Source organism: Ovis canadensis, chromosome 8, assembly GCF_042477335.2.
Source record: "Ovis canadensis isolate MfBH-ARS-UI-01 breed Bighorn chromosome 8, ARS-UI_OviCan_v2, whole genome shotgun sequence".
NCBI classification, from domain to species: domain Eukaryota; kingdom Metazoa; phylum Chordata; class Mammalia; order Artiodactyla; family Bovidae; genus Ovis; species Ovis canadensis.
In genome coordinates, this window is record NC_091252.1 from 89,423,710 (window position 1) to 89,495,798 (window position 72,089).

General features: G+C 39.2%; 2 pseudogenes; both read right to left on the minus strand.

Moving 5' to 3' along the window:
* Window positions 1–6,425: 6,425 nt before the first annotated feature.
* LOC138445125 (histone-lysine N-methyltransferase SETMAR-like) lies at window positions 6,426–15,504 on the minus strand (annotated as a pseudogene).
* A 9,349-nt stretch (window positions 15,505–24,853) lies between these two features.
* LOC138444691 (nucleolin-like) lies at window positions 24,854–28,176 on the minus strand (annotated as a pseudogene).
* Window positions 28,177–72,089: the final 43,913 nt, after the last annotated feature.

Sequence of the window (72,089 nt, forward strand, 5' to 3'; positions counted from 1 at the left end):
GTGTGTCATCAAGCAGATGTAAAAATGGGACTTCATTTTGTCAACTTGGAATATTTTCTGTGTCTCCAATTTGACTCAGTCATGTGTTATTGTTATAGAATGGATAATTAGCATGTCAGGGCTTCTCGGGTGGCTGAGTGGTAAAGAATTCACTTGCCAATGCAGGAGACGTGAGTTCTGTCCCTGGGTCAGGAAGTTCCCCTGAAGAAGGAAATGGCAACCCACTCCAGTATTCTTGCCTGGGAAATCTCTTGGACAGAGGAGCCTGGTGGGCTACAGTCCATGGGGTCACAAAGAGTCAGACACAACTTGGTGACTGAGCACACACACATTTAATATTACAAGTTACAGTCCCTTTTGCAACAAGAATAAAACAAATAGTCTTTAGTTAATAATTTTGAAGTGTGATTAATACAGGGGCATAGAAGTAGGTTTATAAACTGAAAAAAGGGACAATCTGCTCTTTCGTGGCCAGTTGTTGAAAGATCATTTTAAGAAGATATTTCTTAGGTGGCAGTGTGCTGCTCCTGGCTATATGGAAGCAAAACTAGAGAGAAACAAAACTTCTGATAGCTTATTTTTTCTTTAAGTTTCATTGACATTGGGCGAGATATTGTATAAAGTCGACCAATTGCAAGAGAATGAGACTTACTTCTTAAAGTGAAGTGAAGTCACTCAGTCGTGTCCGACTCTTTGCGATCCCATGGACTGTAGCTTATCAGGTTCCTCCGTCCATGGGATTTTCCAGGCAAGAGTGCTGGAGTGGACTGCTATTTCCTTCTCCAGGGGATCTTCCTGACCCAGAAATCGAACCCAGGTATCCCGCATTGCAGGCAGACGCTTTACTGTCTGAGCCACCAGGGAAGCCCAAAACAGAGGATTATTTCTCACTGTCTCCCTGAAGCCACAGTCAGCAAAACCAAACCATCAAGAAGAGTGGAGATAGTTGGTAGCAGCAGGCTTCTTGCCTGAAGTCTGAAGCCCCATGGTTTCACAGGGATACTGTTGGAGAGTGGTCCTCCACCTTCTTGGCACCAGGGGCGAGTTTGTGGAAGACAGCTTTTCCATGGATGGAGGTGGGGTAGATGATTTAAGCACATTACATTTATTGTGCACTTTATTTCTTTTATTATTACATCAGTTTCACCTCAGATTATCAGGCATTACATCCCAAAGGTTGAGGACCCCTGATTTAGGGTGTGGAAAGCTGCAGTACTGGCAGGAAAAAGGGACCTCTGAAACATACAAATAAATTCTGGCTACTTCTTCATAATCAAAATTGAACTCTTGAAATGACTAAGCTGGAATTCTTGAACTAATCATAGCAAAGGGTTATAAAGACATCCTTTAATGAGGGAAATGTGAGTATATGATTGGAATAAGAAATAAAAGACAAGTGGTATTATTTTTTTTTCACCGAATTGGTGGAGATGTAGTTCTTTTGGAACTTGTGAGGAGGTTAATAATCATGGAAACTACTGCAGTTGGAGGTCAAAGTGTACTGCATATACTATTAGCTTTGAACTGTTTTAAAAGAATATCTTCATAGAAAATTGAAAGATGCAGGTTTTATTTGCAACCTTCTTACTATGATTGTGCATATCATTTTCATTCCTTTGCTTTCATATTTTCAAATTGTGGATGTGTTACCTCTTTTATGTCTTCCCTGATAGCTCAGATGGTAAAGAATCTACCTGCAATGCAGGAGATTTGGGTTCAATCCCTGAGTCAGGACGATCCCCTGGAGAAGGGAATGGCAACCCACTCTGGAATTCTTGCCTGGAGAATCCCATGGACAGAGGAGCCTGGCAGGCTACAGTCCATGGGATCACAAAGAGTCGGACGCAACTGAGCAATTCACACATTTTACCTCCTTTATACCAAGTAGTATTTATAACTGATTTGAGAAATCTTGAATTCTTCTGAAGTTAGGGAATCTTTACATCAATGTTATTTAGGCACATTATTGTGATAACACCATGAATTTGAGGTAATTAAAACATTTTTTTTTCAAATATTTCTTTTAGCTTTTTGTTTACAGGTGATTGTTAAAGTAAACAGAGTGAAACTCTGAAGATGGTCTTTGCTAACTGGTACTGTGTGCTTGGGCTGTGTGCTGGGGCACTTCTAGAGAAGAATTAGATAAGAGTTGTATATTCTAACATTGAATTACTAGTGAAAGCAAAATATATTTTTTTGAGAGACTAAAAGAGGGTGAAGAAGAAGATGATAATTGTTGAATGAGAATTGTCAATGAAAAAGTCACTGTTAATAACATTAAATAAAACAAGCAGAAATATTTTTTCCTTCTTTTATTGAAGTATGGTTGTGTTAATTAGTGTTGTTGTTCTGTTGCTCAGTCATGTCCGACTCTTTGCAACCCCATGGACAGCAATACGCTAGGCTTCTCTGTCTATCATCTCCCCAGAGCTTGCTCAAACTCATGTCCATTGAGTCAGTGATGCCATCCAACCATCTCATCCTTTGTCATCCCCTTTTCCTCCTCTCTTCGATCTTTCCCAGCATCAGGGTCCTTTCCAGTGGATCCTTTCACATCAGGGGTCCAAAGCAGTGGAGCTCCAGCTTCAGCATCAGTCCCTCCAATGAATATTCAGGATTGGTTTCCTTTAGGATTGACTGATTTGGCCTCCTTGAGGTCCAAGGGACTCTCAAGAGTCTTCACCAACACCACAGTTCAAAAGCATCAGTTCTTTGGTGCTCAGCCTTCTTCAGGGTCCAACTCTCACATCCATATGTGACTACTGGTAAAACCATAGCTTTGTTTAAATGGACCTTTGTTGGCAAAGTAATGTCTCTTCTTTTTAATATGCTGTCTAAGTTTGTCATATCTTTTCTTTCAAGGAGCAAGTGTCTTTTAATTTCATGGCTGCAGTCATCTTCTGCAGTGATTTTGGAGCCCAAGAAAATAAAGTCTGTCACTGTTTTCATTGTTACCCCATCTATTTGCCACTAAGTGATAGGACCAGATGCTATGATCTTAGTTTTTATAATGTTGAGTTTTAAGTCAGCTTTTCCACTCTCCTCTTTCACTTTCATTAAAAGGCTCTGCAGTTCCTCTTCCTTTCTGCCATAAGGGTGGTGTCATCTACATATCTAAGGTTATTGATGTTTCTCCCTGCAACTTGATTCCAGGTGGTGCTTCATCCAGTCCAGCATCTCTCATGATATACTCTGCATATAAGTTAAATAAGCAGGGTGACAATATTCAGCCTTGACGAACTCCTTTCCCAATTTTGAACCAGTCCATTGTTGCATTTCTAGTACTAACTATTGCTTCTTGACCTGCATACTGGTTTCTCAAGAGGCAGGTAAGGTGGTCTGGTATTCCCATCTCTTTGAGAATTTTCTACTCTGTTGTGATCCACAGAGTCAAAGGCTTTAGCATAGGCAATAAAGCAGAAGAAGATGTTTTGCTGGAATTCTCTTGCTTTTGCTATGATTCAACGGATGTTGGCAATTTGACCTTTGGTTCCTCTGTCTTTTCTAAATCTGTCTTGAACATTTGGAAGTTCTTGGTTCACATACTACTGAAGTCTTTCTTGGAGAATTTTGAGCCTTACCTTGCTAGCGTGTGAAATGAGTGCAATTTTTTGAACATTCTTTGGCATTGCCTTTCATTGGGATTGGGATGAAAAGTGACTTTTTACAGTCCTGTGGCCACTGCTGAGTTCTCCAAATGTGCTGGCAGCAAAGTGGTTCCATTATACATATACGCACACACACACACACATATATATTTATATTCTTTTATAGTTTATCGTAGGATGCTGAATACAGTTCTATGTGCTATACAGTAGAACTTTGTTGTTTATCCATTCCATTTATAATGGCTTATATCTGCTAACTCTGACCTCCCATTCCACCCCTCTCCAATTCCCCTCCCCCCACACTGGCAACCACAATTCTGTGATTCTGTTTCTGTTTCATAGATATGTTCATTTCTGTCATATTTTATATTCCAAATGTAAGTGATATTCTACAGTATTTGTCTTTTTCTTTCTGTCTTACTTCACTTAGTATGAAAATCTCTAGGTTCATCCATGTAGCTGCAAAAGGCATTATTTATTTTTAAAGGCTGAGTAACATTCCACATTTACAGTCCATGGAATTTTCCAGGCCAGAATACTGGAGTGGGTAGCTTTTCCGTTCTCCAGGAGATCTTCCCAACTCAGGGATGGAACCCAAGTCTCCTGCATTGCAGGCGGATTCTTTACCAGCTGAGCCACCAGGGAAGCATAAGAATACTGCAGTGGGTAGCCTATCCCTTCTCCAGCAGATCTTCCCAATCCAGGAATCGAACTGGGGTCTCCAGCACTGCAGGCAGATTCTTTACCAACTGTGCTATCAGGGAAGCCCTATATATATACTTTTTCTACAAAGAATTTTCTACTCTTTTTTGTGATCCACACAGTCAAAGACTTCAGCATAGTCAATGAAGAAGAAGAAGAAGTTTTTCTGAAATTCTCTTGCTTTTTCTATGATTCAACACATGTTGGCAATTTGATCTCTGGTATGTATTTGTATACATATATCACATAAGAAGAGAGTTTTAAAAGAAAGGAAATGGACTTCCCTGGCTGTCTGGTGGTTAAGACTCTGTTTCCACTGCAGAGAGTAGGGGTTCACATGCTGCCATGGCACAACCCAAAATAAATAATAAAAAGGAAAAAAAGTAAAAGGCAAAAAATATTCAGGAAGATCACAGAAGAACTCGCTGAGTCAGATTTGGAGATATTGAAGATGGGCTCACCTCAGTTAAAGCTGATAGCCCTAAATGCCCAGGAAAAACATAAAAGGCAAGGTTTCATAGCTTAATTTTTAGATGAAAAGCTTTATTGTTTTCCCACGGCCAGAGACCATACAAATGACATACTAACTTTCATTTATGGATTTATTTTTTGCCTTATCATTTTCCAAAGGTATGTAAAGATTTTCATTACAGATTTAGAGACATATATTAGAAATTGAGATGTAGAACCACTTGCATGAATAGGAGTAGAGATTTTCTTGAAATTATTACTTGTAATTAAGACTGTTCTAGAAATTTACACTTTTATTTTATCAAACCAAATGAAATATCTTTAATGGCATTATAATGTCTTTTTGATGCCATTTAATCTTCATGTCTCCTATCACAAAATACAGATCTGAGTTGATACTTTTTTTAAGGTATTTTTAAGATATGACTTTGTTTTATTGTTTGGAAATCTTTCTTGACAATTTAATGAAAATTGCTTACTATCTTAGGTTCTTTCAATGCTTTTTAGATATTTTTTGTATACAATATACTGTGTCAAAGTATACTTTCAAATCTACCATTTTTAAAGCGAGAAAATCTCATGGATTGTCATAACTCACATTTAAATAAATCTTTGGCAAAAAGCAGTTTTATTTGGAGACTGTTTCATTTGTCTAAAAGTATCTTCCCACTGTATTTTTTTCAATTGGTAAAAGGAAAAAAAAAAGCAGCGTATTCCTGAGGATTGATTATATTGGTGTCTAAAATCTTGTCAGCATCAAAGCATTAAGATAAATATAATGAAATTCGAAATGACATTTTACATTTGAAGACCCATTTTTCACACTTCAGACATGCATGAGATTCAGCTGGGGTTTTAGGTACAGACATCCTGCAATATCCTTGGAGGACTGGTTCTAGGCCTCTGCAGATACCAGACTCGATAGGTGCTCAATTCCTATATATAAAATGGCAAGGTCGTATTTAGTTTTGGCTATATATTTCTCTAGAGGAGCTAGGTGCTTCTCTTGGGGTCAACTTAATTGTATGTCCCTTGTAGCTTGTGAAAAATAATTTCACTTTTCATGCACACATAAGACTGAACACTACTTGAAATAAATGATTGGCTTTAAAATATCAATGCCTTGAGAAGACAGTTGGGGAAAATGGAACCCGCACTGTAGAGACTAGAGGAGACAGCCAAGGATGCTTCACTCTTGATACCTGGACATGTTCCAGGTTCATTTCTTACAGAGGAATTGTTTATTAACTGAAATTCTATAAGTCTTCTGTATAGAATCTATATTTCTAGAATATAGAATATAACTATAAATTATAGCATATAAATTAGATCTATAGAATAGCAATCTAATATTTCTATTTGAAATCTAATAGATCTATAAAATATAAATTAGATCTATAAATATAGATTCAAAATCTAATAGATTTATGATCTATAAAAATCTATAAATATCTAATTTATATTCTATAGATCTTATAGATCTTTATAGATCTCTAAATTCTATAAATCATAGATGTTTATATAGAAATATTAACAGGGTACCCTTCCAAGAGTAACTTAGAGTCTATTAGATTAGTACCAAAGTAATTACAGTTTAGCACCATGAATTTTAAATTATTATAACCAGGCTCAAACATATTTTTATTAATCAAAATAGGAGCCAGTACAATCAACACATTTTTGCCAATGAGAAATAAGTTTGTTTATTCCTGTAGCATAAAGATCTATGCCTCCAGGATTCCATGGGCGCTTGGAAAGCATTTTCTACCTCCTGTTGGTTGTGGAAGTGTTTACCCCACAAAAAGTTGTCGAGATGCTTGAAGTCAGTTTGTTAATCAGTTTGTGAGAGGTCAAGTGAATATGGCAGATAAGGCAAAACTTCATAGCCCAATTCATTCAATTTTTGAAGCATTGGTTATGTGACTGCAGTTAGGCATTGTCATGGAGAAGAACTGGGCCATTTTTGTTGATCTATGTTGGCTGCAGACACTACAGCTTTTGGTGCATCTCAGTGATCTGCTGAGCATACTTCTCAGCCGTCATGGTTTCACTGGGATTCAGAAAGCTGTAGTGAATTAGATGAGCAGCAGACCACCAAACAGTGACCATAACCCTTTTTTGGTGCAATTTGGCTTTGGGAAAGTACTTTGGAGCTTCTTCTCGGTCCAACCACTGAGCTGGTTGTTGCCGGTTATCATATAAAATTCCCTTTTCATCATATGTCACAATCTGATTCAGAAATGATTCATTGTTGTTGATGACATTTTAAAAGAAGTTTTCTGATTTTCAGTCAGCTCATGGAACACCCGCTTATTGAGTTTCTTCACCTTTCCAGTTTGCCTCAAATGCCGAATGAACATAGAATGGCCTGTGTTGAGTTCTTCCACAACTTCTTTGTAGTTGTATAAGGATTAGCTTCAATAATGGCTCTCGGAGGTGGTCCTAAGATGGTGAAGGAATAGGACGGGGAGACCACTTTCTCCCCGACAAATTCATCAAAAGAACATTTGAACGCTGAGTAAATTCCACAAAACAACTTCTGAATGCTGGCAGAGGACATCAGGCACCCAGAAAAGCAGCCCATTGTCTTCGAAAGGAGGTAGGGAAAGATACAAAAGACAAAAAGAGAGACAAAAGAGGGAGGGACAGAGCTCCATCCCTGGAAGGGAGTCTTAAAAAAGAGAGAAGTTTCCAAACACCAGGAAACATTCTCACTGCTCAGTCTGTGGTGAGCCTTGGAACCACAGAGGGCAACATAATCAGGAGGAAAAATAAATAAATAATTAAAACCCACAGATTATGTGCCCGACGGTAACTCCCCCAGCAGAGAAGCAGCGCAGATGCCTGCATCCACCACTAGCAAGCAGGGGCTGGGCAGGGAGGCGCGGGCTGCACTGCTTAGAGTAAGGAGCAGGCCTGAATGCCCCAAGGTCAATTGGAGGGAACTAACTTGGGCTAGCAAACCAGACTGTGGGATAGCTACCATGCGAAAAGCCCTAAGACACCACCAGGCCCACACACAGAACAAAGGCCTGACTAGAGCTATGTGACAAGCCCTAACCTAAGACACCAACAGGCCGGCTCACAGAACAAAGGACTGAGCAGAGCTAGCCAGCTGCAGACTGACCTATCCCCCTCCGGGGACAGGCAGGTAAGGGCAGCCAGAGCAGGAAGGGGGCAATCGCGGCCCCAGAGAGACATTATCTACTAAACTGCAAGCAGGGTTCGTTGCTAACCAAGATTTCTTGGGATTTTGGACGGTCAACAACTGCCTGAGAAGGTGCGCCGGTTGTACACCCAGAAAACCGAGTGGCAGGGACGGGGGAGGCGATAAGTGACAGCAACAGTACTCGCCAAACACCTGGTCACTTGAGCTGCTCGGATCTGGGAAGGGCACAAAACGCAGGCCCAACTAAGTCTGCGCCTCTGAGGACTACCCGAGTACCTGAACCTGAGTGGCTTAGACCTGGGAAGTGCATACAACCCAGCGCCGGCCTCAGATAGTCCCCAGCACAGCAACCTAGAGCCTAAGCAGTGTAGACAGGGAAAGCACACATGCCATGAGTGGGCGCAAACCCAGTGTGGCCGAGACACCGTGAACACACGCCAGTGGTATTTGTTTGCAGCATCCCTCCCTCCCCACAGCACGACTGAACAAGTGAGCCTAACAAAGTGTCCACCACCGCCCCCTTGTGTCAGGGCGGAATTTAGGCACTGAAGGGACCAGCAAACAGAAGAAGCTAAACCAGAGGGAACCTCCTTGGAAGTGACAGGTGCAATAGATTAAAACCCTGTAGTTAGTACTGACTACATTGGAAGGGGCCTATAGATCTTGAGAAATATAAGCTGGATCATGGAGCTATCCGAAAATGAACTGACCCCACACTGCCCACAACAACACGAAAGTCCTAGGTGTATTTTTACTATCATTCTGTAATTTAAAAAAATGTTTTTTAAAAATTTGTGAGTCCTCTATTACTCCTTTAATTTTCATTTTTATAACATATTATTACTTTGCAAAAAAAAGAGAAACCCTATTTTTTTTTTGTTTGAGAAACCCTATTTTTTAAAGCAAACTTCATATGTATATATTTTCTAATTTTAGTGGCCTTTTTTTTCATTAATAATGTATTTTTGAAAATCTAACTTCTACTCTAGACTTTTAATCTTTGCTTTTAGGTATTTGTTATCAATTTTGTACCTTTAAGAACCCAATCTTCAGTACCCATTTTTACTTGGGAGTGAGATTACTGGCTTGACTGCTCTCTCCCCCTTTGGACTCTCCTTTTTCTCCACCAGGTCGCCTCTATCTCCTCCCTCCCCCTTCTCTTCTCTACCCAACTCTGTGAATCTCTTTGTGTGTTCCAGACTGTGGAGGACACTTAGGAAACTGATTACTGGCTGGATCTGGCCACCTCTTTCTCCTCCCTCCCTCTTCTCTTCTCTGTATAACTCCATGAACATCTCCGAGTGGTCCAGACTGTGGAGTGCACATAAGGAAGTGATTACTGGCTAGCTTGCTCTCTCCTCTTTTGAGTCCACCTCATCTCATTTGGGTCACCTCTATCTCCCTCCTCCCTCTTCTCTTCTCCATGTAACTCTGTGAACCTCTCTGGGTATCTCTCACTGTGGAAAAGCTTTTCATCTTTAACCTAGATGTTTTATCAATGGTGCTGTATAGATGGAGAAGTCTTGAGGTTACTGTAAAAATAAGATTGAAAACCAGAAGCAGGAGGCTTAAGTCCAAACCCTGAGAACACCAGAGAAATCCTGACTCCAGGCAACATTAATCAATAGGAGCTCATCAAATGCCTCCATACCTACACTGAAACCAAGCACCACCCAAGGGCCAACAAGTTCCAGAGCAAGACATACCACACAAATTATCCAGCAATACAGGAACACAGCCCTGAGCTTCAATATATAGGCTGCCCAAAGTCACTCCCAACCCACTGACATCTCATAACTCATTACTGGACACTTTATTGCACTCCAGAGAGAAGAAATCCAGATCCACCCACCAGAACACCGACACAAACTTCCCTAAAAAGGAAACCTTGACAAGCCACCCATACAACCCCACCCACAGTGAGGAAACTCCACAATAAAGAGAACTCCACAAATTGCCAGAATACAGAAGGGCCACCCCAAACACAGCAATATAAACAAGATGAAGAGACAGAGGTATATCCAGCAGGTAAAAGAACAGGATAAATGCTCACCAAACCAAACAAAAGAGGAAGAGATAGGGAATCTACCTGATAAACAATTGCAAATAATGATAGTGAAAATGATCCAAAATCTTGAAATCAAAATGGAATCACAGATAAAAAGCCTGGAGAGAAGGATTGAGAAGATGCAAGAAAGGTTTAATAAGGACCTAGAAGAAATAAAAAAGAGTCAATATATAATGAATAATGCAATAAATGAGATCAAAAACACTCTGGAGGGAACAAATAGTAGAATAATGGAGGCAGAAGATAGGATTAGTGAGGTAGAAGATAGAACGGTAGAAATAAATGAGACAGAGAGGAAAAAAGAAAACCAAATTAAAAGAAGTGAAGACAATCTCAGAGACCTCTGGGACAATGTTAAACGCCCCAACATTTGAATCTTAGGAGTCCCAAAGAAGAAGACAAAAAGAAAGACCACTAGAAAATACTTGAGATAATAGTGCAAAACTTCCCTAAAATGGGGAAGGAAATAATCACACAAGTCCAAGAAGCCCAGAGAGTCCCAAATAAGATAAACCCAAGGCAAAACACCCCAAGACACATATTAATCAAATTAACAAAGATCAAACACTAAGAACAAATATTAAAGGCAGCAAGGGAAAAACAACAAATAACACACAAGGGGATTCCCATAAGGATAATAGCTGATCTTTCAATAGAAACTCTTCAGGCCAGGAGGGAATGACAGGACATACTTAAAGTGATGAGAAAATAACCTACAGCCCAGATTACTCTACCCAGCAAGGACCTCATTCAAATATGGAGAAATCAAAAGCTTTACAGACAAGCAAAAGCTGAGAGAATTTAGCACCACCAAATCAGCACTCCAACAAATGCTAAAGGATCTTCTCTAGACAAGAAACACAGAAAGGGTGTATAAGCTTGAACCCAAAACAATAAAGTAAATGGCAATGGGATCATACTTATCAATAATTACCTTAAACATACCTGGGTTGAATGCCCCAACCAAAAGACAAAGACTGGCTGAATGGATATGAAAACAAGACCCCTATATATGTTGTCTACAAGAGACCCACCTCAAAACAAGGGACACATACAGACTGAAAGTGAAGGGCTGGAAAAAGATATTCCACAGAAATAGAGACCAAAAGAAAGCAGGAGTAGCAATAATCATATCAGATAAAATAGACTTTAAAACAAAGGCTGTGAAAAGAGACAAAGAAGGACAGTACATAATGATTAAAGGATCAATCCAAGAAGAAGATATAACAATTATAAATATATATGCACCCAACATAGGAGCACCGCAGTATGTAAGACAAATGCTAATGAGTATGAAAGGGGAAATTAATAATAACACAATAATAGTGGGAGACTTTAATACCACACTCACACCTATGGATAGATCAACTAAACAGAAAATTAACAAAGAAACACAAACTTTAAATAATACAATAGACCAGTTAGACCTAATTGATATCTATAGGACATTTCACTCCAAAACAATGAATTTCACCTTTTTCTCAAGTGCACACGGAACCTTCTCCAGGATAGATCACATCCTGGGCCATAAATCTAGCTTTGGTCAATTCAAATAAATTGAAATCATTCCAAGCATCTTTTCTGACCACAATGCCTTAAGATTAGATTTCAATTACAGGAGAAAAACTATTAAAAATTCCAGCTTATGGAGGCTGAACAACACTCTGCTGAATAACGAACAAATCACAGAAGAAATCAAAAAAGAAATCAAAACATGCATAGAAACAAATGAAAATGAAAACACAACAACCCCAATCCTGTGGGACACTGTAAAAGCAGTGCTAAGGGGGAAAGTTCGTAGCAATACAGGCATACCTCAAGAAACAAGAAAAAAGTCAAATAAATAACCTAACTCTACACCTAAAGCAACTAGGAAAGGAAGAAATGAAGAACCCCAGGGTTAGTAGAAGGAAAGAAATCTTAAAAATTGGGGCAGAAATAAATGCAAAAGAAACAAAAGAGACCATAGCAAAAATCAACAAAGCCAAAAGCTGGTTCTTTGAGAGGATAAATAAAACTGACAAACCATTAGCCAGACTCATCAAGAAACAAAGGGAGAAAATCAAATCAATAAAATTAGAAATGAAAAGGGAGAGATCACAACAGACAACACAGAAATACAAAGGATCATAAGAGACTACTACCAGCAATTATATGCCAATAAGATGGACAACTTGGAAGAAATGGACAAATTCTTAGAAAAGCACAACTTTCCAAAACTGAATCAGGAAGAGAGAGAAAATCTTAACAGACCCATCACAAGCACGGAAATTGAAACTGTAATCAGAAATCTTCCAGCAAACAAAAGCCCAGGTCCAGATAGCTTCACAGATGAATTGTACTAAAAATTTAAAGAAGAGCTAACACCTATCCTACTCAAACTCTTCCAGAAAATTACAAAGGTAAACTTCCAAACTCATTCTATGAGACCACCATCACCCTAATACCAAAACCTGACAAAGATGCCACAAGAAAAGAAAACTACAGGCCAATATCACTGATGAACATAGATGCAAAAATCCTGAACAAAATTCTAGCAATCAGAACCCAGCAACACATTAAAAAGATCATACACCATGACCAAGTGGGCTTTATCCCAGGGATGCAATGATTCTTCAATATCCACAAATCAATCAATGTAATACACCGCATTAACAAATTGAAAAATAAAAGCCATATGATTATCTCAATAGATGCAGAGAAAGCCTTTGACAAAATTCAGCATCCATTTATGATAAAAACTCTCCAGAAAGCAGGAATAGAAGGAACATACCTCAACATAATAAAAGCTTTAAATGATAAACCCACAGCAAACATTATCCTCAATAGTGAAAAATTGAAAGCATTTCCCCTAAAGTTAGGAACAGGACAAGGGTGCCTACTTTCACCACTACTATTCAACATAGTTTTGGGAGTTTTGGCCACAGAGGTCAGAGCAGAAAAAGAAATAAAAGGAATTCAAATCAGAAAAGAAGTAAAACTCTCACTGTTTTCAGATGACATGATCCTCTACATAGAAAACCCTAAAGACTCCACCAGAAAATTACTAGAGCTAATCAATGAATATAATAAAGTTGCAGGATATAAAATCAACACACAGAAATCCCTTGCATTCCTGTACACTAATAATGAGAAAATAGAGAAATTAAGGAAACAATTCCATTCACCATTGCAACAAAAAGAATAAAATACTTAGGAATATAACTACCTAAAAAACTGAAGACCTATATATATAAAACTATAAAACACTGATGAAAGAAATCAAAGAGGACACTAATAGATGGAGAAATATACCGTGTTCATAGATTGGAAGAATCAATATAGTGAAAACGAGTATACTACCCAAAGCAATCTACAGATTCAATGCAATCCCTATCAAGCTACCAGCGGTATTTTTCACAGAGCTAAAACAAATAATTTCAAGATTTGTATGGAAATACAAAAAAACCTCGAATAGCCAAAGCAATCTTGAGAAAGAAGAATGGAACTGGAGGAATCAACCTGCCTGACTTCAGGCTCTACTACAAAGCCACAGTCATCAAGACAGTATGGTACTGGCACAAAGACAGACATATAGATCAATGGAACAAAACAGAAAGCCCAGAGATAAATCCACGCACCTATGGACACCTTATCTTTGACAAAGGAGGCAAGAATATACAGTGGATTAACGACAATCTCTTTAACAAGTGGTGCTGGGAAAACTGGTCAACCACTTGTAAAAGAATGAAGCAAGAACACTTTTTAACACCATACACAAAAATAAACTCAAAATGGATTAAAGATCTAAACGTAAGACCAGAAACTATAAAACTCCTAGAGGAGACATAGGCAAAACACTTTCCGACATAAATCACAGCAGGATCCTCTATGACCCACCTCCCAGAATATTGGAAATAAAAGCAAAAATAAACAAATGGGATCTAATTAAAATTAAAAGCTTCTGCATAACAGAGGAAACTATAAGCAAGGTGAAAAGACAGCCTTCTGAATGGGAGAAAACAATAGCAAATGAAGCAACTGACAAAGAATTAATCTCAAAAATATACAAGCAACTTATGCAGCTCAATTCCAGAAAAATAAATGACCCAATCAAAAAATGCGCCAAAGACCTAAACAGACATTTCTCCAAAGAAGACATACGGATGGCTAACAAACATATGAAAAGATGTTCAACATCACTCATTATCAGAGAAATGCAAATCAAAAGCACAATTCCACAACAGTCAGAATGGCTGCTATCCAAAAGTCTACAAGCAATAAATGCTGGAGAGGGTGTGGAGAAAAGGGACCCTCTTACACTGTTGGTGGGAATGCAAACTAGCACAGCCACTATGGAGAACAGTGTGGAGATTCCTTAAAAAATTGCAAATAGAACTGCCATATGACCCAGCAATCCCACTGCTGGGCATACACACCAAGGAAACCAGAATTGAAAGAGACACGTGTACCCCAATGCTCATCGCAGCACTGTTTATAATAGCCAGGACATGGAAGCAATCTAGATGTCCATTAGCAGATGAATGGATAAGAAAGCTGTGGTACATACACAGAATGGAGTATTACTGAGCCATTAGAAAGAACACATTTGAATCAGTTCTAATGAGGTGGATGAAACTGGAGCCTATTATACAGAGTGAAGTAAGCGAGAAAGAAAAACACTGAGTATACTAGTGCATATATATGGAATTTAGAAAGATGGTAACGATAACTGTATGAGAGACAGCAAAAGAGACACAGATGTATAGAACAGTCTTTTGGACTCTGTGGGAGAGGGCGAGGGTGGGATGATTTGGGAGAATGACATTGAAACATGTATAATATCATATGTGAAACGAATCACCGGTGCAGGTTTGATCATGATACAGGATGTTTGGGGCTGGTGCACTGGGATGACCCAGAAGGATGGTATGGGGAGGGAGGTAGGAAGGGGGTTCAGAATGGAGAACACGTGTACACCCGTGTGGATTCATGTTGATGTATGGCAAAACCAATACAATATTGTAAAGTAATTAGCCTCTAATTAAAATAAATACATTTATATTAGGACTTCCCTGATGACTCAGATGGTAAAGCGTCTGTCTACAATGCAGGAGACATGGGTTCGATCCCTGGGTCGGGAAGATCCCCTGGAGAAGGAAATGGCAATCCACTCCAGTACTATTGCCTGGAAAATCCCACGGACAGAGGAGCCTGGTAGGCTACAGTCGATGGGGTAGCAAAGAGTCAGTTATATTAAAAAAATAAATAATGGGTCTCAATTTGTAATTGTCAGTTTTTGATGGCTAGCCACTACACTCCTCATCTTCAAGGCTCTCATCTCCTTTGCTAAACTTCTTGAACCAGCACTCCATGGTACATTCGTAAGCTGTTCCTGGACCTAATGTATTGTTGATGTTGTGAGTTGTCTCTGCTGTTTTAGGATCCATTTTGAAGGTAAATTAGAAAATTGCTTGAATTTGCTTTTTGTCTAACATCATTTCCATAGTCTAAAATAAATGCAAAGTAAACAGCAAGTAATGTCATTAGTAAGAAAAACAAAATAAAATAAAATAAAAAGAGAGAAGTACACATTAAGATAATGTATAACTTAACCTCATTTATTTAGAATGTATTCCAAAATAAAATGGCAAATTTCAACAACACAAAAACCACAATTAGTTTTGCACCAACCTAATAGAAGTTTAAAAACAAGATTGCAAGGAGACATTACAGTATTCTGTTTAAACAGTAGAAGTAGCATTTACTGAACCCCCAACCAGGGCATGCACATCTAAAGAGGTCATCTGCATACTGGGAGATATAAAGAACTAGTAAGATTTTTGGTCTTGGTGTCAGAAGGTGAGACTGGGGAGGCAGAACCTCAAAAATCTTGATTTTGTTCTCTAGCAAAGGACCAGCCACATCAATATCTTCTGGGAACTTGTTAGAAGCTTAGATTTTCAGCTATCATCCCAGAGCTATTTAATCAGCATATTTGAAATTGGAACTCAGAAATTATGTTTTAACAAACACTCCAGGTGATTATTATGATGCATTATGAAGTCTGGGAACCACAGTTACAGAGAAGGTAATTGAATTCAAACTAAATCCTATTCTGCTAATTTTTGCCAGATTACCTTACGTGATTCAATCCAAATGTATTTCTGATACCTTATTGAAAATTATGAACAATATTGTTATATTGATTGTGTCAACACTCATGCAAATGATTTGTAAGGTGATATTCAACATGTAAATCTGAGATAATGAAAATCAAGCACAAATATATGGGAACAATTGAATGGATTCAGGGAAGCAGATTGTAAGTCAACAGTCAATAGTCTAGAACAAGCAATAGAAAAAAGGAACAAGAAATTCTGGAAATTCTTATTTTAAAAAGTAGATATGGGATTTTTCTTCTAGGGACTGAAACAGATATGAGTGTGCAAGATATTTGGCTGGGCAAGAAGCACATGAAAAATGAGCTCTAGAGACTCATTTCCATGTAATAGCCAGACTTAACATCTTCCAATTATTCCTTCATCCCAAAAGTATGAGGATATTAAACGGAGACAGTGTTTGGCCTGTTTTGCTTGACTGTGTATTGTGGAAAGTGAATAGAGAATGCTATACTAATGTTCTGTAGAGTACTGGGAGATCTGTGGACATCTAGATGATGACTTAGAAGGAATCAAACCTCAGACTATCTGAGAGGGGCTGAAGCCAGTGGTGGACGTTCTGAACTCTAATCTAAGATTTCTGCTTAGAGGTGTCTACTGTCACTTTAAATTAGTAGCCACAAATCTCAAGTAGGCAAATAACATTGCCATAAAATCTATTTTACTAATGAATCAATTGCAGATCATTTCATAACTTCTAATTTTTCCTCAAAATCTCCATACCCCATCTTTCCCTCACTGCCTATTAACTGATGAACTGGCTTCAAATGTCATTAGGAAAATAAGATCATCAGAATGGAAATTTCTAATCTGAATTTACACTTTCTGCTTTCACTGCTGTAGAAATGGATCAGATGAACTATTAATGCTCCCAGGAAGATCTATTGTTATTATTAAAATAATATCTTCCTTATTATTTCCTCAAAAACTTTATCCAACAATTATCTCCTCTCTTTCCCCCCTCACTGATGGACCATTCCTATCACCCTAACAACATGCTCTGGAATCTTAGTTTCAGATTTCCCACTCTGTATTCTCCCTTTTAGAGCAATATTTAGACATTGACATGTCTATACTTTTTCAACTCCTATTCACACTTTAAATGTTTTTAAAAGAAAACAATAAAAAGAGATTTGAACAATGTTTAGCACATTGTATATATAGTATATAAATATTACTGAAGTTCTTTTTGAAATTTTTATTGCAGTGCAGTTGAATTATAATGTGGTGTTAGTTTCAGGTGCACAGCAAAGTGAATCGGTTATATACATTCGTATATTCACTCTCTTTTAGATTCTTTCCCCATATAGGCCATTGCAGAGTACTGAGTAGAGTTCCCTATGCGTTGAAGTATATCCTTATTAGTTATCTATTTTATATATAGTAGCACATATATGTCAATTCCAATAAATTGGGAGAACAACTTTTAATACCAATAATGATACTAGTTAGTGTTCTGTCAGAGAAGCAGAACCTCCATGAATATTATAAACTAAAGGATTCATTATGGGAAGATGATCTTATGCAATTGTGAAAGAAGCTGGAAAAAAATGCTTTTTAAAAAAGTTTTTTCAGGGGAATTGAAGACTCACAGGAAACTTACTGACTAGCCCTTCTGTACTCGGCCACATCCAAGGTCAGACTTGGACCAGAAAGGAGATATGATGGAGATCTAGAAGCAACATGTAAATAATCCATAGAGTTCTATATAATAAACTATTTGTTTGCAGTTCTGACTATAGGTGTTGGCATTGGCTCACATATGACATGTCATCTTCCAGCCATTTTGGCAGAAATGAAGGTGCTTCATGTAGAAAATATCTTCTAAGTCTAACGCAGAAGTGAAATTATATAAATATTTATTTAAAAAGAAATTAGTAGCCACAGATCAGTAGGTTCATTTTATTTTTGCACTGATATTTACTTATTTATTTATTTATTTATTTATTGCTGAGCTTAATTTTAAAAAAATTTTGTGTAGAGAAGTTCAATGCAATTTAATTAGCAGGAACATTCATTTATTATAGGGAAAGTATTAAGAAAACAAAGAAAAGGACTACTGGGAGAATTTATTTTGGTAATTCCACCCAGAGGGCTAAGGTTAAAGATTCAATTTATACTCAACAGGAATGAAGCAGCGACTAGAGGAGGCAGAGGGACTTCGTTAGCAAGTGGTAAAAATAATCCTTCCAAAATAGTCAAATTTGTTTGGAACTGGAACTAGAAAGTATCAGCAGAAAACAGAGCATTGGAAAAAAAAAATCACCATTTTGCAGTTAGGAAGATAAACATAATATTCAGCATCATATTGTGAGAAGTATACAAAATAAAATGAGAGCAAAGAATTTAACTCTAGTGTGTTGTAGATTGTGAAGAATCTACCAAAGAGATAACATTAATTTAAACTTAGAGAACGTCTTGGCCTTTCTTTGCTATACTTATGCAGTAGATGGTAATATTCTAACTACAAAGATGAGCATATTCAACAATATGGGGGGGTCATAGAAGGTTCAGAAATCCTTTGAAAAGAGATTAAGTAAAACTGAGGAACATTTTCTGGTATGCAGTAAACGGTGATGGTCTGGGAGATAGGTGGCCGGTGGTGAGGAAGAGTGAGTAAATTAGAGGGTTGATTCCATAGTGATTTCTTAGGGTTATCTTGAAAAGGACTCTTGTAATTAAACTAAGAGTGTTGGGTGGAGGAGAACCACCAAATGTACCCAAAGTAGTAAAATGATCATAGCTTATAATGTTTTGACCCATGGCAGATTCATGTTGATGTATGACAAAACCAACACAATATTGTAAAGTAAAACAAAACAAAACAAAACAAACAAACAAACAAAAAAACCAAGACAATAAATTAGCATAGAAAGGGGGGAAAATGCTGCAAGAGTACAACTCTATCTGAAGCTTATATTAATAAAAGCATTAAAAAATTGTAAGAAAGATTGGAGGTTGATGTTTGAAGATTAATAATTTAAAAGGGCAAAAGAAAATGAGAAAATTGTGGCCTATGCAGTTATAGGAAAAGTTGAGATTAAAGAAAAGGAAGTATAGAGTTATAAGTGGAAGATGTAGAACCAGAATTCAATTAAAAGTATATCACAAAAGGTTAATAGAGTCATAAGGCTAAGGGTACTGACTTAAAAAGGAAAGAAATAAAAAAAGCAATCAAGCCACTAGAGAAATTCTGGAAGTATAGAAATGTCTTGACTATCCAGGAATAATCACTGCTTCTGAAGGAAATGTAGGAAAAGAAACACAGATTTTCTCTAATACACATAAATGGAGGTGTATCTCAAAAGAAATGTGAAAGTGAATTTGTACCAGATATGATTGATGCCTCCTTCACTTTTATTTATTTTTTTTAAAATTATGTAGGTGAATTTAACTGTATCTTGAAGAAAGTGTACCTACTCTGAATCTATGCTTTAGATCTAACCAAATTGTTGATCCTTAATTATATATTTTTTTGCATCACAGGCTCAAGTTATTTATTGAACTTACACCTGGCATTTTGACTTAATATTAGTTTGTTTATTCTCACATATGTCATAAAATATTCTTTAAAATAACTTTAATACTGCATGACATTTGACTTCTTGTTTGGATTGTGATTTATTTAACCTTTTCCCAATTGTTGGGCTTTTGTACAGTGTCCCAATTTTGACATTATACAAAAGAGCTGATGAGTATTTAAATGGAACAGTCTATGGCATTTTTTTCAGGGTAATTTTCTTGAAGTGGAATTAATGAACCAAGGAATTATTGTTGTTCAGTCACCAAGCCGTGTCTGACTCTCTGCAACCCCATGAATTGCAGCACGCCAGGCTTCTCTGCCCATGGGATTCTGCAGGCAAGAATACTGGAGTGGGTTGCCATGCCCTCCAGAGAATCTTCCCAACTCAGGGATCGAACCTGTGTCTCTAATGTCTCCTGCATTAGAAGATGGGTTCTTTACCTCTAGCACCACAAGCAGCACACCAGGCTTCCCTTTAAATCTTTGCAAATATGATGCCTAAAGGCCCTTCTAAAATACACTATATTTCATGTCCTTAGCAGTGTATGAGAAAGTTCATTGCATTATATGCATGCAAATGCCCAATATTCCCTCATTGTTACAGAGCATATTTTTCTTTTAAACACTTTATGAAACTAAGGGATGTTGTATATTTCTTGAAAGATCAGTTTACATAAGTGGGCAAAAGGGCATTCCCTAAGCCAAGAGGCTAACTTAAACTTTCTCACTGCTTCTCCAGCAAGAGTGGGAAGAGCTTCAATCTGTCCTGTCTAGAAATTCAGACACACACTGCTGTGTATCCTGCTCTATGGAGACAGCCTGGAACTGGCTTTAGACACTTAAGAGGGCATTTGTAACATCCAGAGGTTTATGCTTTACAGTGTCATCAGTAGATTTACTGTGAGTCAAATACTTATCAAAAGACGGTAGCAGAGCCATTAGGAAAACAGGTTTTGGGGTCTGACAATTATAGTTCAGGAGACCCATCATTTTACTATTAATAGCTATTTGATCTTAGGCAAAATGTTCACCCTCCCCTCTCAAGATCTCATCTCATTTTCTTCAGTATTCATTGGGCATGAACTACTACTTTATTAGGTGATGGTGAAAATAAATGAAATAATATATATAAAGCTCTCATCTTGCATGGCACACAGCAAGTGCCTCCAAATGACAGTCTCTATTCTTTTTAGATGTTTTTAGTATTTAAACTACAACCAATATAATGTGTGGAGTGTCCCTACAAAACAAGTGATCTAATGTTTCATGCATTTTCACTTGCAAGAGTCAAGAATTCCCTCACCTCCAAATCACATTACAAACAATGAAGATAAGAAATGTTTATTCGTCTCAATAGTGTTCAGTATTTTTTGATTGCTTTTCTTATGTAAGCGATCTTGTCGGAGTCATGACAGGAGTCTAATCAAGGCTCTTTTAGGCATTATTTTTGTTCCTGTTCTAGAACAGGACTAATAGAGACAGGCAAAATAATATTCCTAATTAAGTTAATTATGCTTAGTCAGTTAATCACAAGGAGCATAAATTTTTCTTCACACTGCATGAGCCTAGAAGCTGCTTACTGGAAACAACGTATTTCTCATTTGAAATTAAGAAACTTGAAGGCAAAAAATGTTTGAGGTTTTGTCTGGACACATTTTGCTCTGATGTGATTTTAATAGAACAAGTCTGTCAAGAATAAGGCCATAGAACTCTGTCTGTTAATGCAACAGTTTCTAACAGTGAAGAGGATCAGTTGGATATATTTCATTATCCTTACAAATTAGAAGGAGCTGTTTGGGCCTGCATGGAAATGCTGATGGCAGTAGGAGCCATCCATGAGGCTGACCTATTGAACTTCATAGTTCACAGACATTAGGAAACTTACTCTGCCAGCAGTCCTGGCATCTTTATGCCAGATTTTCAAATTGGCACACTTGATTACAGAGAGATAAATCACGCTTTCTTTAAAACTTGATATTTATCCTTTTTGTATTCTGTTTCCACAGTACAGATGGGAGGGCAAGCTACATCACTGAATAATGTAGCAATGTTAAAGATGAATGTTTGTAGCAGCTTTCAAGAGGGTGAAAATACAGTAAAATTATATAAATAACACCCTTCTAGTGGATGGCATACTGGAAGTGCCCCCAAATGACAGCTGCTATTATTTTGAGATGTTTTGAATATTTAAATGGCACACTACATAATATATTTGTTATTTTTATAAAACAAGCAATTTAACATTTGGTTGCCAGTCGCAAACAATTCAGATATAATCAATCTCAAAAATGCAGAAAGGGGGAAATTATAGGGAATTGACTTGACTATTGCCTTCTCCTTAGGTCTGTGTGATTGAGGAATACGAGTTTCTTTTGTTTGTTTGCTTCTTTTCTTCATTTCATTCAGTTCAGTTCAGTTCAGTCGCTCAGTCATATCTGACTTTTTATGACTCCATGAATTGCAGCACGCCAGGCCTCCCTATCCATCACCAACTCCCAGAGTTCACTCAAACTCATGTCAGTCGAGTCGGTGATGCCATCCAGCCATCTCATCCTCTGTCATCCCCTTCTCCTCCTGCCCCCAATCCTTCCTAGCATCAAAGTCTTTTCCAGTGAGTCAACTCTTCACATGAGGTGGCCAAAGTACTGGAGTTTCAGCTTTAGCATCAGTCCTTCCAATGAACACCCAGGACTGATCTCCTTTAGGATGGACTGGTTGGATCTCCTTGCAGTCCAAGGGACTCCCAAGAGTCTTCTCCAACACCACACTTCAAAAGCATCAATTTTTCGGTGCTCAGCTTTCTTCACAGTCCAACTCTCACATCCATACATGACCACTGGAAAAACCATAGCCTTGACTAGACGGACCTTTGTTGGCAAAGTAATGTCTCTGGTTTTGAATATGCTATCTAGGTTGGTCATAATTTTCCTTCCAAGGAGTAAGCGTCTTTCAATTTCATGGCTGCAATCCCCATCTGAAGTGATTTTGGAGCCCCCCAAAACAAAGTCTGACACTGTTTCCACTGTTTCCCCATCTATTTCCCATGAAGTGATGGGACCAGATGCCATGATCTTTGTTTTCGGAATGTTGAGCTTTAAGACAACTTTTTCACTCTCCTCTTTCACTTTCATCAAGAGGCATTTTAGTTCCTCTTCACTTTCTGCCATAAGGGTGGTGTCATCTGCATATCTGAAGTTATTTGTTTCATTAGCTATAACCATATTAAGGAATTTTGTTTTTGGTGAGTCTCTACCTCATTAAAGTCTAATTCTCCATAAAATGAGATCAATTTGGAAAGAAAAGTGTATGAACAGATGTATTATTTCCTGACTGAACTTAAAAGCTATTTTTCTGTATAATAAAGTTTGTGAATAAATGCAATATTTATTGAATATAAAGCATGTTTATCTGTACCTCTGGCAATATATTTAACACCAACTCAGCTATATGCTGCTGAAATTTTATTAAGCAAAAAGAAAGTGAAAAACGCGTGTCCAATTCTTTGCAACCTCATAGACTGTAGCCTACCGGGTTCCACAGTCCATGGGATTTTCCAGACAAGAATACTGGAGAGGATTGCCATTTCATTCTCCAGGAAATCTTCCTGACCCAGGGACTGAAGCCGGGTCTCCCACATTATAGGCAGACAGTTTACCATCTGAGCCACCAGGGAAGTCCCAAAGGAAAATATAAATTTGGGCTGGAAGACACATTTTGATCTTTTTTTCCAGGATTCTTTAGGCTCTTGTGGAGTTAACTGGGCAGGGCATATTTTCCATAAGACAAATGTGTTGGCTCAATTGTGGCTCAGGTTAAGGTATCATTATCTTCCTTCAGGCCACTATGTTAGACATTTCCAAAAGGAATATATATTCCATGTGTGACTAATTCATTTCTAATTAGGATTATTAAATTACTAACATTTCAAAGAGAGTTTAGTAAGTGCTTGAGCTGGCATTTTAAAGTTCATTATTGTTTGATTTTAAGTTAACAGATTCTACTAAAAAGCATATTGCTACTGATTTAATTTAAGTTGATACTAGTAATACTCAGATTCACCTAACTCATTTCTCACCTGTGTGACCTTGAGCATTTTGTTTAACCACTTAAGCCTTGTATTTTTCAACAGAAAACTAGTAAAAATAATAGTATTCCTAGAATGGCAATTTTGAGTAGTAAATCAAATTAAATAATATAACATGCTTTACATAGTTTCAAATTATGTACTCACCATGATATGTGGTGATGGGGGAAAAGTATCTTTACCTTTGTGCATTTAAAACATTTTTCAAGCCATTCTTTGATATAAAGCTTACAATATTGTGAAAATAAGAAAGAGAAGCAAAGACAAAAAGGAGCATTATAGAAACATGGCCGCTGGTTCTCTTCAAGCAACTCTGTGATCTTTATTACCAGGCTAAAAGATAAGACCCTGATGCTGGGAAAGATTGAGGGCAGGAGAAGAAGGGGGTAACAGAGGATGAGATGGTTAATAGCATCACTGCCACAATGGACCTGAGTTTAAGCAAACTCTGGGAGATAGTAAAGGAGAGGGAATCCTGGCATGCTGCAGTCCATGGGGTTGCAAGGAGTTGGACACGACTTAGTGACTGAATCACAACAAATGGATAAGAGGCAGGGGAGGTGGAGATAAAGTTCTGTCATGCACCCGATCATGTTTGAAGTGAGTTCCTTCTTTTTTTTTTTAATTTTTATTTTTACTTTGTTTTACTTTAGAAGTGAGTTCCTTCTGTACATTACTATTTTTTTTTCCCAGAGAATTTGTCCCAAAATTGCTGAAGTAAAAATCAATAAAAGATTCTGCTTTCCTTTACAACCCTCTAATGGAAAAAGCCAAAACACTCCATAGGGAAAAAATGGTTTTGTACATGGGAAGAAACAATATAAGTTCACAATTTACAGATAAGGGTTAGCTCTATCACTCACCTCTAAAAAGTTTATACGAATATCCAGTCAACACCAACAGGGTTATCTCCCTTGAAATGTTATCTATTCGGATTTCCAAGTAGCCCACAAGGCTGTATACTGTCTTGGAATGTCCTCAGAAGGCTCTGTCATTGATCAGGTAACAGAGTAAAAACCCCAGAGTCCTTTCTTTCAAATGGAAGAGGGAGAGACAGATAGAAGAAATTATTCAAACTTCGTCTTCTCTCCTTGTGGCTTGTGGTCGCCTCCTCCTCCTCTGCCTCCTGGAAGCCTCCTCGGACTCTAAAGCCTCCCTGGCCTCTGTCACCAACTCTGTCTCTGCCACTTCTGCCACCACCTCGGCCTCCAAAGCCACCTCTGCCTCCTCCTCAGCCACCAAACCCGTCTTCACCCTTAGGTTTGGCCCAGTCCAAAGTGACTTTGCTTCTATCAATTTCACCATCTTCTATGGTCTCCTTGGCAGCTTTGGCCATCTTCATCGCTGTTGAAGTCTACAAAACCAAACCCTTTGAAGGATCCAGTCTCCCGGTCAGTGACTATCCTTGCTCAGATAGAGCCATCAAATGACTAATGTCTCTTCTGTGGTATCCTCAGAGAGATCTTTGACAAACAGTTTTGGGTGGGTGGCTTCATACATTCGGTGATCCCCTGGGTCCTTGCAACTCCAGCCTTATGGCTCTGCCCTCAATTTCCCTTTTATTACATGAATTTAAAGCTTCTTTAATATCTTCAAATGAAGCAAATTCTATAAATGCATACCCTTTAGATTTGCTATTTTGGTTCTGCGGCATCTTGATATGAGTTGCCCTCTCAAATACTTCCTGAAGAGTTTCTTCCATTGCACTATAGAAGAGGTTGCTTAAAACCAGGGTTTTTGATTCACCACTCCAAATGTGATTCTTTCCACCTCTATGGTCTTGACTTTGACCTTTCTCTCTGGTGTAGGACAGAGAAAATGGATCGCCCATCTATCTCTGTTCCCCACTTTTCCTCCAAGGTTTTTTTCCTTCATCAGCTTCTGTCTTAAATTCAATATAAGCAATCCCTTTACTCTTTCCATCCTTGCTGACTAATCTGATCTCCACAGCATCTTCAAACACTTCTTTTAAATCATCCTGAGTAACTTTGCAAGGCAGATTTTTAACCAAAAGTGTTCTTGCATCTCGATCTTTCTTACTGTCTTTTCCCTTTGGTTTTTCTAGTTTAATTTTGTTGCCAAAGACTTTTAAACTAGGGAGTTCCAAGGTTTCTTACAGGTCTTCAGCAGATTTAAAATCCACATAGCCAAATTTCCTAGACACACCAATTCTGACATCGACAACAGCAAGATCATTTTTAGCAAAAATGTCACTGATACCAGTTTTCAATTCAAGAGAAGATTTATTGAAGTTCAGCTGGTTCTGTGCCTTCTACTTTTTGTTTCTTGGCTTCAGGAACTGCCTTTTTTTTTTTTTTGCCATTTCCTTCTTTCCTTTTCCAGGTGCTTCTTTGACAGGCTCTTCTTCCTCTTCCTCCTCCTCTTCTTCCTCTCCATCTTCCTCCTCCTCATCATTGTCATCCTCTTCCTCCTCCTCTTCCTCATCCTCTTCATCTTCATCTTCAGCAGTGCTCTTGGCCTTCACAGGAACAGCTTTTGCTGGAGCTTTCTTTTCTTTGGCTGATACAATCTCCATAGGTTCTTCTTCAGAGTCACCTTCATCCTCCTCCTCATCCTCATCATCTGTGGCAGGAGCAGCACCAAAAGCAGCTGCTTTCCTCGGTGCTGGCTCATCCTCTTCTTCATCATCCTTGTTTTCCTCTTCACTGTCATCTTCATCTTCCTCATCACTGTCTTCTTTCTTGGCATTCTTGCCTTTCTTTGCTCCTTTGGCCGGAACAGCTGCACCCTTCTTACCAGCAGTTGCTACCAATGCTTTGCCTGGGGTGGCTCCCTTTTTGCCAGGCATTACTACTGATTTGGCAGGTGTAACTGTCTTCTTGGCTGGCGTAGCCACTGCCTTTTTTGCCAGGGGTGACAACTGCTTTCTTTGCCGGTAAGGCAACTGTAAACTTTTTTTGTTGGGGAAGCCATCATCTTCTTTGCTGGAGTTGTGGTAGCCTTCTTGCCTTTATTCTGAGGGATGACAACCTCTTCTCCATTGCTCTCATCCTCTTCATCTTCTGGCATTTGCTCATCTTCACTATCTTCTCTGGAGAGGAGGCATTTTCTTGGAGTCACCTTGATTTTTACCGTCCTTTGCAAGCTTAAAGCTCAAAATTCAGAAAACTAAGATCATGGCATCCGGTCCCATCACTTCATGGCAGATAGATGGAGAAACAGTGAAAACAGTGGCTGATTTTATTTTTCTGGGCTCCAAAATCACTGCAGATGGTGATTGCAGCCATGAAATTAAAAGACACTTGCTCCTTGAAAGGAAACTTATGACCAACCTAGACATCATATTAAAAAGCAGAGATATTACTTTGGCAACAAAGGTCCATCTAATCAAGGCTATGGTTTTTCCAGTAGTCATGTATGGATGTGAGAGTTGGACTATAAAGAAAGCTGAGCACCGAAGAACTGATGCTTTTGAACTGTGGTGTTGGAGAAGATTCTTGAGAGTCCCTTGAACTACAAGGAGATCCAACCAGTCCATCCTAAAGGAGATCGATCCTGAGTGTTCATTGGAAGGACTGATGTTGAAGCTGAAACTCCAATACTTTGGCCAACTGATTCAAAGAGCTGACTCATTTGAAAAGACCCTCATGCTGGAAAAGATTGAGGGTAGGAGGAGAAGGGGATGACAGAGGATGAGATAGTTGGATGGCATCACTGACACAATGGACATGGGTTTGGGTGGACTCTGGGAGTTAGTGATGGACAGGGAGGTCTGGCGTGCTGTGGTTCTTGGGGTCGCAAAATGTCAGACACGACTGAGTGACTGAACTGAACTGAACTGAACTGAGAGCTTTACCATGATGGTGGCTTATGATGGCGGAGTGCGTGGCAAGCGAGTGGTGCAGATGAGCCCAGGGGACCCTAAGCACCATCGATGGCAGCCACTGTTACCTGAGTGCTTATGCTTGACTGCCAGCTAGCACTTCAGACTGAAGCAAAAGACAGCCTGCCCAGTAATCACCTCTGGAAAGGTGACAATGGCCCTTCTGTACATTCTTTAAACATTGAAAACAAAAGCGGAAAGAAATGGTAAAAATAGATCACAATCCAGACTCTAGCTATTATATTAAAAAAAAATGCTATCACTGGCTCACAAATGAGAACTTCCATTAGTAAATCATCCTACTTTTTGCTTTTTCAAGGATTAATTTTGCAATTTTAACTTATGCTGCCTCATTTTCTTTCTCCAACACTTCTGGGTAGAATTAAACCTTCAAGGTCCAGTGAAAGTGGCTGAAATTTCATTATCTTTTATGTCTCATCAAATTATTTACCTTGCCAGGCATTTGCCACCCACTTTTCTTCTGGAATTTCAATTCAAATTTACCTTAAAGAACAAGTGTGTTGCCCTCACTGATGAGAAACCCATGTTTGCAGTAAACAGAACAGAAAAACATGAAAAACTCATTAGAAAAATAGAATTTGTTTTTGTAATGCCATTTAGGGTGTGATAGATTTGACAGAGAGGCGCGATGAGAATATGCAAGCATGTAAATCCAATTTGTAGATGGAGTAATCACCATCTCCCCAAAGATTCTTCCTCTCATCTGCTGAATTATGGCACCACACTTGTCTTGCCTCTGGTGTGAAAAGTGAAAGTGAAAGTCGCTCAGTTGTGTCCAACTCTTTGAGACCCCATAGACTGTATAGTCCATGGAATTCTCCAGGCCAGAATACTGGAGTGGGTAGCCTTTCCCTTCTCCAAGGGATCTTCCCAACCCAGGGATCGAACCCAGGTCTCTTGCTTTGCAGGCATGAAATTCACTTGCAAATGTTTCAAGTACTTACATTGGTTTTAAGGTAGTCTACTTCTTTTGAGGATGGTAATTTCTTCTATTATTTTACATTTATTTTCAGTCTCTCAGCCGAAAGTGAACTGAGGATGTTGTCTTGGGGTATGATGAATAGACATAAAAGATGTATGTGGTCCATATTCTCATGTTTCTTTCCTTACTCTGTTCATTCCTATCACCACTACCAAGTGCCTAAAGCACACCTCAGGAAACAGTTCACAAATCACTAAATTGGGGCTCTTTAGGGCAGCAGTGCCTAGGAGGTTTAAAAATCATTAGTGTGATTTCCCACAACACTTTAATATTAAACCTTCTATCAGTTGTGTCTGACTCAGACCCCATGGACTAAAGCCCATCAGGCTCCTCTGTCCATGGGATTCTCCAGGCAAGAGTGCTGGAGTGCATTGTCGTTCCCTTCTCCAGGGGATCTTCCCGACCCAGGGATTGAGCCCTAGTCTTCTGCATTGCAGGCAGACTCTATCATCCAAGCCACTAGGGAAGCACCCTATACTTTAATATTATATGGTATTTAATAAGGATATTGAATAATTTTATACTATTTTATAATACTGCTGCTGCTGCTAAGTCACTTCAGTGGTGTCTGACTCTCTGTGACCCCATAGAAGGCAGCCCACCAGGCTCCTCCATTCCTGGGATTCTCCAGGCAAGAATACTAGAGTGGGCTACCATTTCCTTCTCTAATGCATGCATGTATGCTAAGTTGCTTCAGTCATGTCCAACTCTGTGTGACCCTATGGACAGCAGCCCACCAGACTCCTCCGTCCACAGGATTCTCCAGGCAAGAATACTGGAGTGGGTTGCCATGTCCTTCTCCAACTTTATAAGATTGTTTTATGTTAAACATAATGCAGGAAACTCAGGACACAAAATTAGAGTAATTATAATTTCAGGAAAATTCACTCAATTATAATGTAGTTCAGACAATTTCTCCTAAGTAGGTAATGAAGGGTAGTTTGAAGTTGTCAAGGAGGATATATCATGTGAAGAAGATGGTCTCTGGGTTCAAAGAGACCTGGGACAGATGTGTGTTTCTCCAATACCAACCTTGTTAAATTATCCTATGTGAAGTTCAGCTGGCAATGCTGTAAAATGTCGATAATGATAATGACATTTATACACAGGATCCAGTAGGACAGGGCTATCAATCACCTTTCCTTGGAGAGAACCGCAAAATCCACAGAATTACCTTCTTGGTCTTATCTGTGGTCTCCAGAGCAGTGGCAAACACATCATCACTGGTGATATGGCCAAATGAACATTACCTCCAGAGCTAACTCACTCCCACAGGAGCCCTAAGAAGGGTATTCATATTACAATCTAGATTCTACTTGTTACCGGGGAAAGGGAATATGAGAAAAAAGGCAACATAAACACATGTGCAGATCATTGCCTTATTCAAATATACCATTGAAAACAATAGTACAATTATAAAAATGAATGTGCCACAAATCAAAAAGCACAGGAGAAGAGAGCATGTGAAAAAGAACAATACATTTTTCGAGGTTGAGAATACAGACTAGAGAACCGACATGTGAACACGGGAGTGTGGGGTGGGCGTGTAGGGGGGAGGAGAAGGGTTGGCTGAAATGGGAGATTAGATTTGATAAATACACTACCGATGTAAAATAGCTAGCCAGTGAGAACTGTGGTGTAGCACACGGAGCTCAGCTCAGTGCTCTGTGATGACTTAGAGGGGTGGGATGGTGGGTGGTGAGAGGGAGAGGATATATGTATGCATAGAGCTGATCGACTTCATTATACAGCAAAAACTAACACAACCTTGTAAAGCAATTATACTCCAAGCATTTTTCTTTTAAATAAATAAAATAGAAAGTAAAAATTTGGGAAGCAGATGTATTAGCAGTAACAGGCTTCACAGAACTGAGAAGGCTGGAATCCATGGCCAGAAAAAGGCAATATAATTTAGCAGCAAGATAATTTACAGAGAAGAGCTCTTAAGGGCTAAGGAATTAGAAACTCCATAAACCTCAGGATTGGTAAAGGATGGGGCAAAAACTAGGATGCTTGTTACACATTTCCTTAAGAAATGCATAGATTTCTTAGATGAAGTTTTTTTTTTTTCACCTGTTTTAAGACAACTATCATGTCTCTCATAAAGGTGGGAAGTTTCTTCTCTGCATAAATAGAACTAGAGAGAAAAAGGACACAATAAAGGATAGGGACTAACCTTTCTTATTAAAAACAGGAATTACATTGAAGTGCATATACTTTAGATCTCTTTTACTATTTCTTTTCCTAAGGACCCTGAAATATATTTTCTTTTGGAAAAATCAAATACCTAAAGAAAATATCTATATGGATTAATTTTTTGACGGAAATCCAGCAAAACATTTGGGTCCTTACTCAGTTTCCTTCGGTTAAGTCCATCAATTGACAAGCTCTTTCTCCAGAACACAGAGATGATAATTTGTATCTTGTAAAGAAAAAAGAGAAAGATTTGAAAAAGAGAGAGAGCTAATTTGTGGAAAAGAAAGCATGAAAGAAATGATAATATTCTCTGGGAGAAAAAAGAAAATCTTGCACTGATAATACAACCACTAGATGCTCTTTCTTTTTAAGAGAAAAAGTTATTAAATATCACTCCTGTTATCCATACAAATGTAAAAAAAAAATAAACATGAGGAAATTTTTCAGAAAGAACAGGTAGAAATGGCCAGAAAAGAAAATGTAGAAAAAAAGGCAAGAAAATTAGGAGATCATTCCAGGAGGACCCAACATCCAAATAATAAGAATTCCAGAAGGAAAACAAAGAGGATTTTTCTGAGGAGGAACTCGTCTAGGACCACTATATCCGTCTTCACATTTGAGCAGACCCTGCCATGCAGAGAGTGACACGTGGCTTCCTGAAACACTTCAATTCCATTATCAGACCACAAGACAGCACTGGTGTTTCACTTTAATCTTCTAACAGGTGTCAAGAACAAACCCCAGTATAAGGGAGCTGACTTCTAATCCCATCAGCATGGATCAATGGGGTTTCATAGAGTGGGACCAGAACCATCTTCTATAGATCTCATTGCCTCTATCAATGAGTTAACAAGAACCCCAGAACTTAACTCTTCCCTTTGCTCCCAAATCCAGGGTCTCCTGCTATTATATGCCTTGAAGTCATAATGATTTATAAATATATTTATATTCTATTCCATAGTCCATACTATTGACTATACTATAGAAAGTGAAAATCACTGTCGTGTCTGACTCTTTTTGATCCCTTGGACTGTAGCCCACCAGGTTCCTCTGTTCATGGGCTTCTCCAGGCAAGAACACTCGAATGGGTTGTCATTCTGACCCAAGCATAGAACCTGTGTCCAGTGGGTCGGATTTGATACTCTTTCTGTCAGAGAACACATAATTCCATTATGTGTTCTCTACCCCCTGCTATTTAGTCAAGTTTTAGAATTAGCAAAAGCCCTTTTCAGCTTTTTTCCACCTGACTGCAGGGAGAAGAATTAAATAGAGTGTAATTATTCAAATCAGAAAGTATCAAGTTCATCTTGTAATCATAAAGAAACAAAGTATGACCGTGTTGATTACTGCCCTTGATTAAGATTGCTGACAGAGAGAAGTGTCCCTCTTGAGGGCTGGTTGGGCTCATGATAATGGCATAGTGCCACCTGCTGGATGCCAGTTCTGGCTGAAGATGTCATCTATTCAGAAGCTCCAACAAGTTGCCTAACTGTATTGAAAATCTGCCTCCTTGAATCATTCCTGTTTTCAAAACTACTCAAAGGTTTGCTGTGCTGTGCTTAGTCACTCAGTCTTGTTTGACCCTTTTGTAGCCTGCCAGGCTCCTCTGTCCATGGGGATTCTCCAGGCAAAAATACTGGAGTGAGTGGCCATGCCCTCCTCCAGGGGATCTTCGCAACCCAGGGATCGAACCCAGGTCTCACACATTGCAGGTGGATTCTTTACCATCTGACCCACCAGGGAAGCCCAAGAATACTGGAGTCGGTAGCCTATCCCTTCTTCAGGGGATCTTCCCAACCCAGGAATCAAACCGAGACCTCCTGCATTGCAGGCAGATTCTTTACCAGCTGAGTTACTAGGGAAGCCTCACTCAAAGGCTTGCTGCTGCTGCTGCTGCTGCAGCTAAGTCACTTCAGTCGTGTCCGACTCATGCGACCCCACACATGGCAGCCCACCAGGCTCCCCCATCCCTGGGATTCTCCAGGCAAGAACACTGGAGTGGGTTGCCATTTCCTTCTCCAGTGCATGAAAGTAGAAAGTGAAAGTGAAATCGCTCAGTCGCGTCCGACTCCTAGCAACTCCATGGACTGCAGCCCACCAGGATCCTCCGTCCATGGAATCCTCCAGGCAAGAGTACTGGAGTGGGTTGCCATTGCCTTCTCCACACTCAAAGGCTTAACTTTGTCCAAATTAACAAGGAGATTCAATCTGAGACAAGAAATTCAGTATATCAGAATGATTTATATGAATGTGGTTTTGAAAGCTAGAAGGAACTTTGGAGATGATCTGAATGAAACTACTCAGCCACCTTGCAGATGACAAAACTGAAGTTCAGATACCTATGACTTTCAAAGGTATTATTATTATCATTATGGACATGGGATAATAATAATGTTTTCATTATGGATAACTTGAATCAGTTCAGTTCAGTTCAGTTGCTCAGTAGTGTCTGACTCTTTGCAACCCTATGAACCACAGCATGCCAGGCCTCCCTGTGCATCACCAACTACCAGAGTTTACCCAAACTCATGTCCACTGAGTCAGTGATGCCACCCTACCTTCTCATCCTCTGATGTCTCCTGCTCCTCCTGCCCTCAGTCTTTCCCAGCATCAGGGTCTTTTCAAATGAGTCAGCTCTTTGAATCAGTTGGCCAAAGTATTGGAGTTTCAGCTTCAACATCAGCCCTTCCAATGAACACAGCAGGACTGATCTCCTTTAGGATGGACTGGTTGGATCTCCTTGCAGTCCAAGGGACTGTCAAGAGTCTTCTCCAACACCACAGTTTAAAAGCATCAATTCTTCTGCACTCAGCTTTCTTATACTCCAACTCTCACATCCATACATGACTACTGGAAAAACCACAGCCTTGACTAGATGGACCTTTGTTAACAAAATAATATCTCTGCTTTTTAATATGTTGTCTAGGTTGGTCATAACTTTCTTTCCAAGAAGTAAGTGTCTTTTAATTTCATGGCTGCAATCACCATCTGCAGTGATTTTGGAGCCCAGAAAAAAAAAGTCAGCCACTGTTTCCGCTGTTTCCCCATCTATTTCCCATGAAGTGATGGGACTGGATACCATGATCTTCATTTTCTGAATGTTGAGCTTTAAGCCAACTTTTTCACTCTCTTTCACTTTCATCAAGAGGCTCTTCAATTCCTCTTCATAAGGGTGGCGTCATAAGGGTGCCATAAGTGTGGTGTCATCTGCATATCTGAGGTTATTGAGATTTCTCCCGGCAATCTTGATTCCAGCCTGTGGTTCATCCAGCCCAGCGTTTCTCATGATGTACTCCACAGAGAAGTTAAATAAGCAGGGTGACAATATACAGCCTTGATGTACTCCTTTCCCTATTTGGAACCAGTCTGTTGTTCCATGTCCAGTTCTAATTGTTGCTCCCTGACCTGCATACAGATTTCTCAAGAGGCAGGTCAGGTGGTCTGGTATGCCCATCTCTTTCAGAATTTTCCACAGTTTATTGTGATCCACACAGTCAAAGGCTTTGGCATAGTCAATAAAGCAGAAATAAATATTTTTGTGGAACTCTCTTGCTTTTTCAATGATCCAGCAAATGTTGACAATTTTATCTCTGGTTCCTCTGCCTTTTCTAAAACCAGTTTGAACATCTGGAGGTTCATGGTTCATGTACTGCTGAAGCCTGCTTGAAGAATTTTGAGCATTACTTTGCTAACATGTGAGTTGAGTACAATTGTGCGGTAGGTTGATCATTCTTTGGCATTGCCTTTCTTTGGTATGGGAATGAAAACTGACCTTTTCCAGTCCTGCGGCCACTGCTGAGTTTCCAAATTTGCTGGCATATTGAGTGCAGCACTTTCACAGCATCATCGTTTAGGATTTGAAGTAGCTCAGCTAGATATGCAGATGACACCAACCTTACGGCAGAAAGTGAGAGGCTAAAAAGCCTCTTGATGAAAGTGAAAGAGGAGAGTGAAAAAGTTGGCTTAAAGCTCAACATTCAGAAAACTAAGATCATGGCATCTGATCCCATCACTTCATGGGAAATAGACAGAGAAACAGTGGAAACAGTGTTAGATTTTATTCTTTTGGGCTCCAAAATCACTGCAGATGGTGACTGCAGCCATGAAATTAAAAGATGCTTACTCCTCGGAAGGAAAGTTATGACCAACATAGACAGCATATTCAAAAGCAGAGATATTACTTTGCCAACAAAGGTTTGTCTAGTCAAGGTTATGTTTTCTTCCAGTGGTCATGTATGGATGTGAGAGTTGGATTGTGAAGAAAGCTGAGCACCGAAGAATTGATGCTTCTGAACTGTGGTGTTGGAGAAGACTCTTGAGAGTCCCTTGGACTGCAAGGAGATCCACCCAGTACATCCTAAAGGAGATCAGTCCTGGGTGTTTATTGGAAGGACTGACGTTGAAGCTGAAACTCCAATACTTTGGACACCTCATGCAAAGAGTTGACTCATTGGAAAAGACCCTGATGCTGGGAGGGATTGGGGGTAGGAGAAGGAGGGGACAACAGAGGATGAGATGGCTGGATGGCATCACCGACTCGATGGACATGAGTTTGAGTGAACTCCAGGAGTTGGTGATGGACAGGGAGGCCTGGAGTGCTGGGATTCATGGGGTCGCAAAGAGTTGGACATGTCTGAGTGACTGAACTAACTAGAATTCCATCACCTCCACTAGCTTTGTTCATAGTGATGCTTCCAAAGTCCCACTTAACTTCACATTCCAGAATGTCTGGCTCTAGTTGAGTGATCACACCACTGTGATTATCAGGGTCATGAAGATCTTTTTTGTACAGTTCTGTGTATTCTCTCCACCTCTTCTTAATATCTTCTGCTTCTGTTAGGTCCATACCGTTTGTGCTTTACTGACTACATCAAAGACTTTGGCAGTGTGGATCATAACAAACTGTGGAAAATTCTTCAAGACATGGCAATACCAGACCACCTGACCTCCCTTTGAGAAATCTGTATGCAGGTCAGGAAGCAACAATTGTAACTGGAATGGAACAACGGACTGGTTCCAAACTGGGAAAGGAGTACGTCAAGGCTGTATATTGTCACCCTGCTTATTTAACTTATATACAGAGTACATCATGAGAAACACTGGGCTGGATGAAGCACAAGCTGGAATCAAGATTGCTGGGAGAAATATCAGTAACAGATATGCAGATGACACCACCCTTATGGCAGAAAGCAATCTTTGAGACTAAAGAGCCTCTTGAAAGTGAAAGAGGAGAGTGAAAAAGTTGGCTTAAATCTCAACATTCAAAAAACGAAGTTCATGGCATCTGGTCCTATCACTTCAAGGCAAATAGGTGGGGAAACAATGGAAACAGTGAGAGACTTTATTTTCTTGGACTCAAAAATCACTGCAGATGATGACTGCAGCCATGAAATTAAAAGATACTTGGTCTTTGGAAGAAAAGCCATGACAAACTTAACATATTAAAAGGCAGAGACATTACTTTGCCATCAAAGGTCCATACAGTCAAAGTTGTGTTTTTTCCAGTAGTCATGTATGGATGTGAGAGTTGGACTATAAAGAAAGCTAAGCGCCACATAATTGATGCCTTTGTACCATTGTGTTGGGGAAGACTCTTGAGAGTCCTTGGACTGCAAGGAGATGAAGCCAATCAAAACTAAAGAAATCAGTCCTTAATTTTCATTGGAAGGACTGATGCTGGAGCTGAAGCTCCAATACTTTGGCCATCCGATGTGAAGAACTGACTCATTGGAAAAGACCGTGATGCTGGGAAATGTTGAAGGGAGGATGAAAAGGGGATGACAGAGGATGAGATGGCTGGATGGCATCACCAACTGAATGGACATGAGTTTGAGCAAGCTCTGGAAGTTGGTGATGGACAGGGAAGCCTGGCGTGCTGCAGTCCATGGGATTGCAAAGAGTCAGACATGACTGAGTGACTGAACTGACTGAGTTATACAAATCTGTGTATTCCACAATTGATTTTTTAATTCCTGCCACATGTTGGGCACCTGCCAATGATGTTAGAAGGTACCAATATATAAATAAAATGCCCAAGAAACTACATAGGGAAAGGTCAATACAGTAAGCTGACCACAGGAAATCTTTTGACATTTTGAGATTATGGAAAAATCACTCCCAATCCTGAGTAAGAATTTTCTCCTGGTTTTTGTTTTTTATGTATCTGTGTTGTGTATCTGTATATGTATCTGGGTTGTGTATATGTATATGTATCTGGGTTGTGTATCTGTATATGTATCTGGGTTGTGTATCTGTATTATGTATATGTATTGAATGGCCAAGTCTAGACCTCCAGGCCATATTTGAGATACAAAAACTTTCAAGGAAATGTTTCATTTCTCATTTATTTTGCTTCACATTTGCTTAACTCTAGTTATTGTTTATTCTACTATATCAGTAATTTATAAAGGCTGCTTCCTCTTGGTAAATCTGGATATAGGTAATCATACTAATATGTATGAATACACTTTCTTCTTTGTAATGGTCTTTCAGGAGTCAGTGTGGTGCAGTAAGTTATGGTACTCATTTTTAAAATTGGAATATAATTGCTTTGCAATGTTGTGTTAGTTTCCACTGTACCACAAAATGAATAGGCTAGATGCATACATATACCCCTCCTTCTTGAGCTCCCTAACACCTCCCTATCTCACTCATCACAAAGGACAAAGCGGAGCTCCCTGTGCTGGGCAGCAGGTTCCCACTAGCTATTTTACACGTGGCAGTGTATATATGTGAAATTTACCAACTAGAGGCTTCACAAATACTTTGTAGTGTCAATTCTGAATATTTGTCCAACACTAGATGTGGTCTTAATCAATCTTTTGGTTGAAGTCTCTTATTAAAATAAAATAGTTTTTAGAAATTAGGGTTATAATGTCACCTAATTTGTCAACCACTTCACTACATACATTGTAGGCAGAAAGGAGAACTTGTTTAAAAAGATGGAATCAAAATCAAGGACTAAGGTAAATAATCATACCTAAATACAAACAAGACCAGTTTTGAAACACCATGAAATACTGAAATATTAATTTTCTAGGTAGACTTTTTTTTTGTTTTTATTGCTAAGTCAATTTAAGATTCTAACAGACTGCCTCTTGACAGGTAGTGGAAATTAGTATTTGAACATAATACTTAAATCTCAAGTGACAAGCGTCAGTGAAAAGGACAATCATAAATTTTGTGGGATTCTTATTTTTATGAAGCAGACTGTTTAAAATGTCCTCTGAGAGTGTTGATAATATTGAAGTGGTCCTCTGAGGGGGGAAAAATTTGTTTAAATTAAATAAAAAGGATTCTTCAACATAAGAGGCACTGGAGAATAGTAGTTAAAAGAACAAATTTTAAAAGAAACTTCCTAGATTTGAGACTGAGCTCTTATAACTTCTAACTATCCAAAAGTATACCTCAGTTTCTCAATCAGTAAAAATCTTAATAGTAATTGCATTCACGATGTTCTTGTGAAGATTGAATAATGAGTTAACATATGGAAATCACTTACACCAATGGGTAACATATAGCAATCACCACTGAACAACAAACTATTAATAGAATGAATAAAAATGCCCAACAGAATAATTTAATTCTACTCATCCTCAAGATTTTGCAGCTATATGAACTTAAGTAACGGGAAATGTTTCTATAATAAATATTATTTAAAGAAAACAGTCAAGAGAGTAAGTCAAAACAATAATGCATTCCAAAGGATATCAGATATTAGTATGACACTCAAGACTTAAAGGGGGCTTCCCAGGTGGCTCACTGGTAAAGAATCTGCTGCCAGTGCAGGAGACGCAGGAGACACAGGTCTGATCCCTGGGTCAGGAAGGTCCCTTGGAGGAGGAAATGGCAACCCACTGCAGTATTCTTACCTGGGAAATTCCATGGACAGAGAAGCCTGGCAGGCTACAGTCCACGGGGTCACAAAGAGTAGGACATGACTGAGAGACTGAGCAGGCATGCATGCAAGACTTAAAGAAGGAAGAGGTAGTGGTGCATCTCTCACCATTATTTAATTGAGGAGGGACCTTATACAAACTGTATGGATCATGGTGTTTGGAAGCAGACACTGAAAACTTAACTGACTCCCCAGTTGTGGTGTCTTGACTAGAACAGATAAACCAGATCCTGACAGTCAGCTATTGATCTAGGAACTCAGTCAAAGGAAAAGGGATGACAATCCTATTGATAAGGAGGATCAGAAGCAGTCCATTCATGTGATATAAACAATGGTAACATATTTATGGCTTTTCCCAGGTTTTCTGTCCTCTATCATAATATAATATCAATGGATCTGAATCATAAGAGCTCATAGACTTGTCATAATAGATGAGAAAGAAGAGACAAGTGAGTTGGTAAAAGATGTTGACCTATGATATATTCAGGGGTTTACCATATCAGTAAGTTCAAAGTTATGGAAAATTTATTGACTGTTATTCCTCCCACCATTAAGAGATATGGCACAAGGAGGGCTTCTTCAGGAGCTGGAGGCAGCATATTCCACATCTCCAAATACTGCTCCAATCCATTTGCCAAAAAAATCAGGTGACTCTAAGCTCAGATTGTCTCTGAGTAGGTCCAGGCTACTGTGCAAGATGTCCTTCTGAATGGTCAATGAAGTAAGCCTATGGTATTAGATGTAACTAGTGTAATGAGGAAAATCCACTTGGAATTTATGGCAAGTTCCAATAGAAGCATCACTGTGTAGCAACGTAGATTCCTTAGTTATCAAGGAAGAGAGGTTGCAAAGCATAGAGCTTCTGTATTAGTCATCAGTCGTGTCTGACTCTTCGCAACCCTTTAGACTGTAGCCCACCAGGCTCCTCTGTCCATGGGTTTTCCAGGCAAGGATACTGGAGTGGGTTCCCATTTCCTTCTCCAGGGAATATTCCCAAGCCAGGAATCGAACCCATGTCCCTTGTGTCTCCTGCATTGCAGATGGATTCTTTACCTGCTGAGCTATCAGGGAAGCCCACAAGGTATTATTAAAAAATAAGCTCTCATGTGATACTGGGCTCTGGTAGAGTTTGAACTCTACCATAGAATGGAAAATCACTGTGAGTTCAGAGGTGTTCATGTCCAATCCTTTAATCATAAGGTATGGGATGTCCAGCAGCAGTTTATTTCAGGATAGACATGGTATGTCTGAGATTGGACACAAGCGCTGGATTAAATTATACAAACAGGTGGCTCAGATCCCCCTGTCATTTAATAGCCTCTCCCTCAATTCACCGAGAAGGCAGCAAAGACCTTTGAGAGGTGGAAAAAGGATGGATGGATCATCTCAGTTGCTTCTACCAAGAAAATCTGTAAATGTCCTACTAATGTTTTTTTTCTTCCAGTTTTATTGAGATATAACTGATAGCACTGTGTAAGTTCAAGGTACACAGCATAATGATTTGACTTCACAATAATTCATCATCTCCTCTAGATGCAAAATAAAAGAAAAAAAATTTTTTTCCTTGTGATAAGAATTCTTAGGATTTGTTCTCTTAACACATTTCATGTATCACATAGAGCACTGTTAATTTATTGCACAACATATCCCCAGAACTTCTTTATCATAAACTAAAAATTTGTACTTTTAAACCAGTCTCATCCAATTCCCTCTACCCCACCTCTAGTAACATAAATCTGATCTCTTTTTCTTTGAGTTTACTTATTTATTTATTTGTTTTTGAAGTATAATTGACCTGCAACACTACGTTAGTTCCTGATATATAACATAATGATCTTATATTTCTATAGATTTTAAAATATTCACCATGATAATTCTAGTTATCATCTGTCATCAAACAAAATATTGCATTATTATTGAATATTTTCCCAACACTGTACATTTTATTCCTGTGACTCATTTATTTTGTAACTGGAAATTTGTACCTCTTAATCTTTCTCCTTGGAGAAGGCAATGGCACCCCACTCCAGTACTTTTGCCTGGAAAATCCCATAGATGGAGGAGCCTGGTAGGCTGCAGTCCATGGGGTCGCTAAGAATCGGACACGACTGAGTGACTTCCCTTTCACTTTTCACTTTCATGCATTGGAGAAGGAAATGGCAACCCACTCCAGTGTTCTTGCCTGGAGAATCCCAGGGACAGGGAGCCTGGTGGGCTTCCGTCTATGGGGTTGCACAGAGTCGGACACGACTGAAGCGACAGCAGCAGCAGCAGCAGCAATCTTTCTCCTAATTTTCCCATTCCCCCACCATTCCCCTCCTCTCTGGCAACCACTTGTTTGTTCTCTGTGTCTATGAGGAGCCCCATTCATCTTTAAGCTATGACTATTGCCTAGTAACTTCAACTTAAAGATCATCACACAGGGAAAAGAGTTACTATACTCAAGAAATAATTCACACTTACTGTCAGAAGAGGGTAGGACATTTATTTCACAAAGAAGCAGTCAAGAATACGATTAATGCCCAGATGATGCATTGTGCTATCTTTTTGTTCTCTTATACTCCATTTTAATAGAAAATAGACAAGTACAGCTTCCTGAGACAAGAATAGTGAATAGACTCAGATGTCATGTAAAAACAGAGATGCCAGCAAAGAGTAAGGGAAGTGTAAAATGGGTGGTGAAAGAAGACGGTAATTATCACTGTGACCTTAAGATTAAATGCAATCTCAGGGCTACACTTGTCCCACTAAGACATGTCTTTTAAATTCTGCAAAATACAACTTGTCAGCACCCTAAAGAATCTATTCTCCAGTGCAATTACTTACTAAGAAAAGCAAATATAGTTGAGAGATGCAACTTTATCCTCTCCCTTGGCCTCAGTTTGGGACAACTCTTAGCTCTATAATTCCCTATAGACTCAGCCATGGTTCCATTTGTCACTGCAGTGTGAATCAGCTTCTGTCTCTACTCAATTTGGCTACACTTCCTTCCTTCCAGCTGTCTCCCAAGATCATTCCCCATTAAGTCATCTGCAAGTGATTTTTCCTTTAAAGTTAAGCTGCCCTTTCCCACATGCATAGAGTTAACCATCAGACTTCCAGTTCAGGGAGACTAGGCAGTGATGGTAATAAAGAACCTGCCTGCCAATGCAAGAGATGTAAGAGATGTGGGTTCGATCCCTGGATCGGAAAGATATCCTGGAGGAGGGCATGGCAACCCAGGAGTATTCTTGCCTGGAGAATCCCATGGACAGAGGAGCCTGGCAGGGTATAGTCCATAGGGTTGCACAGAGTCGAATGCGACTGAAGCAACTTAGCATGAAGGCACTGGGGAAATAGAAAGCAAGCTTATATATCAGAAACAAAACTGGCCTTACCCACCTGTGCAGCAACCAAGGACTTCATTTGTAAACATGATTGATAGGCATTGACTATCAGACTTTTGAAGGAGAGCAATAGTGCAAAAAGAAAGACCAAGATAAATGAACAGAGTAATTATTACTTGAGGAAAGAAAGCAAGAGAAGAGGTAGCTAAACTTTCTAATTGGTATTCTTGTTCTAACTGTGAACTGTGCTTCAATCAGTCTTTGCTGTGATTACCACTGGGACTGAGCAATGTTTTATATTCTTATAGGCCATTTGTATATTCTCTTCAGTGACTCCCTTGCACGTATTGTTTGGTAATGTCTTGGCTGTGCTACACATGTTTTATTACCCCAGAGAAAAAGGGTTTATGTGTTTGTTTTTCTTCCTTCTTCTTCTTTTTTTTTTTTTTTTCGCTTATTTAACTTTAGAGCTCCCTTGATTTTCCTCTCTCTCCTTCTGCTGGGTCTGGAACTAATGCTCTTTTTCTAAGGACAGTGTTCTTCAGAAGTCTCTGCTCTTTATGTTACATATTGGAGTAATTTTTGACTGCTTTTGATGGGAAAGGAGGCTTCCTTGCTGCAGTTCCAATTAAAAGCAGCTTCCCAATGGACAGAGACCATAATATAGGACTTGATGTGTTTTTGGTAAACACCCTCCCCTGGTTGTTCTATTTGAGGTTTTGTACATAATCAATTTATAAGCAATACCAGTGCATATGCTATGCATGCCTTAAGACATTCTTCACTAGATACACTTGAGTCCATCAGTGGTGTTTAAAAAAGAGAGTGGGAGGCTGGAGGGAAGAAAGGAAGGGGAAAGAGACAGAGAGAGAAATACATTTGTATAGAGTTTTCAGGCTCTGGATTGTTAGACAGTTTAGAAGTAGCCATTTGAGTACAAAGAATGCTCAAAATAGTGGTGACTATTAGATATTGTATATCCAGTCCCAAACTAAGCAACAAAAGAAAAATTTTGTGTCTCTAGAAATGATGGTCCCCTACAACTCACCTAATCTTTATATTTCATTCAACATTACTGGGGAAAGTATTCACTTAATGAGATGATTAAGATGGCAGTCTCTGTAGCACACTGGTCTGCATTTGAATCTCAGGTATGTCCTTTTAGGTAAATCACTTACCTTTCTTGTCTGTGGAAGGAGGACAACATTAGCATTTTCTGGGGTTGTTGCTGTTGTTTAATCACTAAGTTGTGTCTGACTCTTTGTGACTCCATAGATTGTAGCCCCCTAGGCTCCTTTGTCCAATTTCCCAGGGAAAAATACAAGAGTGGGTTATCATTTCCTTCTCCAGGGGATATTTCCAACCCAGGAACTGAACCTGAGTCTCCTTCTTGACAGGTGGGTTCTTTATTGCTTTGTGGGATAGCTGTTGATTAAATTTATGAGAACAATGCTTCAGTTCAGTTCAGTCCCTCAGTCGTGTACAACTCTTTGAGACCCCATGTACTAGAGCATGCCAGACTTTCCTGTGCCTCAGTAACTCCCAGAGCTTGCTCAGACTCATGTCCATTGAGTGGGTGATGCCATCCAACCATCTCATCCTCTGTCATCCCCTTCTCCTCCCACCTTCAATCTTCCTCAGCACTAGGATCTTTTCTAGTGAGTCAGTTCTTCGAATCAGGTGGCCAAAGTATTGAAGTTTCAGCTTCAGCATCAGTCCTTCCAGTAAATATTCAGGACTGATTTCCTTTAGGATTGACTGCTTGGATCTCCTTGCAGTCCAAGGGACTCTCAAGAGTCTTCTACAAACCACAGTGAAAAAGCATCAGTTCTTCAGCACTCAGCCTTCTTTATGGTTCAACTCTCACATCCATGCTTGACTACTGGAAAAAAACCTTAGCTTTGACATGTGTCATGTATGGGTATGAAAGTTGGACTTTGAATGTAATGTATATTGTATATCTATTATTATATATTATTAAATATCTATTATGATATTTGGTTTCTAAATCTCTAAAGGTGTCATATAGGAGAATGTAATCAAACTGGTAATTTTTATTTTAATTTCATAAGGAAAACACTGCCTTTGGGGACAGCCCTTTGATTTAAGGCTGACATTCTTGTTTGCAGTATTTTATGTCAGTTGAAGCTCTGATTTCCTTTTTATTTTCAGCTTACCTGAAGCTTTTATTTTGTGGTAGACCACCTGACCTGCCTCATGAGAAATCTGTATGCAGGTCAAGAAGCAGCAGTTAGAACTGAACATGGAACGACAGACTGGTTCCAAATCAGGAAAGGAGTACATCAAGGATGTGTATTGTCACCCTGCTATTTAATTTACATGCAGAGTACACCATGAGAGATGCTGGGCTGGAGGAAGCACAAGCTAGAATCAAGATTGCGGGGAGAAATATCAATAACTTCAGATGTGATGTGCAGATGACACCACCCTTATGGCAGAAAGTGAAGAAGAACTAAAGAGCCTCTTGATGAAAGTGAAAGAGGAGAGTTAAAAAAAGCTGGCTTAAAACTCAACATTCAGAAAACTAAGATCATGGCATCTGGTCCCATCACTTCATGGCAAATAGATGGGGAAACAAGGGAAACAATGACAGACTTTATTTTCTTGGGCTCCAAAATCACTGCGGATGATGACTGCAGGCATGAAATTAAAAGACACTTATTCCTTGGAAGAAAAGCTATGACCAACTTAGACAGCATAGTATGAAGCAGAGACATTACTTTGCCAACAAAGCTGCATCTAGTCAAGGCTATGGTTTTTCCAGTAGTCATATATGGATGTGAGAGTTGGGCTATAAAGAAAGCTGAGAGTCAAAAAATTGATGCTTTTTCACTGTGGTGTTGGAGAAGACTCTTGACAGTCCCTTGAACTGCAAAGAGATCCAAATAGTCTATCCTAAAGGAAATCAGTCCTGAATATTCATTGGAAGGACTAATGCTGAAACTGAAACTCCAATACTTTGGCCACCCGATGCGAAGAATTGACTCACTAGAAAATATCCTGTTTCTGGGAAAGATTGAAGGTGGGAGGAGAAGGGGACAACAGAGGATGAGATGGTTGGATGGCATCACCCACTCAACGGACATAAGTTTGAGCAAGTTCCAGGAGTTAGTGATGGACAGGGAGGTCTGGCGTGCTGCAGTCCATGGGGTTGTAGAATCTGACACGACTGAGCGACTGAACTGAACTGAAGCTTTTGTTTAGGGCTTCTGGTTTTCTGTATACTATATTGGTTACTTTGTTGTTCTTTTGCTTTCTCAAGTATGCTTACTATTTGGATTTCATTTCACTTAGTTTTCTTTAGCTCTTCATATAATTTCAGCACACTATAAAGTAGCTGCTTGGGACATCCATCTCCACTCCCTTTTTATGAGGTTTTTTTAAGCAAAATTCAGGGGTGATAAACCAACTGTTCCAGATATCTACTTTCACAAACATTTGAAAATGATCAGAGGAAAAACAACTTTTGAAAAATATCTGCCCTTATTCTTCTATTTTTCTCTCCTTTCCACTTTTCAATAAGCTCTTCCTTTTAGCTTTTGGAAATAAAACCTCCTGAACTGTTACTTACTGAATTCTTCTCCACATATCTCTGCCTCAAAGATCAGTTTGGCCACATTTCCCTTTCATATTCATTATTCTGTCTGAATCTGAGAGTCAACTCACTGTTAGCTGATTAATGGAGGAGAAAACAAAACATGTTTGTTGATCTTTAGTGGGAGAAAGAGGCAAGAGATGAAAGAAATCTCTGAACACAAGTCAGGAACTTTTAATGATAAATATTTACACTGAAGAGGAAAAATAAGGGGAAAAAAAGGTAGCAATATCAATACAGGCTTAATTTCATAGCTAAAGCCTTGGTTAAGAGTATCAACTGAGGAATCTTTGCAGAGATAATAGTCTGAGCCTGAGGGTTAATGGAGTGGAAGAAATGGGACAAAAGGAAATAGCAGTCATTGTTTTCCTGGACAATTCTATTTTTATTCAATTTTTGTATGAGATAATAGTAACTCTGCATGCCACCAGCACCTCCTATTTTATTGCTGACCCTCCTGTTCTCTCTATCTAAGGAATTCTAGTCTTTGACACAGAACATCAAAGGTTGCCTGTGTTCAGTTCAGTTCAGTAGCTCAGTCTTGTCTGACAATGTGCGATCCTATGGACTGGAGCACACTAGACTTTCCTGTCCACCACCAGCTCCTGGAGCTTGTTCAAACTCATGTCCATTGAGTCAGTGATGCCATCCAACCATCTCATCCTCTGCCATCCCCTTCTCCTTCTGCCTTCAATCTTTCCCAGCATCAGGGTCTTTTCAAATGAGTCAGTTCTTCACATCGTATGGCCAAAGTATAGGAGTTTCAGCTTCAGCATCAGTCCTTCCAATGAATATTCAGGACTGATGTCCTTTTGGATTCACTGGTTTGATCTCCTTGAAGTCCAAGGGACTCTCAAGAGTCTTCTCCAGCAACACAGTTCAAAAGCATCAATTTTTTGTCGCATATCCTAATTCTTCAGTGCATATCCTGTGTTGCATATCCTAATGTTTAGGCTCCCTGTACATTGAAAAGCCAGTATAGAAGTGTCAGTATACTAGTTCATCGGTTATCACATCTAGCTAGCGTATTAGCTGAGGTGGACTGGCTTTGTGATACCTTGGGCAAAGGATCTTCTTTCTTTCCTTCTGCCTTGATTTCTTTATTTTGTGTGGCCAAGCAGAGACTGCTGTAGCGCAGCAGTCAAGAATCTGCCTGCCAATATAGGAGAGTCAGGTTCAAACCCTGGGTTGGGAAGATCCACTGGTGAAGGAAATGGCAACCCATTCCACTATTCTTGCCTGAGAAATCTTATGGGACAGAGGAGCCTGGCAGGCTACAGTCCACAGGTTCCCAAAGATTTAGTGACTAAACAACAACAGTAAGAATTATATGCGGGTTTCAGTGGAAAACAAAGGCTTCATTTAAGCTTCTGTTTGAAAATGTCCACCAAAATTGTCCTTTAGACATTATCCACTAATTATATGCTTCTGATTTAAATTCTATTTATGTTAGTTGAATATAAATTTCTCAGAAACCTGTCAGTGATACTGAACAGGAACATGCACGGTTTCTGGACACAAAAGCCTCTCTGTGTTCCCCATTTCTTGGTTACAGGAAATAGGCTTCATTCAGCCTCCACGATTTCCTTGCGTTCCAACAGACAGTTTCAGTTCAGTTCAGTTAAGTCGCTCAGTCGTGTCAGACTCTTTGCGACCCCGTGAATTGCAACATGCCAGGCCTCCCTGCCCATCACCATCTCCCAGAGTTCACTCAGACTCACATCCATCGAGTCCGTGACGCCATCCAGCCATCTCATCCTCTGTCGTCCCCTTCTCCTCCTGCCCCCAATCCCTCCCAGCATCAGAGTCTTTTCCAATGAGTCAACTCTTCGCATGAGGTGGCCAAAGTACTGGAGTTTCAGCTTTAGCATCATTCCTTCCAAAGAAATCCCAGGGTTGATCTCCTTTAGAATGGACTGGTTGGATCTCCTTGCAGTCCAAGGGACTCTCAACAGTCTTCTCCAACACCACAGTTCAAAAGCATCAGTTCTTCAGTGCTCAGCCTTCTTCAGAGTCCAACTCTCACATCCATACATGACCACTGGAAAAACCATAGCTTTCACTAGACGGACCTTAGTCAGCAAAGTAATGTCTCTGCTTTTGAATATACTATCTAGGTTGGTCATAACTTTTCTTCCAAGGAATAAGCATCTTTTAATTTCATGGCTGTAGTCACCATCTGCAGTGATTTTGGAGCCCCCAAAAATAAAGTCTGACACTGTTTCCACTGTTTCCCCATCTATTTCCCATGAAGCGGTGGGACTGGATGCCATGATCTTCGTTTCTTGAATGTTCAGCTTTAAGTCAACCTTTTCGCTCTCCTCTTTCACTTTCATCAAGAGGCTTTTTAGTTCCTCTTCACTTTCTGCCATAAGGGTGGTGTCATCTGCATATCTGAGGTGATTGATATTTCTTCCGGCAATCTTGATTCCAGCTTGTGTTTCTTCCAGTCCAGCGTTTCTCATGATGTACTCTGCATAGAATTTAAAAAAGCAGGGTGACAATATACAGCCTTGACGTACTCCTTTTCCTATTTGGAACCAGTCTGTTGTTCCATGTCCAGTTCTAACTGTTGCTTCCTGACCTGCATACAGATTTCTCAAGAGGCAGGTTAGGTGGTCTGGTATTTCCATCTCTTTCAGAATTTTCCACAGTTTATTGTGATCCACACAGTCAAAGGCTTTGGCATAGTCAATAAAGCAGGAATAGATGTTTTTCTGGAACTCTCTTGCTTTTCCCATGATCCAGCAGATGTTGGCAATTTGATCTCTGGTTCCTCTGCCTTTTCTAAAACCTGCTTGAATATCTGGAATTTCATGGTTCACATATTGCTGAAGCCTGGCTTGGAGAATTTTGAGCATTACTTTACTAGCATGTGAGATGAGTGCAACTGTGCAGTAGTTTGAGCATTCTTTGGCATTGCCTTTCTTAGGGATTAGAATGAAAACTGACCTTTTCCAGCCAGTCCTGTGGCCACTGCTGAGTTTTCCAAATTTGCTGGCATATTGAGTGCAGCACTTTTACAGCATCATTTTTCAGGATTTGAAACAGCTCAACTGGAATTCCATCACCTCCACTACCTTTGTTCATAGTGATGCTTTCTAAGGCCCACTTGACTTCACATTCCAAGATGTCTGTCTAGATGTTTGGCACATCATCATGATTATCTGGGTCATGAAGATCTTTTTTGTACAGTTCTTTTGTGTATTCCTGCCACCTCTTCTTTATATATTCTGCTTCTGTTAAGTCCATACCATTTCTGTCCTTTATCGAGTCCATCTTTGCATGAAATGTTCCCTTGGTATCTCTAACTTTCTTGAAGAGATCTCTAGTCTTTCCCATTCTGTTGTTTTCCTCTATTTCTTTGCATTGATCACTGAAGAAGGCTTTCTTATCTCTTCTTGCTATTCTTTGGAACACTGTATTCAGATACTTATATCTTTCCTTTTCTCCTTGGATTTTCACTTCTCTTCTTTTCACAGCTATTTGTAAGGCCTCCCCAGACAGCCAGTTTGCTTTTTTGCATTTCTTTTCTATGGGGATGGTCTTGATCCCTGTCTCCTGTACAATGTCATGAACCTCATTCCATAGTTCATCAGGCACTCTGTCTATCAGATCTAGGCCCTTAAATCTATTTCTCACTTCCACTGTATAATCATAAGCGATGTGATTTAGGTCATACCTGAATGGTCTAGTGGTTTTCCTTACTTTTTCAATTTAAGTCTGAATTTGGTAATAAGGAGTTCATGATCTGAGCCACAGTGAGCTCCTGGTCTTGTTTTTGTTGACTGTATAGAGCTTCTCCATCTTTGGTTGCAAAGAATATAATCAATCTGATTTCAGTGTTGACCATCTGGTGATGTCCATGTGTAGACAGTTTCAAGCAGTTGCTAATTAGGGAAGGGAGAGGATGTAGAGAGGGTCTTCCCTGTAGCTCAAATGGTAAAGAATCTGCCTGTAATGCAGGAAACCCGGGTTTGATCCCTGGGTCGGGAAGATCCTCTGAAGAAGGGAATGGCAACCCACTTCAGTATTCTTGCCTGGAGAATCCCATGGAGCCTGGTGGGCTACAGTCTATGGGATCACCAAGAGTTGGACTGAGCAACTAACACTAGTCAGATGTAAAGACAAGAACAGTCAAAGATACAATAGTGCAGCCGTGGGGCAAGGCCCTGAGTCCTTATCAAGGGTATATGCAACAATGTCTTAAGCTGTTCTCCAGATACTGAAACCACCAGTGGGTGGGAGACACTAATGCTATGCTGCCCATAAGCACATAGACCCCAGGCTGACTGGACCCAAAATGTTGATGATGCTGACTTACATTTGCCTCATCACCACCACTCAATCACAAGAAGGTCCATGAACTGATCACACTTTCTTTGAATCATTACTGTAAAACTCATTTCCCCCTCCAGGTCAGGACACAGTTTTGAGGGCATTAGCCTACTGTGGCTCCCTTTGTCTGGCAAAGCATAAAGCCATTCTTTTCTACTTGACTCAAAGCTCTGTCTTCCAGATTTAATTCAGTGTCAGGGTACAGAAGCTGGATTTGGCTTCTTTAGCATGGTTGTTAATAAGCAAGCCCAAATGGGAAATATCTGCATTTGTGCTTTCTTAAATAATAGTGAAAAGAAAAGAAAAGAAAAAAGAAAGCAAACTTCTAAGACTTTATGCAAATTTTAAGTATGAAAATATTCCTTTATAATTGTATCAAAAAAGTTTTGTTTGTATGTGCCAAACATCTTTTTTTTTGTTTGTTTTATGTTTCTGTGATCTTTAAACATATGCTTGGTTCGAGATTGTATTATTCCTTGAGTCCAGAAATGTTCATTAGCTTCTTTGCAGGGAGTAAAAGTAATTCTGTATATGCATATATTTAGTTTCCACCAGAGAGAGAAAGAGCATTTTCAGTAGATGAAATTAAACTCTGTGTCTTTCAGAAAAACTGTGAGAATGATTATGAAAAGATAACCTAATTCTGCAAGCCACAAAATGTATTCATTAATAAAATAAACATATACAAAGTGAAAGTTTACTAGCAATAACAGGGCAGTAATTTCACTTTCACTTTTCACTTTCATGCATTGGAGAGGGACATGGCAACCCACTCTAGTATTCTTGCCTTGAGAATCCTAGGGATGGGGGAGCCTGGTGGGCTGCCGTCTATGGGGTCGCACAGATTTAGATACGACTGAAGTATCTTAGCCGCAGCAGAGTACAGAGATAATAAATAGTAACAGATGACATTTTTCTTCTCAGTCTCCTCAGTCTTGTTAACCCCAAATCTTTCTGGACTTTGGGGTATAAGGAATGATGTTTATTGACCTCTGTTAACATCATCCCAAGAATTTTCACTGTGAAAGGAAGAAGAGCGGAAGACAAAATGATAGTCATCTAGGTTTTAAATTATTAATATTAGTTTAAATAGGCAAGGTTTAGGCATTTAAAATTCTGATTAAAATGATTCAGATGTTGTAATGGAGGTTGTTGTTGTTCAGTTGCTCAGTCCAACTCTTTGAGATCCCCATGGACTGTAGCACACCAGGCTTCCCTGTCCTTCACTATCTCCTTGAGTTTGCTCAAACTCATGTCCATTGAGTTGGTGACCCCATCCAACCATCTCATCCACTGTTACCTCCTTCTCTTCCTACCTTCAATCTTTTCCAGCAGCAGTGTCTTTTCCAATGAGTCAGCTCTTTGTGTCAGGTGGCCCAAGTATTGCAACTTCAGCTTCAGCATCAGAACTTAGAATGCATATTCAGGGTTGATTTCCTTTAGGACTGACTGGTTTGATCTTGCTGTCCAAGGAACTCTCAAGAGTCTTCTCCAGCACCACAATTCGAATGGAAGTATTGAAAGTATAATTGGTAAAGAGACACCTTAAGGTTATTTCAGTTATTTACATAGTAGCAGAATTACCTCTTGTTTTGAATAAGAGGAAAAGAAGAAATGGTTGATGACACAAAAAATTATTTTGTGTAAAAATTAAGCACGTTTCAGTTTGGTGATTTCTGCTTTATTTTCCCTATACAGAAGGAAACAGTAGTATTTCAAAGTTATGAAGGCTGCAATGATTGTTGGATTAAAGCTAAATATTTGAAAGGAGCCCAGTGAGAATTCAAAAAGAGAATTGTCTAAGGATAGGAAGAAAATGAATATTGTTAAGGCCCATTTGAGGCTGGACACTATGGATCTCTTCTACCATAAGTTGTAAAATGCTCTACCTTTCCTTTATTTTATACCCTGGATTTAGAGAGATAATGAAGTCAATTCTGGCCTCTGTATCCTGGCACTGAATTAAATCAGAGATTTAGTTTTGGGTAAAGTAAGAAAGAATAGCTTCATTGCTTTGCCAGAGAAAAGGGCCACAATACACTACTGCTGTCAAAACTCCTTGTGTTTCAGCCTGGAGAGGGTAGTGAGAAGTTTTATAGAAATGGTTCAGAGGGTGTGATCAGTTCATGGACATTCTTCTAATTGCTTGGTGGTGAAGTAAATGGAAGTCAGCATCATCAGCATTCTGGGTCCCATGGGCCTGGAATCTATGTGCTTGTGAGCAGTGTATAGTTAACTTCTCCCACCTGGTGGGGTTTCAATATCTGCAAAACAGCTCAAAGATGTTGTTGTGTATCCCTTGATGGGGAACCAGGACCTTGCCCCAGGCTACATTATGTTTCTCTTGACTGTTTCTCCTTGTCTCTGCATATCCTCCCTTCCTTATTGATAGCAACAGTTTGAACCTGCCTGTTGGACTAGAGTGAAGGTCAGGAAGGTTGAATGAAGCCTATTTCTTGTAATCAAGTTCAGTTCAGTTCAGTCACTCAGTCGTGTCTGACTCTTTGCGACCCCACTAATCGCAGCACGCCAGGCCTCCCTGTCCATCATCAACTCCCGGAGTTCACTCAGACTCATGTCCATCGAGTCAGTGATGCCATCCAGCCATCTCATCCTCAGTCGTCCCCTTCTCCTCCTGCCCCCAATCCCTCCCAGCATCAGAGTTTTTTCCAATGAGTCAACTCTTTGCATGAGGTGGCCAAAGTACTGCAGTTTCAGCTTCAGCATCAGAAGACCATAAAAATGTTTTTTATGTTCAGGAGCCCCACTGTGTCCTGCTGGTAATCAATAATCTGAGCTACTAAAGAGTACATCATGCTGGGCTGGATGAAGCACAGGCTGGAATCAAGAGTGCTGGGAGAAATTATTGATATTTTTTATTAACATTTTTATTATTTATCAGATAGGCAGATGACACCACCCTTATGGCAGAAAGTGAAGAACTAAAGAGCCTCTTGATGAAAATGAAAGAGGAGAGTGAAAAAGTTGGCTTAAAACTCAACATTTAGAAAACTAAGATCATGATATCTGGTCCCATTACTTCATGGCAAATAGATGGGGAAACAGTGGAAATAGTGGCAGACTTTGTTTTTTTAGGCTCCCAAATCACTGCAGATGGTGACTGCAGCCATGAAATTAAAAGACGCTTACTCCTTGGAAGGAAAGTTATGACCAACCTAGACAGCATATTAAAAAGCAGAGACATTACTTTGCCAACAAAGGTCTATCTAGTCAAAGCTATGGTTTTTCCAGTACTCATGTATGGATGTGAGAGTTGGAGTATAGACAACGCTGAGCACCGAAGAATTGACGCTTTTTCACTGTGGTGTTGTAGGAGACTCTTGAGAGTCCTTTGGACTGCAAGGAGATCCAGCCAGTCCATCCTAAAGGAAATCAGTCCTGAATATTCATTCAAAAGAATGATGCTGAAGCTGAAACTCCAATACTTGGGTCATCTGATGTGAAGAACTGACTCATTTGAAAAGACCTTGATGCTGGGAAAGATTGAAGGTGAGAGGAGAAGGGGATGACAGAGAATGAGATGGTTGGATGGCATCACTGACTCAATGGACATGAGTTAGAGTAAACTCTAGGAGTTGGTGATGGACAGGGAGGCCTGGAGTGCTGCAGTCCATGGGGTAACAAAGAGTCGGACACGAGCTACTGAACTAAACTGAATGAACTCAACTGAAAGAATAGTAATATGACCTTGGCATTATTATTCAGTCATCATGCTTTATGTTATTGAGTGTTTACTATGCACTGTTCATGGGCCTAGGTGGCTCAGCCATAATTTGCCTGAAATGCAGGAGTCATAGGAGATGCAGATTCGATCCCTGGGTTGGAAAGATCCCCTGGAGGAGGGCATGGCAACCCACTCCAGTATTCTTGCCTGGAGAATCCCATGGACAGAGGAGCATGGCGGGCTACAGTCTATAGAGTTGTAAACAGTTGGACACAACTGAAGGGACTGAGCATATGCACTGTTTATAGCTCTAAGCACTTGCAAGTATTAAATAATTTAATCCTTACACACAACTTTGTGAGATATGAGCTCAGTATTATCATTACTTTCCTTTTTGTAGTATATATTTCCTCTCAGACTTGCTTTAATGTTTGAATTAAGCTTTATAATAATTTCAAATATAATCATTTGGTTTTGGATCACTTTAATTGATTTCACTGACCACTTTTGAAAAAATGTCACATTTCATTGTTTTTCAGGTCATTATTTTTAATAATTTCTGGTTTCTCTGGAATATATATTTTTTTTAATTTTTAGTTTTTTATTTTTTAAATTTTAAAATCTTTAATTCTTACATGCATTCCCAAACATGAACCCCCCTCCCACCTCCCTCCCCATAACATCTTTCTGGGTCATCCCCATGCACCAGCCCCAAGCATGCTGCATCCTGCGTCAGACATAGACTGGCGATTCAATTCACATGATAGTATACATGTTAGAATGTCATTCTCCCAAATCATCCCACCCTCTCCCTCTCCCTCTGAGTCCAAAAGTCCGTTATACACATCTGTGTCTCTTTCCCTGTCTTGCATACAGGGTCGTCATTGCCATCTTCCTAAATTCCATATATATGTGTTAGTATACTGTATTGGTGTTTTTCTTTCTGGCTTACTTCACTCTGTATAATCGGCTCCAGTTTCATCCATCTCATCAGAACTGATTCAAATGAATTCTTTTTAACGGCTGAGTAATACTCCATTGTGTATATGTACCACAGCTTTCTTATCCATTCATCTGCTGATGGACATCTAGGTTGTTTCCATGTCCTGGCTATTATAAACAGTGCTGCGATGAACATTGGGGTACATGTGTCTCTTTCAATTCTGGTTTCCTCGGTGTGTATGCCCAGAAGTGGGATTGCTGGGTCATAAGGTAGTTCTATTTGCAATTTTTTAAGGAATCTCCACACTGTTGTCCATAGTGGCTGTACTAGTTTGCATTCCCACCAACAGTGTAGGAGGGTTCCCTTTTCTCCACACCCTCTCCAGCATTTATTGCTTGTAGATTTTTGGATCGCAGCCATTCTGACTGGTGTGAAGTGGTACATCATTGTGGTTTTGATTTGCATTTCTCTAATAATGAGTGATGTTGAGCATCTTTTCATGTGTTTGTTAGCCATCCGTATGTCTTCTTTGGAGAAATGTCTATTTAGTTCTTTGGCCCATTTTTTGATAGGGTCGTTTATTTTTCTGGAGTTGAGCTGCAGAAGTTGCTTGCATATTTTTGAGATTAGTTGTTTGTCAGTTGCTTCATTTGCTATTATTTTCTCCCATTCAGAAGGCTGTCTTTTCACCTTGCTTATATTTTCCTTTGTTGTGCAGAAGCTTTTAATTTTAATTAGATCCCATTTGTTTATTTTTGCTTTTATTTCCAGCATTCTGGGAGGTGGATCATAGAGGATCCTGCTGTGATTTATGTCTGAGAGTGTTTTGCCTATGTTCTCCTCTAGGAGTTTGACAAACTTTTATTTATGAGAACGCATGAAAAACTTCTGCATCATTGACTACGTTTAGGAATGTCCTAGCACATGAATAATAGCCCAATTTAAAATTGAATTTTTAAAGTAAATATCATCCACTTAAAATGTGTTGCAGCATTGCTATTGTGGGTGAGTCATCTGCGGTCATTCCTGTTTCTTGCATTCCTACTTCTATTAGTTGTTTGGTACCATGTGGATAATTTTTCTTAATTTTCCATGCATTTAAAACAAAACAAACATTATATGTCGACACGGATGTCATGTCACTAATTTTGTGTGGTGCTCAGTTGAGTCCTTTTACCTTGAAGTTGCAAGCATTTCTTCAGGCTTTAATGTCTATATCTCCTTCTACATTACGAAGCCCTGCATAAAATTAAAGCTTGATTATCTTATTGCTCTGTTATTCTTAGTTCTTTGTCGGTAACTGGCATATTTGTTAAAGTTATTGAGTTCCTAAGTGAATGAATTGTTCCTGCAGCATGAAAGAATATTTAGAGCTTTCAGATAGCATTGCAGGGTCTAAGGAGCCATCAATAGACTGAAATTAAAAAAAAAATCTATTAATATTTAAGAAGCTAACTCTTCTGTGAAATGCATGAAGGCCAGGTCAGAAATGGTTATGGCAAAATGTTATAATATCATCAATGTTCGTTGTTCAGTTGCTAAGTTATGTCTGACTCCTTGTGATCCCATAGACTGCAGCACACGAAGCTTCCCTGTCCTTCACTATCTCCCAGAAGTTGCTCAGATTCATGTCCATTGAGTCGGTGATGCTTCTAACCATCTCATTCTCTGCCAGCCTCATCTCCTTTGGCCTTCAATCTTTCCCCGCATCAGAGTCTTTCCTAATGAGTCGGCTCTTCATATCAGGTGACCAAAGTATTGGAGCTTCAACTTCAGCATCAGAGCTTCTAATGAATATTCAGGGTTGAATTTGTTTTGGATTAACAGGTTTGATCTTCTTGCTGCCCAAGGGGCTCTTAAAAGTCTTTTCCAGCACCACAGTTTGAAGGCAACAATTCTCCAGCACTCAGCCTTTCTTATGGTCCATCTCTCACATTCATATATAACTACTGGAAAAACCATAGCTTTGACTATATCATCAATAGTCAAAACTTTATCATCATCAGTAAGTTATAACATTCTTAATACATTCATTTAGGTACCTCCAGTATTCTGACAGTCATGTTTACATTTAAAATATTCTGGATATTTTTGTTAGAACTTTGCTTAGATAAGCAACGTTAAGTTTGGGAAAATTTAAGGTACCTTTTGTTTGCATGTGTGCTAAGTCCCTTCAGTCATGTCTGACTCTTTGCAACCCTATGGACCATAACCCACTGGGCTCCTCTGTCCTTAGGATTCTCCAGGCAAGAATACTGGAGTCAATTGCCAAGCTGTCCTCCAAGGGATCTTCTAGACCCAGCGACTGAACCTATGTATCCTGCATTGGCAGGTGGGTTCTTTACCACTAGCACCACCTGGGAAGCCCCTTACCTTTGAATTACCCATAGGCAATAGATGGAGAAACAGTGGAAACAGTGTCAGACTTTACTTTTTTGGGGCTTGGAAATCACTGCAGATGGTGATTGCAGCCGTGAAATTAAAAGACACTTATTCCTTGGAAGGAAAGTTATGACCAACCTAGACAGCATATTCAAAAGCAGAGACATTACCTTGCCACCAAAGGTTTGTCTAGTCAAGGCTATGGTTTTTCCAGTAGTCATGTATGGATGTGAGAGTTGGACTGTGAAGAAACCTGAGTGCTGAAGAATTGATGCTTTCGAACTGTGGTGTTGGAGAAGACTCTTGAGAGTCCCTTGGACTGCAAGGAGATCCAACCAGTCCATTCTGAAGGAGATCAGTCCTGGGTGTTCTTTGGAAGGACTGATGCTAAAGCTGAAACTCCAGTACTTTAGCCACCTCATGCAAAGAGTTGACTCATTGGCAAAGACTCTGATGCTGAGAGGGATTGGGGGCAGGAGGAAAAGGGGATGACAGAGGATGAGATGGCTGGATGGCATCACTGACTCGATGGACGTGGGTTTGGGTGAACTCCGGGGGTTGGTGATGGACAGGGAGGCCTGCCGGGCTGAGATTCATGGGGTCGCAAAGAGTCGGATATGGCTGAGTGACTGAACTGAACTGAACTGAAAGACTTTCCTGAATGATACAGAGATGTTGAAAATACAAATAGAAAGTGATTGCAATTTTGTCAGATACAGATCCATGGGCAAGAATTTGTAGTTTCATTAAGGACTTGAGAGAATTTGTAATGCTGTCAGATGATAATATTGACAGCTGGGTGTTTTGGTAGGAAATCGAGGTGCTGATGGCTCATCAATCTACTTGGTAGTGATCTGTTTTCAATGGATTTACATAATTATCTTGGTTGTTGCCAGTGTATCATTTACCTACATTAAATAAATGTGTATCTTTTTCTTGTGACAGCTGACATTTTTTATTTTATTAAACAATCATCTTTGATTTTATGACATCTCAGATTGGAAGAGAAAAATGATAATGCATATAAATGGAAAAGAAGAAAGAGGAAACTATTCTAAAATGGTAACTGTTGGAAACGTTTTCAAGGGTGTAGGCACAAAAGTTGAGAATGTAGATAAAGATGCCTGCTCAGACATTCTGAGACTAAATATCTTTTGAAGGAGAAACAAATCTTTTGACAATTACTCAGTAAAATTGGTTCAGCAAAATACTGTTCTTATTATCAAAATAAAAATCTAACCTGCTTATCCACAAACAACATTTTGAGATAGGATATATATCCTCAGATGAAAGAACTATTGATTTATCTTATTTTCCTCATGACACTCATATAGGGGAGAATAATCACACAGTAGATCCATTCAGGGCTGGCTCAGTCAGTCATCAGGTGTTCCCTAACCTCTGCCTGGCAATTAAAGTGATAGCATTGCAAGAAAAATAGCACATGTCAGAGCTGTGGCATGCAGGGATTGAGTCTGATAATATTGCTTTGTTTCATTTGCTTTTAAACAAGTCAGTTTTATTTAATAATGTAGTACAAAATCATTCCCATAGTTGGCATGAGGAAGGGTGATATTCACAATCAGAACACTATTGCTATTATTAAAATTTGAATAAAAGAGAATTACAAAATCAAGTCATCTTTCAGAATCAGAAGGATTTATAATCTTTTAAAATAATATTTTGCTTCCTGAAAATGGTCTTAAATATTCTTAAATAGTCATATACCCATATGAGTTATCATTGACAAATATTAACAGCATTAATTGCTCTTATCATAAATGGGTGAACATTTCTGATGCCAGGTCAAAGTCCAAGAAGGAGAGTGTTTGTGTCATAAGATGTCAAAAGGTTGAATAGAAAGAGAGACTATCAGTGACCTTGACAGGAACTGTTTCAGTCTTGGGGACAAAAATCTTGATTGGAGTGAATGAAATAGAGAACACAGGAGAGAGATCTGACTAACACTTTTGAGAAGTTTTGTTATTTTTTCAGGTTGTATAATGTGATTTTTTTAAAGCTCTGCAGTGTAATGATATAATATACGTGATGTGCTGTGCTGTACCTAGTTGCTCAGTCATGTCCGACTCTTTGCAATCCCATGGACTGTAGCTCTCCAGGCTCCTCTGTCCATGGGGGTTCTCTGGGCAAGAATACTGGAGTGGGTTGCCATGCCCTCCTCCAGGGGATCTTTCCAAGCCAGGGATCAACCCAGGTCTCCCCCATTGCAGGTGGATTCTTTACAGTTTGAGCCACAAGGAAAACCTACAGTTCAGTTCAGTTCAGCCGCTCAGTCATGTCTGACTCTTTGCGACCCCATGAACCGCAGAACACCAGGCCTCCCGGTCCATCACCAACTCCTGGAGTTTACTCAAACCCATGCCTACCGAGTTGGTGATGCCATCCAACCATCTCATCTTCTGTCGTCCCCTTTTCCTCCTGACCTCAATCTTTCCCAGCATCAGGGTCTTTTCAAATGAGTCAGCTCTTCGCATCAGGTGGCCAAAGTATTGGAGTTTTAGCTTTAGCATCAGTCCTTCCAATGAACACTCAGAACAGATCTCCTTTAGAATGGAATGGTTGGATCTCCTTGCAGTCCAAGGGACTCTCAAGAGTCTTCTCCAACACCACAATTCAGAAGCATCAATTCTTCTGCACTTAGCTTTCTTGACAGTCCAACTCTCACATCCATACATGACCACAGGAAAAACCATAGCCTTGACTAGACGGACCTTTGTTGACAAAGTAATGTCTCTGCTTTTGAATATGCTATCTAGGTTGGTATAACTTTCCTTCCAAGGAGTAAGTGTCTTTTAATTTCACGGCTGCAATCACCATATGCAGTGATTTTGGAGCAACAACAACAACAACAACAAAAAGTCTGACACTGTTTCCACTGTTTCCCCATCTAATTCCCATGAAGTGATGGGACCGGATGCCATGATCTTTGTTTTCTTAATGTTGAGCTTTAAGCCAACTTTTTCACTCTCCTCTTTCACTTTCATCAAGAGGCTTTTTAGTTCCTCTTCACTTTCTGCCATAAGGGTGGTGTCATCGGCATATCTGAGGTTATTAATATTTCTCCTGGCTATCTTGATTCCAGCTTGTTCTTATTCCAGCCCAGCATTTCTCATGATGTACTCTGCGTATAAGTTAAATAAGCAGGGTGACAATAGACAGCCTTGCCATATTCCTTTTCCTATTTGGAACCAGTCTGTTGTTCCATGTCCAGTTCTAACTGTTGCTTCCTAACCTGCATACAGATTTCTCAAGAGGCAGGTTAGGTGGTCTGGTATTCCCATCTCTTTCAGAACTTTCCACAGTTTATTGTGATCCACACAGTCAAAGGCTTTGGCATAGTCAATAAAGCAGAAATAGATGTTTTTCTGGAACTCTCTTGTTTTCCCATGATCCAGTGGATGTTGGCAATTTGATCTCTGGTTCCTCTGCCTTTTCTAAAACCAGCTTGAACATCAGGAAGTTCACAGTTCATGTATTGCTGAAGCCTACACTGCAAAATAATTATTACAATTAAGTTAATTGACACATCCAAAACCTCAGTGTGCCATGTTACTTCAGTCATGTCTCACTCTTTGTGACCCTATGGAGTGTAGTCTCAAAGCTCCTGTCCTTGCGATTCTCCATGCAGGAATAGTGGAGTGGGTTGTCATTTCCTTCTTCAGGGATCTTCCTGACCAGGGATCAAACCTACATGTCTTATGTCTCCTGAATTAGCAGGCAGGGTCTTTATCACTGGCGCCACCTGGGAAGCCCTATAACCTTACTAGGTACTATTTGTTTGGAGTATGTGTAGTGAGAACATTTAAAATCTACGCAGCAAATTTCAAGGATCCAATAGAATATTATTAGCTGAAATCACTGTGTTGCACACTGGATCTCCAGAACTTATATATCTTATAACTGAAAGTTTGTGCTCTATGACCAACATCTCCCCATTTCTCTCACCCCTGGAAACCTCTGGAAGCTACTAGTTAATTCTCTGTTTCCATGGTTTGACGTTTTTAGATTCCACATATAAATTTTGCTGTCAGGGACAGCAGGGAAGGAATGACTACCAAAAGTGAAATTGAAGTCTTGGAAGTTTTTCTTCAATTACAAGAAATAATATATTGTATTAGCGAAATTATGGGAATACTACAATAAAAATGGAAAATTGAAAATGTAGGGGATATGGACGATAACTGCAGGAATGATAGTTTTAAGTAGGTGAAAAGGGATAGGATCTATCGTACACAAGAAGACCAAGCTTTACAAAGGAACCTGGACAATTCATTTATTGTAATATGGAAGACTTCACATTTCAGGATGTCTGGCTCTAGATGAATGATCACACCATTGTGATTATCTGAGTCATGAAGATCTTTTTTGTACAGTTCTTCTGTGTATTCTTGCCACCTCTTCTTAATATCTTCTGCTTCTGTTAGGTCCATACCATTTCTGTCCTTTATTGAGCCCATCTTTGCATGAAATGTTCCCTTGGTATCTCTAATTTTCTTGAAGAGATCTCTAGTCTTTCCCATTATGTTCTTTTCCTCTATTTCTTTGCACTGATCGCTGAAGAAGGCTTTCTTATCTCTTCTTGCTATTCTTTGGAATTCTGCATTCAGATACTTATATTTTTCCTTTTCTCCTTTGCTTTTCACTTCTCTTCTTTTCACAGCCATTTGTAAGGCCTCCCCAGACAGCCAGTTTGCTTTTTTGCATTTCTTTTCTATGGGGATGTTCTTGATCCCTGTCTCCTGTACAATGTCACGAACCTCATTCCATAGTTCATCAGGCACTCTATCTATCAGATCTAGGCCCTTAAATCTATTTCTCACTTCCACTGTATAATCATAAGGGATTTGATTGAGGTCATACCTGAATGGTCTAGTGGTTTTCCCTACTTTCTTCAATTTAAGTCTGAATTTGGTAATAAGGAGTTCATGATCTGAGCCACAGTCAGCTCCTGGTCTTGTTTTTGTTGACTGTATAGAGCTTCTCCATCTTTGGCTGCATAGAATATAATCAATCTGATTTCGGTGATGACCATCTGGTGATGTCCATGTATAGAGTCTTCTCTTGTGTTGTTGGAAGAGGGTGTTTGCTATGACCAGTGCATTTTCTTGGCAAAACTCTATTAGTCTTTGCCCTGCTTCATTCCACATTCCAAGGCCGAATTTTCCTGTTACTCCAGGTGTTTCTTGACTTCCTACTTTTGCATTCCAGTCCCCTATAATGAAAAGGACATCTTTTTTGGGTGTTAGTTCTAAAAGGTCTTGTAGTTCTTCATAGAACCGTTCAACTTCAGCTTCTTCAGCATTACTTGTTGGGGCATATTCTTGGATTACTGTGATATTGAATGGTTTGCCTTGGAGATGAACAGAGATCATTCTGTCGTTTTTGAGATTGCATCCAGGTACTGCATTTCGGACTCTTTTGTTGACCATGATGGCCACTCCTTTTCTTCTGAGGGATTCCTGCCCTCAGTAGCAGATATAATGGTCATCTGAGTTAAATTCACCCATTCCAGTCCATTTTAGTTCACTGATCCCTAGAATGTCGACATTCATTCTTGCCATCTCTTGTTTGACCACTTCCAATTTGCCTTGATTCATGGACCTGACATTCCAGGTTTCTATGCAATATTGCTCTTTACAGCATCAGATCTTGCTTCTATCACCAGTCACATCCATAGCTGGGTATTTATTGTCTTTGCTTTGGCTCCATCCCTTCATTCTTTCTGGAGTTATTTCTCCACTGATCTCCAGTAGCATATTGGGTACCTACTGACCTGGGGAGTTCCTCTTTCAGCATCCTATCATTTTGCCTTTTCATACTGTTCATGGGGTTCTCAAGGCAAGAATACTGAAGTGGTTTGCCATTCCCTTCTCCAGTGGACCACATACTGTCAGACCTCTCCACCATGACCTGCCCATCTTGGGTTGCCCTGTGGGCATGGCTTAGTTTCATTGAGTTCGACAAGGCTGTGGTCCTAGTGTGATTAGACTGACTAGTTTTCTGTGAGTATGGTTTCAGTGTGTCTGCCCTCTGATGCCCTCTTGCAACTCCTACCGTCTTACTTGGCTTTCTCTTACCTTGGGCATGGGGTATCTCTTACCTTGGGCATGGGGTATCTCTTCACGGCTGCTCCAGCAAAGCGCAGCCGCTGCTCCTTACCTTGGATGAGGGGTATCTCCTTACCACCACCGTTCCTGACCTTCAACTTGGGATAGCTCCTCTAGGCCCTCCTGTGCCCGTGCAGCCACTGCTCTTCGGAGGTGGTGTTCCTCCTCCCGGCCGCTGCCCCTGGCCTCGGGCGTGGAGTGGCTCCTCTTGCCAGGACTGGAAAAGGTCAGTTTTCACTCCAATCCTAAAGAAGGCAATGTTCAAACTACTGCACAATTGCACTTATCTCCCATGCTAGTAAAGTAATGCTCAAAATTCTCCAAGCCAGGCTTCAGCAATATGTGAACTGTGAACTCCCTGATGTTCAATCTGGTTTTAGAAAAGGCAGAGGAACCAGAGATCAAATTTCCAACATCTGTGGATCATGGAAAAAGCAAGAGAGTTCCAGAAAAACATCTATTTCTGCTTTCTTGACTATGCCAAAGCCTTTGACTGTGTGGATCACAATAAACTGTGGAAAATTCTTCAAGAGATAGGAATACCAGACCACCTGACCTGCCTCTTGAGAAATCTGTATGCAGGTGAGGAAGCAACAGTTCGAACTGGACATGGAAAAACAGACTGGTTCCAAATAGGAAAAGGAGTACATCAAGGCTGTATATTGTCACCCTGCTTATTTAACTTATATGCAGGGTACATCATGAGAAATGCTGGGCTGGAAGAAGCACAAGCTGGAACCAAGATTGCCAGGAGAAACATTAATCACCTCAGATATGCAGATGACACCACCCTTATGGCATAAAGTGAAGAGAAACTAAAAAGCCTCTTGATGAAAGTGAAAGAGGAGAGTGAAAAATTTCGCTTAAAGCTCAACATTCCGAAAACGAAGATCATGGCATCCGGTTTCACCACTTCGTGGGAAATAGATGGGGAAACAGTGGAAACAGTGTCAGACTTTATTTTTGGGGGATCCAAAATCACTGCAGATGGTGAATGCAGCCATGAAATTAAAAGACACTTACTCCTTGGAAGAAAAGTTATGACCAACTTTGATAGCATATTGAAAAGCAGAGACATTACTTTGCCAACTAAGGTCCATCTAGTCAAGGCTATGGTTTTTCCTGTGGTCATGTATGGATGTGAGAGTTGGACTGTGAAGAAGGCTGAGTGCTGAAGAATTGATAGTTTTGAACTGTGGTGTTGGAGAAGACTCTTGAGAGTCCCTTGGACTGCAAGGAGATCTAACCAGTCCATTCTGAACAAGATTAGTCTTGGGTGTTCTTTGGAAGGAATGATGCTAAAGCTGAAACTCCAGTACTTTGGCCACCTTATGCGAAGAGTTGACTCATTGGAAAAGACTCTGATGCTGGGAGGGATTGGGGGCAGGAGGAGAAGGGGACAACAGAGGATGAGATGGCTGGATGACATCACTGACTCGATGGACGTGAGTCTGAGTGAACTCCGGGAGTTGGTGATGGACAGGGAAGCCTGGCGTGCTGCGATTCATGGGGTCGCAAAGAGTCAGACATGACTGAGTGACTGAACTGAACTGAACATGGAAGGAAAAATATATGGGTACAATCCTCAACCCTGACCAGGAATCCTATGTCTTTCTCTCCAAGTCAAAATTTTTTGTCAACTTCTCTTCTTCCTTCCTTCCTTCTTTCTTTCTTTTTCTTTTGGTGCCACAGGTCTTAGTTGCAGCACACAGGGTCTTCGAATTTGTTGTGGAATGCCGAGGTATGTATTCCAAGTGATCACTGCAATAAGTCTAGTTAACATCTGTCACCGTATATAGTTGCAAAAGTGTTTTCCTGATGATAAGTACTTTTAAGTTATATTCTCTTAGCCACTTTCAAATGTACAGTATAGTATTATTAATTATAGTGATTACATCCTCAGAGTTATTTCATTACTAGAAATCTATACCTTTTCATATTGTATCACTGTGACATTTATATAATTATAATTATTATCAAAGGGCTTCCCTAGTGGTGCAGAGGTTAAAGTGTCTTCCTGCAATGTGGGAGACCTGGGTTCAATCCCTGGGTCGGGAAGATCCCCTGGAGAAGGAAATGGCAACCCACTCCAGTATTCTTGCCCGACGGAGGAGCTTGGTGGGCTACAGTCCACGGGTCGCAAAGAGTCGGACAAGACTATCAACAATTATCATAATTATTAATAACTAATAATAATTATTAGCAAAAGTATAAACTATTTCAAACCACAAAACTGTGTAAGTGAGTAAAATGAAGTTAACCCATGAAATTAAATTTAAATTAATTTAACCAAAATCACATGTACACTCTTCTTTACCTGTTTTTCCTTGTACTACACCCAGAGAAAACAAGTAACTCCTTTAGATTCATTATTTATCTATTTCATAGGAGAGAAATATCTCATGTTTATCTATTTCATATCATATTTAGGGCAAATCTATGTATGCTCAGAAAATATATGCTTTTGTTTGCACTTTTCAAGATTTTATACTTGTTTTATCATACTGTGTACATTCTTCAGTAACCCTTTTTGGTCTCAAATTCATTTGTGAGATTTATCCATACAGATATGTGTATCTCTAGGTATTCATTTTTACTGTTAAACAAAATTTACTTTATGAATTTATCAATAATATTCTGTGTGCATGCTAAGCTGCTTCAGTCATGTCCGACTCTTTGTTACCCTATGGACTCTAGCCCACCAGGCTCCTCTGTCCATGGGATCCTCCAGGCAAGAATCCTGGTGGGTTGCCAGGCCTTCCTCTGGGGTATCTTCCTGACCCAGGGGTGGAACCTGTGTCTCTTACATCTCCTGCCTTGGCAAATAGGTTCTTTACCACTAGCGCCACCTGGGAGGCCCCCAATAATAACATATTGAATTCTAAATGAATGTATATTTGTGTTGTTTCCATTTTTCTTTCATTTGAAAATATTGCAATAAGTAGCTTTGAGTGACTCCTTATAAACAAGTAGGGAGTCTCTCTAGGGGGTCAACAGTTCTTAAATTATAGTTTGGGATCTGTGAGGCCAAAGTTATTTTTACAAAATAACATTATTACTTGTGTTTTTCGTGCTCATTCTTTCCCAAGTGGAGTTTTCCAGAGGTAACATGGTGTGTCCTATCACAACAGAGTGAATGTGGAGGTAGACAAGCAGTGAAAAGATTTGCAGAAAAGCACAAGTTTCTCTTTTCCACTTTTCTTCTTCTTTAAAATGTAGTTATGAAGAATGTGACATGTATATTAATGCATAATTGATTTATTATTTTTAAAAGTAAACAGTGAATATTGAAATCTTTGTTTCAATAGCATATGTATTAAAATGGATAAATATAATATTTATAGACAGATGTTTTATATGTTCATTATTCCCGATAAATCTTAAAATTCTAAGACTGCATTTTGTCATATGCTTTTTGACATCTAAATTTCTTCTCCTGTGAACTATGTGTGTATTAGGTATCATAAAGTGTTGGATGACATACTATAAAACTAATTTTTTGACATAGTTATCAGAATGTAGAATAATTCCATCACATTTGCTACTCTCTGCCAGTGTAATTCTGGTGTTTTCATGTCATTGTATGTGTGCAATCCTTTTGCTTGCTTCTTGGAATCACTCTTATAGCTTGAAGGACCATGTCCCAGGGTCCTTGAAGGACTGTTAAATCCTGTTTTCTGGGAGCATGCTCCCATACTGAAAAAAAACTCTTATTTATCTGTCCACAACATGCTCAGGCTTTAAGCTGAGGAATAAATTTGGGGCAACAGACACAGAGAAACACTGTAACACTACTTAATGGCATTCTGACTGTATACTTTTTTAGTATTCTGGGGAAATATTTACTATATCCATGCTCGATTTTAAAATGAGAAAGCCTGAGGAATCATCCCACTAACATTTTCAAAAACAGATCCCTACCATTTCTAACTTGCCCTGATGTAATACAGTTAGTATGAGCTTTATAATTTAAAGCTTTGCCTGAAGCCTATTATGAGAAATTGCCATGTAGTTTTTAGGCCACACTGTATCATTCTGGTCAAAAATGCAGCTTGTACACTTAAGATCTTCAGGTGCTGTGTAACTTCAATTCAAGTGAGCACTCTTAGCCCGTTCCCAGTATCATCTGGCCCTCTTATCTACAGCTCACAAACTCAGCAGGGATAATTTCCCTAGGACTGTTTGTCATCCAGAAATGAAGGAACATTTTGTTAACTACACATAGCTGGAGTTCACTGAGGAGTGAAGCTATTGGATTTCCTCTCTGAAGGGAAGGAACAAATAATGATGAAAATCATCACTCAAAAATAAAATGTTTCAAAATGAAATAAAATAAAATGTTTCAAAATGTCAATATCTTTTGTTTTATAATAGAGATAATTAACTTTGTAGTAAATTGACTATTTCACTGGTAAGGATTTTTGTGAGTAAATTGAAACCATTGGAGGTTAAGTTGTGTTCAGTTCAGTTCAGTTGCTCAGTCGTGTCTCTTTGCGACCCCATGAGTCGCAGCACGCCAGGCCTCCCTGTCCAAAACCAACTCCCAGAGTTCACTCACACTCACATCCATCGAGTCAGTGATGCCATCCAGCCATCTCATCCTCTGTCGTCCCCTTCTTCTCCTGCCCCCAATACCTCCCAGCATCACAGTCTTTGCCAATGAGTCAACTCTTCGAATGAGGTGGTCAAAGTACTGCAGTTTCAGCTTCAGCATCATTCCTTCCAAAGAAATCCCAGGGCTGATCTCCTTCAGAATGGACTGGTTGGATCTCCTTGCAGTCCAAAGGACTCTCAAGAGTCTTCTCCAACACCACAGTTCAAAAGCATCAATTCTTCAGCGCTCAGCCTTCTTCACAGTCCAACTCTCACATCCATCAAGGTCAAAAAGTTGTTTAGTGACAGAGCTGGGCATAGCATGGTCCCTAGAATTGATTCCTTTCTAATAATTAAGAGATTATTTTCTGATTGTTTGCTTGTTATGTAAGGTTGGATGATTGATCACATTCCAGTCTTGGTTCTTGTATCACTCCGACTTTTTTTTTCTTTTTTTCTTGCAGTGTCTGTTACAGTGACCTGCCAATTTAAGTTTCCAGAAGTGTTGAAGTGAGGTACCACTAAAAAGCATAGGCTTGGGATTCAGATCATGTGACCAGATTATCAGCATGTTGTTCTAGTGTTAATTGTTATTTTGTTGTGCATTTGTAAAGTCTCCCTCCGTCTCTGTCTGTCCACAATTTTGGTTCTCTACCCTGGGTCTTAGCAACTAAACAACAATTTATTTAATTTTTACAGCTGATCCTTGAACAATGTGGGGATTCTCTGCGTATAATTCGTAGCTGGTCTTCAGTACCTATGGTTCCTCTACATTCATGGATTCAGCCAAGCATGGAAGACTCCTGCAGTATTTACTGTTGAAAAATATTTATGTGTAAGTGGACCTGTGCGTTTCTAACTTGTGTTGTTCAAAGGTCAACTGTACTTAAAATGTTTATTATCTCCCTGTTGCCATCAGGGTAAAATGAAACATCTTACTAAAGGTTACCAATTCAATTATTTTCTACCCCACAGCTTCTCCAACTTTAAAGAGGATAGGAATCTCCTGTGGATCTTGTTGAAATGTAGATGCAGAATCAGTAGGTTCAGAGAGAGGCTTGAGCTTCTATATTTAATTCTCTATTTTAATTTTTTTTTAATTGAAGGATAAAGAATCTGCCTTCAATGCAGAAGACCTGGGATTGATCCCTGGGTTGGGAAGATCCCCTGGAGAAGGAAATGACAACCCACTCCAGTATTCTTGCCTGGAGAATTCCAAGGACAGAGGCAGGCTACAGTCCATGGGGCTGAAATAATTGAAAATGGCTGAATGACTAGCACTAATATTATCTAGCAAACAGATTTGTATATATTGCAAAATGGCAACTACAGTAAGTCAGTCTAGTTATCATTCACTGTGATGCATAGTTACAAAATGTCTTTTTATTGTATTGAGAACTTTTAAGATTTACTCTTTTAGCAACTTTCAAACATACAATAGTGTATCATAACTATAACTATATTATATATTGCTTATAACTATGCTATATATTATAACCACCACTATAACCATAATCACCATGCTGTACATTACATTCCCATGACTTATTTATTTGGTACTTACTTGTATTGAGTAATAAATTTCAACTGTTTTATATCTTATTTAACAGAATTTCATTTAATTTAGTTCAAAAATTCCTGGTCATATTGTATAGCTTATGTTTCTTTCTTGTTTAATGTTTCATTTTAGTGTTTTAACATGTCAAACTTTGTTATTTCATATTATTTATCTGATGATGCTAACTAAAAAGTTGTTGTAAGTTAGAATATATTGTAGGTTAGAATATAGTTTGTTAGTTTTTGACTCTCTCAAAGTGTATTATTCCCTTATCTATTTTGTGATTTTTTTCATTATGAGCTTATGCACATTTAAATAAAATGTTCCAAATTTTCCTTTGTTTTCCCCAAATGCCTGGGCTTATATTTTTGCCCAGAGTTTTTTGTTTGTTGTTTGCTTTGTTTTTAGCCACAAAGCTAGAAAGAATTGTTTCTCTTAATTTAAATAAACTTGGCCTCATGCTAAAGATTCTTGAGAGGAAAAATGATATTTTACTGTCCACTTGAGCCAATGCTGAAGGTGGACAGTATTCTTATAATCCTCTGTATTTAAGTATTTTTAAATCTTCTCTAGATTTCTTTTTTCTTTCCTCTTCCTCTCCCTTTCTATCCTTCATCCCTTCCTGCCTTCTATCCTTTTTTATTCAAGTTGCAGAAAGTTTTTTATACTATATAGTATCCATATTAAACTAGCCTTACATTTTGGAAGACTTAAAAAATATTTTTTTAGAAGTTTAGACTATTATATACTGGAAATCTTTCTTCAGTTAGAAATTTCAACTTACTAATGAAAGCTGAACTCTTATTTCTTTCTTTTATGTGTTATTTTACTTTTTGGTCCTTCAATAAGTTCATTTTTTGGTTGAATAAGGAAAGTGTAAAACATATAAAACCTTATTTCCCATGGCATGAATTTTTACTCACATTTTATATTTTATCTTTTAAGAAAAATTTTAATACATAAGGAAAAACAATAGGGCAAGTATAATATTAATAACCACATTATAAATAAGAATCCTGGAACATTAAAAAAAATAAGGCAATGAGATCACAGATCCATAGAAAATCACTTTCTGGCAGCCCAGTAACAAATGCCTACTCTTTATACACCTAATTTGGTCTCTTACTGTGATTACACTATGGTCAAATTTAAGGTCTTTTCTTTCCATGTAAATTTTGTATCTGACAGTTTTTTTCTACATCAGAATTGCAGTAAACTCTCTATGTTATTCAAAAGTGTCACACGCACACAAAGAAGTTGGATTTTACTTTCAAGATTTCTGTTATTTTAGAGTGCTAGATGGAATATAGTCTTATAAGTTTGGGGGAAAAGTAAGACATCTTAATAATTGTTATTTTCATTTTTTTTCCACTTCTCATCTTGGAAAACAAAGAGCACTCAATTGTGCTCTGACTGACACTGAAATATAAAAAAGCAAATAAAAAATTCACGATGACCTTTGAGAATATGGCACACAGAACATGTCGAATACGTAGCTTTAGTTTCTAATCCAAATTAAAGGGTCACAGAGCACAGAAATTGCTAGTGTCATAAGTGGCTATAAATCATGGCTCTTCAAAGAAATCGCACATCAAAGTCAGCTTTTAATGCTTAAAAAAAATCCTGGTCTATGAGCTATTATTAACATTTAACAGCAAGTCATTTTAGGTCATATCAAGGTAGAGAACTACAGAAACTCAAGCACAAGTTTGATATATTTTATGTTTCTATAGAATTTGAAGGAGTTACTTTATAAGCTGGTATTTCAAACAGCTTTTATATTTATGCAGATTTAAGGAGATTATTCTTGCTTGGAGAGCCCATGGACAGAAGAGCCTGGCAGGCTGCAGTCCGTAGGGTTACACAGAGTCAGATGCGACTGAAGCAACAGTATGCACATTGGCAAAACAATGATAGAAAGAGCTTATATGACTCTGACCTTCTAAGAGAATGTCTATCAAAAACACAGTGACTCTAAAGCTACTTCTTGTCACAGGGCACGTAGTGAACATGAATGAAAAGGGCTTTACTTGCATCCATGCAAAACCAAGCTAATTTTAAGTGTAAAGAAAAGACATGCTTCATGGCTAAGAAGATATCAGAAGATATTCAGATTTTGACTTCCTATCCCACCATCCCTCTCCTTGGAAAATATTACTTCAAATTAATTTCTTACTTCACTTTATTTGGGATGCCTTTCTTTACGTTTTGGAGTTCTCATGTCTATGTCAGTCTTAGCATGATTCCCACTCCCATCTTTATAAAGTATATTCCCTTCTAAATTATCAAATTTCCAACTCGGAATTAGTGGCCGAAAACTTAAAAGTTATTCATTGTCTCTCTTCTTGACATTGCTATTTATTTGAATTTAATGGTCACTTACATGAATGTTTTGAAAACAGAATGTGCTTATTTGTAAAGCAAAATACTTATTTCTTCATTTGTCAAATATGTGAGAAAAATGTGAAAGTTTAATAGTTATTAAAAGAGATAATTTAGATATTAAAAGAGATAATTTGGAAGGAATGATGCTAAAGCTGAAACTCCAGTACTTTGGCCACCTCATGCGAAGAGTTGACTCATTGGCAAAGACTCTGATGCTGGGAGGGATTGGGGGCAGGAGGAGAAGGGAACGACAGAGGATGAGATGGCTGGATGGCATCACTGACTCGATGGACGTGAATCTGAGTGAACTCCAGGAGTTGGTGATGGACAGGGAGGCCTGGCGTGCTGCGATTCATGGGGTCGCAAAGAGTTAGACACGACTGAGTGACTGAACTGAAATGAACTGAAC